Below are 60,948 nucleotides of genomic sequence, written 5' to 3' on the forward strand. Positions count from 1 at the left end.
TGTTTTGCTTCTTTACTCTCTCTTTTAGTAGGGTTTCAACAAACTCGGCCATAAGATCGGCGAGGACTTGACCCTTAACAGAGGTGTGAGGCATGTATTTGATATCAAAAGCCCCTAGGATCGTACCCTATTTGGCAATTATTCCTGTGTAATCAGCACTTCGAAGTAGAGACCTAAGAGGAAGTTGGGTCAGGACAACAACAGTGTATGATTGGAAGTAGTGAGGGAGCTTGCGCGTAGCATGCACAACTACCAAAATGGCCTTCTCCAAGGGTAGGTAACGGACCTCAGCCTCATGAAGTGACTTTCTCACATAATAGACTGGCCTCTGTACACCACTATCAACCCATACAAGTACCAAGCTTATCGTATGGGAAGCCATGACAATATAGGCAAACAAAACCTCATTCACCTCGGGTTTGAACATAATGGGTGGCCGAGAAAGATACTCCTTCAACTGCTGGAAAGCTAGGACACACTCCTCGGTCCATTCAAATCTCTTCTACTTGTTTAACAATTGAAAAAAAGGCCTACACCTATCTGCTGACTGAGAGATGAATCGGTTTAGAGCAGTGATTATCCCTGTTAGCTTCTGGACCTCTTTGGGATTCCAAGGTGGTTGTAAATTGTTGATTGCTTTAATCTGGTCGGGGTTAACTTCAATTCCGCGATGTGTAACCATGTACCCTAAAAACTTCCCTGATCCAACACCAAAAGAACATTTAGAAGCATTGAGCCATAGCTTATGCCTCCTCAAGATCTCAAAGATGTTCCCAAGGTCATTAATGTGCTCAGATTCCAACTTGCTCTTGACCACTATGTCGTCTATGTAAATCTCAATGTTCTTCCTAAGTTGGGGCTCAAACATTGTGGTCATCATCCTTTGATAGGTAGATCCCGTATTCTTTAGACCAAAGGGCATTACCTTGTAATGGTAATTCCTAGTGGGAGTAACAAAAACTATTTTCTCTTGGTCGTCCAAGGCTAAAGGTATCTGATGGTACCATTGAAATTTATCCAAAAAGTTCATCCGATGATGGCCTACAGTGGCGTCCACTAGCTGATCAATCCTAGGTATGGGAAAGGGGTCCTTTGGACAGGTTTTGTTCAAGTCTGTGAAGTCTACACACACCTGCCACTTCCCATTCTTTTTCTTTACCACCACGATATTGGCCAACCACTCAGGGTAAAAAACCTCCTTAATAGCCCCGCCTTGCTTGAGCTTCATCACCTCGTCCTTGACAGCATCAGAATGATCCTTGAATGAGCGCTGAGGAGGTTGCTTTTTGGGGGTGACAGATGGATTGACATTCAAATGATGGCAGATGAAGCTCGGATCCAGCCCCGGAGCTTCGTAAGCACTCCACGCGAATACATCGACGTTCCTCTTGAGAAATTCTATTAGCTCTTCCTTCTCCTGAGGAGGTAGCTGAGTTCCATCCTGAAAAAACTTCTCCGGGTCATCCCCCACTACAATCTTTTCCAAATCCTCACACTTCACCTCCTTGGCCAACCCATTGACAAATAAAACCGGGGTCTTTGATTGTTATGAGCCCCTTTCAGTAGAGGCCAAGGACTCAACCCCAAGATGATGCAAAATGGCAGCCACCAGGCATTGCCTAGCCATGGATTGACTCCTAACAAGCTCCTTGATCTGGTCCCCGGACGGATATTTCACCTTCAAATGCAAAGTGGAGGAAACGGCCCTCAAGGCATGAAGCTAGGGTCTTCCCACAATGGCCGTGTAGGGAGAGTAGGCGTCTACCAAAATGAAGTTCACCTCCACCACTTTTGAACCTGCTTGTACGAGTAGTCTAATTTGACCCATTAGGATGACAACTTTTCCATCAAAACTTACTAAAGGTGAATCGTATGCTGTTAAATCCTTAGGCTTCAGGTTCAACCCCTTGTATAAGTCAGGTTACATAATCTCTGTACCACTGCCCTAGTCTACCATCATTGTCTTCACGTCATACCCTTCTATCCTGAGCGTGATCACTAAAGTATCATTATGTGGTTGTATGATTTCAACCTTGTCCTCATCCGAAAAGCTCAACACCGGTCGAACCTCCACTCTAGCCCTCTTTGGCATAGTTTTAACGTCCTTGACGAGCAACCAAGCCACAGACATCACCCTGAAGGGCTGCAAGTCGATTCTCCTAGGAGCGGCAAAGATGACGTTAATGGTGCCTAAAAGGGGCCTTAAAGAAGCGTTCCCCTGAGCGCCTAATCTTGATTGGTCTCCTTGCCCGTTGGGTTGATACAAAAACTGCTGTAACTTTCCCAACAAAAAATATAATTAAAAAGAAAAAAAGAAACAGAAACAGAAAGTAGAGTATTAATCAATATTCAGCTAGCAATACTTTATCCAAATAAATTATGCAGAAAACAAACATATAACTAAATATTTGACAAGGAACATAATTAAACTCACATCATGAGCAACAATCCTATCAGCATCTGGGTTCTCAATCAACGGTGCATTTGAAAAACTCCTATTTCCAGTGCTGGCAATGAACTATGGCTGCCCAAATGTTGAACCAGTCACAGCCATTTCTCTCTTCCTCTATACTAATACTATATTATACCACACCGTTAAAACCAAAAATAAATAAATAAAGGCAAGCTTGAGTTAGTAATTGATATTCATGTAAAAACTCAATATGTGCACAAATTTAGTACTGAATAAAGGGTAAAAATAAAGAATAAAAACAGTTTTATTGGTTACCGAAAACTGTAGGAGTTTGACAGAATGTTAGAGTAAAGCAATCTTGTATTTTTTTTTTTTTTTTAATGTTGAACAATTACTAGTTACAGATATACATAATCAGATCATACAAGTAATTGAATTTCAAATTGCTACTGTGTATATATGTAACAACGTAACATTCTCTGCAATCTTCAAGACAATTGGAAAGCAATTATTACTATGGATGCAAGAAACATAAGCAATCCATGCTTTTAGTGCCCTAAGCAATCATTACGCCCACAAGCACGCACGCACAAGTCACAACACAAGCAAGAAGAACAATAAATTTAAAGGTTTATACATACATCTAGTTTAAGATTAAAGTCAAGTGACATAAGCTACTACTAAAATACATGAAGACCTCTCATAAGATACTACCAAAATACATAAAGGCCTATCATAAGCTACTACCAAAATACATGAAGGCCTATCATGAGTTACATATAAAATAAATAAATAAATAAAAAGGTTATACCAAAGCATCATCTAAATGTGCCAACCTTTTCCTAACATTACAGAATACATGAAGCCCTAAGCTACGTCCAAATTGCAATCAAACCCATTAATTACATGAACTTCGTCTTGCCATGATTCTCTCTTGGAGTTGTTCATAAAAAGGTTTTTGTGCTCCAATCAAGGCACTTGTATCTTTCATCATGATTCTCTCCTCTTCTAACATATGCTGCATCTCAAGTTTTTCTCTCTCAATCATTACTCTTTCCTTCTCGATCCTAAGTTTTTCTTCACCTATTTCCTTCTCAATCCTAAGTTTTCCCTCTCAATAAAATTTTTTTCCTCTTCCAATCGAGTTCTCTCCTTATCCCTCAACTCTCCCAAGCGCAACTTCTTTGCTTTGATACAGAGATTTTTTTTTTTCTTGTTCTTGTGATTCCTCAATAAACTTCATTTTCTTGGTCAAATATTCCCTTACATCTTTTCCAGTAGCTTTGTTCTTTCGGTTGGCTTTTTCGGCCTTCCTACCAATTGGCCTCTCAAAATTGGAAGTGTCACTAGTTCGGACCCAAAATCCCCCTCACCAATAGATGTTGAATCTGGAGTTGGAGGCATGGATGCTCTCAATCTTTCATTAGGATCGGCCCACTTTGGTTGGTCCTTTAACATGAGCCAATAATGTTCAAGATGAAACGGTTTCTTGAAGGTCTTTTTATACAAAGCATTCGCATTGGTAATCTAAAAAAATTAAAAGAAATATAACATGATTAGTATCTTCAAATTATTGGTGAATGGGTATGTTAACACTAATGCAATACAATTTATACATTATCTTGTTCGGTTATACCACTTTGATGACGTGGGTTAACTTTAGCCATGCACCCAAAAAACTTATTTGTTTCCTTGTTAATCGTTGCCCAATGACTTATCAGGGAGATAGTAGTAAGTGTGGTACCAGATGTATTGTACTGGGTGAAGTATTCCCAAATTTTTTGACAAAATGTATTATGTGTTTGTTCATTATTATGTATGGCATCAACACTAGAATTGAGCCATGCCAACACTAGGACTTGATCTTCCTCTACACTAAAATTAGTGCCCTGTTTTCCTTTCGTAGAAGAGGCATTCTCAACTTTAGGTGGAGAATCAGAAACCGACATAGGATTATTTTGAGATATTTCTAAAGTGGTGAGTCAATATCAATATCCCCGGTTATGATATCCATGTAATATGGTAGGTCTCGTTGTGACTCCATAAATTAGAAACAACAACATATACTTCCAAGCAAACTGAAAGTAAAAACCAATACTGTAATAAATTAGAAAAAAAAAAGAAGTAAACTTCCCTATACACAGAAAATTCCCAAACTAACTTTTACATCAATACATTAGAAACAAAAAACATAAACTTCCTTGCAACCAGAAAATTCCCAAAACAATTTCCAACATGACATTTATTATAATAAATTAGAATCAATGAACAGAAAATCAGCAAGAAGCAAAAACGGAAAATTTATCATTCCAATTCCTTGCAAATTTATACTGCAATAAATTAGAAACCTAAAAAATGTAGCCTTCCCTGCACACAGAAAATTCCCAAACTAACATTTACACCAATACATTATAAACAAAAACATAAACTTCCCCTACAATCAGAAAATTCCCAAAACAATTTCCAACATGACATTTATTATAATAAATTAGAATCAACAAATAGAAATTGGGAGCAAAAACAGAAAATTTATCATTCCAATTCTCTACAAATTTATCATTAGAATCAACAAATATAAATTCCCTCAAACAGAAAATTCTCAACTGACATGACAAATTTATCATTCCAATTACCCAAATAAAAAACCCCAATCATTACATGATGAAGAAGACAGAGACAACTCACCTGTAAATCAGCAAGCAAGCTTTGAAGAAATTGGTACCCAAACAGAGAAGAGAGGCCGAGATGGGTCAGATAGAAGAGAGGGCGAGATGGGTCAGCAGCGTGGGTCGGTAGCATGGGGCAAGGGAGTGGGCTGGTAAGGAGTAGAAGAAGAAAGAAAAAAAGGATGAGAGTTGAGCTTCGGTGGCGGTGGTGAGAGGATGATGAATCTCGGCAAAGGTGAAAATTGAGAGAGAGGTGAGAGTTGAGAGAGAGTTAAGAGGTGAGAGAGAGGTGAGAGTTTGATCTGAACTGAATAGGGTAGAGTAATAAAGAAATAGAAAAAAATATATATTTTAATAGGAGGTGGGAATAAAAAACTATTTGTGAGTTTAGCTTTTAGCTACAGTGCACAGCCATATATAGTTGTGCATTGTAGCTGTGTAGGTAAAAAATTTACTTATACCGCCACCAATATTGCACCCTTTTTATATATGGTGGTGCTAAAAATAGTTTTTAGCTTTTTAGCACCACCAATGTGGATGCTCTAATAGCGAAAACCTTAAGGGAGTGAGCTAAGTTAGTACAATTTACCCAAATTCTAATATGGAACAATGTGGATGCTTTTATGCCCCTATTGGTTCTCTAAAGGCTGACGAATTACTCATGCACCTCACGCACAATGTCTTTTTTTTTCTTACGATGTTTCACTACAAAAAACGTGCTCTGAAGCTGCGTTTTTTGAAAATGCGGCTACAGCTTTTCTTTTGAGCCGCATTTTTGAAGAACGCGGCTCAAAGGAAAGGCTGGAGCCGCGTTTTTCCCAGGTCAAGCTGCGTTTAGCTGCCTAGGACTGAAGCCACGTTTTTAAAAACGCGGCTTCAATCCCGTCCGGCTCCAGGTATTGGTCATGTTTTCGAATGTAAGGTTTGATGTTTATTATTGGATGGTTGGATCAATTCTAATAGCTATCGGAATTCATTGGGTTCACATTTTTTTATATTGTAGGATTTATGTTTTGCAATTTCAATTATGAGTTGCTGGTTTACAAAAACTAATAATATAATTAAAATATCTAAATATATTCAGTATATTCTGCTGACTTTGGTCCGTTTGGTCCATTCATTTCCTTTGGGTCCAATTTGGTCGATTTTGGTCTATTCGGTCCAATTTGGTCTGCTCAGTCCATTCATTTCTGCTCAGTCCATTTTGGTCCTACAATGTCTACCTCGGTCCTTTAGGTCCACTATGGTCCATTCGATCACTTCGGTCCAATTTCATCCACTTTGGTCCACTCCGTCCACTTTCATCCATTCAGTGTACTTAAGAATGATCAAAGATAAGTTCGGGTTGAAATTATATATTCTAAATCCAAATTTATTAAGGATAAATGAAGGCAACCCAAACGAAGCATGGTTGCTCATCTTTTCAAAAGCTATGTAAATGCATGCTTCTTTAAAGATGCTTCTTTACGAAATGTGTGGATTGCCATTTCTTAATAGGTGAACAAGTTGATTGGTCGATTACTCACAGTGCCAATAGGCATCTAGGTTCATGAGGGGTAGTATGAAGAAGTCTCATACATTTATGAACTCACGGAAATACATTATAATAGTCATTATAATTATAATGCAAGTCAGCAAATGTTCTCAACAATTAACTTGTTCTAGTAGGGGAGGTATTGGTTGTTTGCGACCTCATACAATCCAAAGTCATCAGAATATGTTGTTGTTCCTAAATGATTGAGAGTTACACTTGCACAACAAGTGGGTTACATGAATGCGTGGGAGAAAGACCTAAATTTACTCATGTTTTGTTTAAATGAAATCGTAAACCTTTTATTATTTAAGTTGGTAGATGCATAATTTTTGTGTGGTGTGATATTTTTCACTAGTTCTGAGCTTTGTTAAATCAGTTCTAATATTGCCTGTCTTGTAGATACAGATGATTATGTTCAAACCCCAACACCAGTACAAAATCCAGCACCGGTACAAAATCCAGCATCGGAAAATAGGCCTGGAAAACGTGGGAAAACAAGGTTGGTTGACATATGGGCAATGACTGGTGAGTACAAAATCCAGTTGCCATTAAATGATGAAGGCCAATCGATTGACGATGGCGGGTCTTTGTTCGTTCGGTGGTTGGGCTCGTTTTGCGAGAATGGCCTATTATGCCCGCTTTCGCCTGCTGGGTGGCCAAGCGTCCCTCAAAAGTTTAAAAATGATTGTTGGACGGAGATTGAGGTAGTATGGAAATGAAATATTAGTTATTTTTCTTTACAGCTGCTGTCCTAATTAAATGTCATATTCAATCATTGTTCTAATTAAAATACTACATTTTGCTAACTCCACTTTTGCATTTCAGCAACGGTATATAATTGATCCCACTATTGTCAAACCACCCAATCAAATGGGATGGGTAATGAATCAGCTAGGAGAACTGAGGAGAAATCGTAGGACCAAGTTGAAGAAGGATCACAAAAAACCTGGGCTGTCACGTGAACAGGTATTGGCTAGTAAATCGCCTGGGGTTATCACAGCGCACTGGAAAGAGATGGTTGACCACTAGTTCAATGATGACAAAACTGAGGTACTGCTACTTTCTTCGTCAATCTCATGTTCATGGTAATTTAGTCAAGAGATTTTTTTTTTTTTTATGGTACTGTGGTTGCAGACATTAAGTATCAAAAACAAGGCGAGTCGAGGTAAGCAGGAAGACATAGCAAGATGTGGGGCCAAAAGTCTTGCTCAAATTTCTGCTCAAATGGTAAGAAATAAACTTAGAATTCATAAATGCCTACATGATGTCCCTTGATATTTTGAGGTGCTATTTACCAAGTTAACCTCATTTCATATGTTTTAGGAATAAGGATAAGTTAGTTAAATTATAGGTTTTTTTGTAAGTAAAAAATGCAATACATAACTTTATGCATCCTTTTAATATATAGAGATGACTTTGTTAATCCTCTTAATATATAGATATTAAGCGGCCACTTAAGGAGAGTAATTTAACATGATCCCAGCCGAATTATGCATGTCTATAAATATTCAATATCACCCAAACATGATTAAATGACAATCACACAAGCTTGCTATTCATTATAGCAACTAGAAGCATAAAAACAATGAAATAAAAAGGGATTTATAGAATAGGATTTAAAACTAAGGGGAAGCTTTGGAATTGATGAAGGATTATTTATTTGGAAATTATCTGAATTGATTTGGGAGAGAGTTTGGGTGATAATTTTATGGAATAAGAATAACAAATTTTCTCTTCCATACCATTGAGTCATTGTCCTTTATATATATATATATATATATATATATATATTTTCTATGAAAGTCATGAGGTACAAATCATGCACAATTGGTCAGTATGTAGTTCATGAACACCATTTTGCTTGTTCTTGATACAAATGGGAAGTTTCTGTAACGTACTTTCTAAATTTACCAACTTTGGATCATTTTGTGCTATGATAGAAAGAAAACAGTGTTCCATAACATTTGGATTGCCTGTCTTTGTTTTATGTATGTACCGGAAGAGAAAGTCTAGCAAAGTTTGCTTGTGCACTAGTTCAACCTAGAATTTAAATTTTGATGCCCACTAGCTCACATGATAGATTATGCGTATGTGGTTTTTTTTATGGTGTTGGATTAGAAGGAACTAGCTAGTCTTACAGTAACTGCATTTTTTGAGTTAAATTTCATACAAGGTGACTTTTTATGGGAGATGTTATATATATTTGTAATATTTTAAAGCTGAATGTTACAGTTTTTCACCTAGTGTAGATCAAAGAAAAATTATGGTTGCCAAATAAAAAATGGAGTCCTAGATCGTCAGTTCATAGAAATCATCATATGTCCCCTCAAAATCTTGATGTACTTATCTAGGATCTAATTGTAAACAACTCTTGTAGCTGCAACTTAGTAAACTATAGAGACCATAATCGCCACGTTATCTAATTATCCAAGACAACTAAATTTAGTTTTAAATAAAATTCTATATGAGAAAAAGAAAGGAAATTCCTATAATTGACGTCATTGATGTTAAAGTGATCATTCATCCATTTGACTTCAAACTGTTGCTATACACAAGCAAAAGCTTGTTTTGATTATAGCTAACTGTTTAGGACAAATGGAACATGTGCCAAAGAAAATGTCAAGAAGGATAGTGATTCAAATGGGAAGTTTTATATGTTTATTTTTTGTCATCCTTGGTGCACATATTTTCCAGCAAATCATCGAACATAACATTGGATTAGTTGCAAATCATAGAGAAACATGCCTAGTTTACTAAGTCCGAACATTTTAGATCACCCATGGGTAATTTGTGACAATTTGTGTGCAAAGTGGGCATCTCAATCTTATCTCAAATAGAGTGTTATTATGGAAAGTCTATGATGCCTATTTTCTAACTCTCCATGTCATTTTTATTTTTAATCTCTTCATTTAACAACCCCAAGTGTATTTGGAAGGTAGCTAAATCCTCTCATTTTCTTACTACTCTCTCAGCTTTATCTTTATTTGACTAACTTTGCTATGTTATGACTATCTCATTGTGGACTTGTGTTAATTGTGGCATTACAACATTAAATAGTTAGTGTTTATTGTAATTATGTTTGTTCATCATGTAGGCGAAAGATAAAGGGGCGGCAGTCGAACGCGCGGATGTATTTCAAAAAGTATACCGTACGAAAGATGGGGTTACTATTAGTGACCGTGTGCAAGATAAGATGGTAAGGACAATTTAATCGAATTGAATTTTAGTGTATTTTGTGTTTGTCTTAATTATGGTGTGTAATATGTTGTTTGGTTTTTGTGGGAAAACAGGATAGGATGGCAGTACTTTTGAATGAACAAGACATACGACTACACGGAGAGATTGGTAATGGAATCCTCTAGTCCAATGATGACGCGTATGCTCGGGTGATGGGTCGTCCAGAGCACCCAGGTCGTGTACGTGGGGTAGGTTTTGGAATCACCCCATCAGGAAGAAGTGCCAGAAACGCATCACAGTTTACCTCGACTAGTACTCCGTCGTCAAGCAGAACTCACGAAAGGATGTCAGAGTTGGAGACGAGTCATGAAGAGCTTAGGGAGGCACTAGCTCAATCTAGGGAGGAACTAGCAATTTGTAGGGGGGAAGTAGCTCAATCTAAGACGAGACATAGGGAGGAACTAGCTCAATCTAAGGCAAGGCACCAAGCACAAATGGCCGAAATGATGGCATCGATGAAAACCATGTTTAAGCAACTTAGCCAGGGGATGCATGGTATAGGTCCTTCTCAGGTACTAAACAAATGTTATTTAGCCAAAAACTTAATATCTTGCACACGCATTGTTATGTGATATTAATACGATGCCTTTAATATATTTTAGGGTGGCAATGCTTCATGGGAATGAAACTGTGAATCCTGAGGTAAAACAAAATTTCTCTAAAAATTTCTCTACAAATAGTAGCCTACATATATACATACCATGCTATGATGGATAAACTATGAACCTCAGTAGGTAGTGCAGGAGGAAAGAAAACTTTCTGCTGGTGAATATGTTATAAAATCTCATAATGCAATTGTATTAATGTAAGATAAGTTGATTCAAGATGCATTTCAAAGGTGTATATCAATATTGCATTCTTATTTGTCACCTGAAACATGAAGAACACGGTTTCTTGGCATATTCACATCTAGATCTCCATGACTAGACACATGCAAAATACGTAATGTAAAGGAACAAAACAATTTAAATTATCAATGTCAATAATGTATTGCTGAACTTGATTGAATTCGAAGTTTTGACTAGGTTGTTTTAACGAATAGTTGAACTATTGCTTCGTCTTCCCTCTCATGTTACTCTTTGTATTGTTTTTTTTTTAATCCAAATGAGCTCTCCCTCATAACATTATTCTCCCAAATTGCTCCATTGTGAGGCCTTCTGATACAAATGTGCATCTAAGCATTGCCAAATTACAATTTCGAATTCATGTTTAGAGTATTATGTATTGCAAGCAAAAATTTGGCAAATTTAACTTGACAAAGGATAATTTGTGTAGTTTTACCATGAAATGGACAAGAAAGCAAACGGGTTGCTGCCTGTGGCTGTTTGAGAGCAATATCCTTCTGCTGTATTTTTTGTGATGTAAAAAAATCCTTCTGCTGTAATTTTTTGTGATGTACAAAAATCCTTGTGATGTAGGAATGGGAACTTCTTTATATCCTTTGTGATGTTTATGGAACTTGTTTATTTCCTTTGTGATGTTTATGGAACTTGTGATGTAGGAATGGGAACTTGTTTATTTTCCTTGTGATGTTTATGGAACTTGTGATGTTTATTATGGAACTTGTGATCTTGGGATGTAATGATGTTTATGGAACTTGTTTATTTCCTTTGTGATGTTTATTTCCCTTGTGATGTAGGAATGGGAACTTCTTTATTTCCCTTGTGATGTTTATGGAACTTGTGATGTTTATTATTTCCCTTGTGATGTTTATTATGGAACTTGTGATATTGGGATGTAATAAGTTGTGAAAGCAGGGAGTTGTTATGGAACTTGTGATTAATAGGAATTTGTTTATTCCCTTGTGATGTTTATTATGGAACTTGTAATCTTGGGATGTGTTGTGAAAGCAGGGAGCTGTGATGTTGTGAATAGCAGGAACTTGAGAAAGCAGGGAAAAAAAATTTAAAAAAAAAATCTATAAAAACACAGCTATAGGTTGTTCCAATGTCGCTGGAAAATAATCTATAGCCGCATTTAAAACGCAGCTCAAATTGGGTCTATAGCTGCGTTTTTTAAAACGCCGCTATAGGTTTAGACTTATAGCCACATTTCTCAGAAACACCGCTATAGGGCAACTTTGAGCTGCGTTTTGAACGCGGCTATAGACTCTTATTCAACTAACTTGAAACAACCTATAGCCGCGTTTTTAAAATGCGGCTATAGGTCCGAAGCCTTAGCCGCATTGATAACCGCAGCTTAAAGCTGTCCTGGAGCCACGTTTCTCAGAAACGCGGCTATAGGTTGGGGTCTATTGCTGCATTTCTAAAAACGCAGCTATAGGCTCGAATCCTATAGCCGCGGTTAGAAAACGTGGCTATAGGTCGAGTTTTAGCCGCGGTTTCAAAAACGCAGCTATAGGCTTTCTACTGCACTACTTAGGCCGCGTTTACAAACATGGCCATAGGAAACGCAGCTCTATCCTATAGCCGCATTTTTGGGGTTTGATATACATATGCTTATCAGAGTTGCCATCCTCATCATTCATAATTGACTTTCGTTACTGCGAACATGTACCTCAAGTATGCCATCTTCCAATCACTATTGCTTTATTGAAGTCCTATGGCCACCAGTACTGTAGCCATGCATCTACTAACTATAGTAGCTATCTCCAGCCTTCACTCCTTTTGTCAAATATTGTTGTTGCTTGTCGCATGTGTCCATTCCATGTCTAGCCCAGTCACATTATACTTAACGGTCTCGCATTCCAAACTAAAGTTTATTAGAATACAATAAATTATATTACAAATATACAGACCATGGTTTTGCTATACAACCGACTACAATATGGTTTTAGGGTTATCATTCTAGACTTAATATTTTTCTATATATACCTTATATTGGGTCCAATTTAATGCATAATTCAATATAGTAAAGATGTAATGATCACTTAAATTTTTCGAGTTATCAGACCAAGCTCTCTCTCTCTAAGAAATTATTAATTCTAACATCTTTGATTACACATCTAGCAGCCCTTATTTCTAATTCTTGACTATCTTCCTTATGAGTTATGAGTCTTATGACTGAAGTGGGGCTAATTTATAGAAAACGAATGATATCAGCAATGTGATTGTTGAAGCCAAAAGCATTTTGAAGTCTCTCACCTTGACTTAAACAGCTTTGTTTTTTTTTTTTTTTGGAGAGAAATTGAATTAGATCTCTTCATAAACAGAATTTATAGACACAACTTTTGTTTTCATAATTCTTACCACAAAAATAGTAAAAAGAGTAATGGATTTATATAAAAATGATAGTTTATCAATTATTATTGCATATGATAGGCCAAAAATGAATTTACCCATTGTGATAGATTAATTGATTACATGGACGGAACTAGGATTCGAAGTCAAGGGGGGCAAATATAATTTTCTTGAGGGGGGAAAATATAATTTTTCTTGAGTTTATTTTCTAAAATCTTAAATATATACCTACAATTTAATATTTTAAAAAAATTTGGGGGGGGGGGGGGAGGGGGCACAGCCTCCCTCAGCTTGTACATGGTTCCGTCCCTGATTGATTAATTAGCCAAGTTTATTAATTAATCAAATTAACATGCAAATGCTTGGTAGTACAAACAAATTACCAATAAACTAAGTATGCAATGAAAAATAAATTGACACGGTGATTTGTTTACGAATGTAGAAAACCTACACGGCAAAAACCCCATCGGGTGATTTTAAGGTCATCACTTCTGAGAATCCACTATTATCTCAACAAGCGGTTATAAGTAAAGGAATCCCAGTACCTTATACCAACTTACAGTTGAACCCTTACCCCAATACCCTATTGGACTTGTTATGTAGTGACAATCTCTCCTTGTAATGCACGGCTCCTAGTACGTGACTAACCAATTGCACGGATCTTAGTACGCAACTTCAGTCACCAACTAGAGAAGGTTGTTAGCTGCAAATTTTTTCAGTTCATCCAAACGATGAAGATCAAGAAGATGCTTGGTCACAAAACCCAACGATGCACAAACATAACAATTTCTACACAAAAAAGATGAACTAGGGTAAATTTTGTCTTCGGTCACAATTTGCTTGAACAAATTTTGCTCAACACTTGTACAACTTGTGTTCCCTTTAATGGCCCTTAAAATAATCATTTTATATGTCTACGGTTCTAAGAAAAGAAAGCCCAAGCATACAATCACGGATTGGAGTCAAAACAGAACTGAAATTCTGTTTTTCATAAACCACGATAGATGGCTATTTATCGAGTTACTGTCAAGTCACGGGGTTGGAACAGCTCTTTAAGCTCGATAGATGGCTAGCTGTTGAGTTTTAATGACAGACACTTTCTCAACTTGAATCTTGGACAGACTTACATGACTTTAACACTTGATCTTGAAATAAGGTTTCTTGAAGTATTAAATACATTCTAGATTTACCAAAATACAAGAAAAGTGTGTTTTGTCAAAAAATTAGTCAATTACATAAAATAGTGACATATGTTCCTAACAAGTGAATCACATATGTTCTAACAACATATATATATATATATATATATAATCAAGTTGTGACAAAATATTTTTTTAATTTTTAATTTTGGATATTCTCAAGTTGCGACAAAAGTGTGTATAGTAATAGAAAAATTGTTTCATAGACATAAATTTTGGGACAGGTGTAACATGGTTTTACATCACACGGCAATATTGCAACAGGAAATTTACCGACTTGGTTGATTGCTTGATTGACGTTTTTCGGTTTTTGTTTTTTACCTGAAGGTTGGAAATGTGGAATCTAACTATTTATAGTGCCAAATTAATGCGGACCAGAAATTCTTTCAACTTCATCATGTAATTGTTTTAAAAAACCATTTAAATTCAATTATATGAGCATCCCACTCAATCATGCCTCTTTTGGTGGTGGAGACTCCATCAAGAAATCATATTATTAAGTTTCTTTAAAAAATCTTCTCTTCTCTCTTTGTGTGTTAAAAATACTTAATATTTAAAAAAATTAAAAAAAAGTTTACAGTCAACCCCTATTAATCCTAGAATGGCTTATAAATTGCTTAAACTTCTTCTTTCTTCCCCCCCCCCCCCCCCCAACCCCCCCCCCCCCCAAAAAACAAATTCCTAAATCTAGATAAGTTTTTACTCTCTAGTTGGGGTAAGTAAAATATTCTCTATTTTTCCTTAAGAAAATATAGATATTCAGTTAATATTCATGAAAAACGTTTGTATGCTAACTGATTATTCTAGTTCCCTTTAAGAATAACACAATATTCTTTAATTATTCTAAACTTTTGTTTTGTTTTTGCTATTTTGGTTTTTGGATGACAGTGCACGGTAAGAGCTGAAGAATCATGAGGTTTATAGCACTTGCTCTAGTCTTGTTGATGGTGAGCACTTGTATGGCCACAACTCAGAGAACGTTGATGGCTGAAGTGCAGCAGCAGCAGCAGCCAGAAAAGGGCCAGAATGGTGAAGTTGAAGGCCAAGTAAACGATATGAATCACCATACCATTCCTAGACAGGACTTTGGAGGCTACATTGGCGGTGGGGCTGCTAAACCGTAGTGTAACTAGTTCAATGATGATGCTTGCTATGTACATAATATATAGGTTAAATAATCCTTGAGCTAGACCAAGCAAAAAAGGAAAGAAAAACGTAAAGTCATGCTATAGATGCATGGCATAAGTTGTATGCGGTTTGGGTTTATAACCTATAATTGTTACCTATTAGTCTGCATGTTGCAGCGTACGTATGTTTCTGTGGTATAATAATCATAGACTATGTTTGGAGTGTGTGTATTTGTTGTGTGATTGTAATCATATGTAATTGAAAGTAATTTGTATTGTGAAGATTTTTATAATTCAACTTTATATATCCCAAAACAATTCTCTTATTGATGATAATTTAAGAACTCATACGATATATATATATATATATATATATATAACATCCTTTGCATTCCTTTAGAAACAACTCTGGCAATAGTCCTATTAAAAAAAAAAACTCTGGCAATAATCTCAATTAATTTCTTCATGTGTTTATTAAATCCAATTCATATGAGGAATTGCTTTTCTTACAAAAAAAAAAAGTTATTTTAAGATTTTCATATACTTGTAGATAGATTAATATTAATAAACGCTGCAACACTGGCCTATCAAGCATCCTTAACGTGGAGACTCAATTTTATCATTATATACTAATTAATTATTATTATATACTAGTTGGATCTGCCCTGGTAAAATAAATAGTATAAAAGTCAAATTTACTGTTAACTATTTATCCGTGATTCCTACTACTCCCCAATATTCAAATAGCGTATGTTTCTACCTATAAAAATATGCTTCTCTTCATTTGTACTTAGAGCTTAATTTTTGGCTTTCATATTCTCATTTACCTCTCCTTACTTCCCTAGCTATCTGCTCTTGTAATCTTGTTTCTTTCCTACTTGGAAATAATCGTTTCTACCACTATTTCCTGTAAATGTTTATTTTGATAATAATATTTAGTATTTACATTTACATTGTTTTGATAATAATATTCAATATTTATATTTACACTATTTACATTTATTTTGACAATAGCATCCGTTTATCAAGTTATTCAAGCAACTATACCTCAACCAGCTTCCTCTTCCAATAAGTCTGCTAAGTCCAAAAAGAAGTCTGTTCTCCATGGACTCAAGAAAAAAGATTTGATTTCCCAATTAAAGGAGCCCCTCCAAGACAATGAAGATGATTTAGATAATGAGTCCAAGACATCTCCTGAATCATCTATTGCTAATGATGATAATCCTTACTATCCTTATGATGGATCTCTGTTTGGACATGACCCAATTATTAGTTCGGATTTATTTGAGTTCTAATTCCTTGTTTCAACCCCATGATCTCAAGTTTGCTACTATTGACATATACCAACAAAATTGCTGAAGCCATTACTGCTATCACTAGATACGACACTATTTATCTACGGTATTCACACTGCTTGCAGTGGATCTACACTGGTGAAATGAGTAGTGAATGATAGATCCACCGAAAGCAGTGTGAATACCATCGATAAATAGTGTCATGTCTAGTGATAGCAGTAATGACTTCATCAATTTTGTTGGTATATGTCAATAGTAGCAAACTTGAGATCATGGGGTTGAAATAGGGAATCAGACCTCAACTAAATCCAAACTAACAATTGGGTCATATCCAAATAAAGATCCATCATAAGAATAGTAGGGATTATCATCATTAGCAATAGAGGTTAATTTCAGAGGATGCATTGAACTCATTATTTGAATCATCTTCATCGTCTTGAGGGGACTACTTTAACAGGGAAATCAAATCTTTTTTCTTGAGTCCATGGAGAATAGACTTCTTTTTGGACTTAGCAGACTTATTGGAAGAGGAAGCTGGTTGAGGTACAGTTGCTTGAGTGACTGGATAAATAGGTGTTAGACACTCAATTACCAATATAAACTAGGATGCAATAAATGAATTAATTAAAATAAACTAGGTCAATATATATTGCTCATCCTTAAACTTTAGCTCTTGAACAGTATTAGTCATTGAAATTTAAAATGATAACTCATAGTTCCTAAAATTTAAAGTGATGGCTTTAGTCCCTAGAAAACTTAAAGTGATTACTTCTAGTCCCTAGCGTGCATCTAATGGAGCGGTTATATGTCAAGTAGTTTGGCCTCATCATGATTCCGTTAGAGAGGTTTAATGGATGTTGACTAAAGGACCAAAAGTGATCACTTTAAGCTTACTAGAGATTGAAAATAATCACTTTAAATTCTTGAGGCTAAAATAAACCCATGGACTAAAGCCTAGGGAGTGACAATATATTTTGCTTAAAAAATTATATGACAACAACAATAAAGTCTAGTCCAAAAAATTTGTTTTTGTATATGGATTCTTCACAGGTTAATTGGGATTGACCATATGCATTTTGGAGTATCATCATATCCTATTCAACATCATACTCTATATCATCTCATTAATTAAAAAATTTATGTAAAATAGTAAATAAGTATCTGTTGGGTAAAATAGTTAAGTTATTGGCAAGACACATGGCAAGTCACAGAGTAATCATGTGGAAAAGTGAATAATAAATAAATGGCCACATGGAATTTAGCCAAATCAGAGATTAAGGTCTAATGCAATGACAAGTGGTATTAATCCAATTTGATATTGTGGGTAGACTCTATTGCCAAGAGCCTTGAAATGGTTAAGAAAGGTTATTAACAAGTCACTTGGTAGTTGATGGATAGTGAAGAATCGACAAATAGCAGAAAGAACCAAGCATTACTGTCAAAGTTTTAAATATAAATAGGGTTAACTCTACAAGAAAAGGGACACACGCACAACCAGAGCACTTTCGTGATCAATTATACTTAGATTCTTAGGAGATCTAGTAGTTTGTAGGCAAATCAAATAGTCCTTAGGCTTGTAGAAAACTATATTTGTAAGTTCATAAAAATATCATAGATTATGTTTGGGCCGTGTGTAATTGTTTTGTGGTTATTGTATTCATATATTCATATGTAATGAAAAAGTAGTTCATGATTTTATGTTGTTAAGAGCCTTGTAGTTCAACAAACGTTAAAGTCACTTATGGACTAAAAATTAGGGAGTAATAATATATTTTACCCTACAAATTATATAACAACAACAATAAAGCCTAGTGCCAAAAATTTGTAGTTGGATATGGATTTTCAACATAATAATTTGGTTTGACCACATGAATTTTTCTCTATTGTCATATCCTATTCTATATCATACTCTCTACCATTTTTCACATAAAGTAGAATTTTATGGTCCTCGATTTGATCTATGAGGGGCCCTCACTGATCTTGCTTAGGATCCCAATTCTAATAATCTTGGTTTTACTTGCAAATTATGGTTCTCTATTATAGAATGTGTTTCCTTTATTTGTAATTTTTTTAAGGCAAAAATGCAAAACTGACCCTCTAACTTTCAACGTTTTTCATTTCAGTCCTCTAACTTTCAGTTTTGTCATTTCAGTCCTCTAACTTTCAATTTTTGTCAATCCAGGCTTCCGTTAAACTCCAATTAGGGGCTGCCGTTAGTGTCACTTAGACGACACCGTTTTTCCCTCTTTTTTTTTTTTTTAATAATTTCAGAATTAAAAGGAAAAAAGAAAAATCTGTTTAAAAAAAGAAAACATTTTAAGGAGAACGACTGAAATCTTTTTTTTTTAAAAAAAAAACCCCCTTCCCCTGAAATCAAAACCCAAATCCCTAACGTAAATCCCTAACATTGAGAGAGGAAGAATCGGTTTGAGAGAGAGAATTTGGGGTCGCCGGTTTGAGAGAGAGTGTTTCCGAGATAAACTGAGTATGAGAGAGAGATCGAGATGAAGGTGACTGAATCGGTTTTCCTTGGTGACTGAATCGGTTTACCTTCAGAAACAGCAACATCTGAATCAAAAGTATCTCGGTCTCTCTCTGCCTCCAAATCGGTCTTGCCTGCCAGTATCTCAGTCTCTCTCTGCAACTCGGTCTATCTCAGACTCTCAATCCGACTAAGCCTCTCTCTCAAATGGACTCAACCTCTCTCTCTCAAACCGGCGACCCCAAATTCTCTCTCTCTCTCGAAACGATTCTTCTTCTCTCAATGTTAGGGATTTACATTAGGGATTTGGGTTTTGATTTCATGGGAAGGGGGTTTTCAAAAAAAAAAAAAGATTTCAGGGGAAGGGGAAAAGGAAGAGGGGGGGAACGGCGTCGTTTAAGTGACACTAATGGCAGCTCCTAACTGGAGTTTAACGGAAGCCTAGATTGACAAAAATTGAAAGTTAGAGGACTAAAATGACAAAACTGAAAGTTAGAGAACTGAAATGAAAAACATTAAAGGTTAGAGGGTCAGTTTTGTATTTTTGCCTATTTTTAATTATAAATGTCTACTAGAAAATATTCACTAGGAAGTTATTTTTTTTAAAAGAGAAAAAATTGAAATACTAATTGAATATCAAAAGGTTATTTCGATAAATTTGTTACTGGTAATAAACAAAATATAGCGGAAATTAAATTTGGATGAAAAAGATATCAAAATTAAAAAAATATAGTATCTAATTAATATTTAAATATCAGAAAATACTAGTTTGAAATTATTGCTTATGGCCCCAAAAAGGCATTGAAAAGACCCTGACTTGGTGGCTTGACAATTGTTTTTTTTTTTTTTTTTTTTTTTTTTTTTTAAATTGTGGGTTATTACAAGTATAATAGGCATTTTAACCAAAAAAAAAATCCACTTAATGTTAAAAAAAAAGGTTTAAATTGATCGAATTGATAACAATTTGGGAGGAGGGGGTGTGCAGATTTGCTTATTTTTATTAATTAAAGGGAAAATTTATTGAATGCTCTAAGGGCATTAATTTAAGAAATATTTTTTTAAAATTTTTATGGAAAAAAAAAAAAAAAGCAATTGAATTTTGTGACAACTTTTTTACATTTTATATGAAAATAGTATCAAAACTTTCTTAAAATGATCTACTAATATATGTTTTAAGGGCACCCATAACCAAACCATTGTGAAAGAAGATGTTGGTCCCTCAAAAATTAAAAAAAAAAAAAAAAGGAATATTGGTCGGTTGTAAAGTTGAGGAGGGATTGAAGTACCCGATAGTTACAGGAAAAAAAGGTGCAAGTAAACCTAATTAGTTTGTATAAATAAGGGCTATTTGAAAGAGAACCCAATTGTTAGAAAAGGAGAAGACATAGGCCATAGGACCCAGTCCCAATAATCAATGATTGTGGGTCATAAAGTCCAATCTGTGTACTAGATAGAGAGAATGTAGGCACTAAAGCTCATTTCGTGAAATCCTTGGAGCATTCCCATCAGCTCTCTAAAAAAAAAGTCATTTTGACACATCAAAAACTAACTTTATCATTTTAGCACATCATTTTACAACGTACCATTTATCAGATGTTCTATACTTCAATTCTATACATTAAAATAATATTTACTATACATTAAAATAATATATTACCTCCTCCCCATTCCTATCACTATCTTCATTATCATCACCGACGGCCACCACCGGCAACAACCCTGATGGCCACCAATGCCACCTCAAAAAAAAAAAGGGATAATTACACTTTGCCCACCTGTGGTTTGCCTCTAATTCTATGTGCCTACCCATGGTTTAAATTTTGACACTTTACCCACCTGTGATTCTCACCGTGAGTGTGCCGTAACCCACCTCTTCACTTTCCGTTACTCTAACACAGAATAGGTAAAAAACAAATCCCAAAACGGATCAAAACACTCATCAAATCTTGAACATGAAGAACATACCCAAAAAAATCTGAAGAACATAATATGTCTTGCGCTTTATCTTTTCCTATTTGTCTCTTCAGTTGGCTCACTAGAGCAAGCCCAGGCGTTGTTCTTTTCTTTATATTTGTATATGGTTACTCTTTTACATTAATATAGTTCTGTCTATTATCTCCAAAAAAAAAAAAAAAAAAAAAAAGTGAAACCCAGAATTTTTGAACATAAACCCAAACCAAAAACTAAACTCATAAATCTTGAAGATTAACCAAAAATTAAACCCATAAATTTTGAACATGACCCATAAAATTTTAATAGATTATCGTTTACTTTTGAGTTTTCTCAACTGGGACTTCGCTCAAGCACTTCGTGATCTGGACTTTGCTTTTGGAACTTATATCTCATCTGGGTTTTGCATTTAGAAGTTACTGGTAATATGGGTTATGCCCAAAATCTGGTTGGTCATCTGGGTTTTTTTTTGTTGGGGTCGAGCTCTATGAAGTTGGAGTGGGGTCTGGTTGGTAAAGTTCAGTGATTTAAAATTTTCTTCAATTTCAAGTTTTGAAACCTGGGTTGGCGAAAGACTGGAAATTGGTCACTGGTTTTGGCTTGGGAATTGGAGCTCGGCGCCTTAAGAAAGGCCCCTCTCTTCATTCACTAAGCTAAGCCGGAAAGAGAGAGAGAGTTAGATCCGGGCATAGCAATAGATCTGGAACTCTTTCGACTAATATGAATTGGAACTGGCTACAGAGGAAACCGAACCGTCACTCCAACACTTATTTCTTGTGATTCCGAGGGTGGGCGGAACGATCAGCTGATGCGTAAAAACGTAAATGCTGCTGTTAATTGAGAGGTTGTTGTGATTCATCAAAAGAAGAGGGGCAGCGAACATTGAAATGAGCGAAGGCATTGTTGTAGGCCTAGCGGTGCAAGTGCTCGGACTCGAGGATCACGCCATCGCAGTCGAATACCAGAGCTTCTAGAGAAGCCGAAGCCGAAACTGAGAGCTGTTTCTTCGAGGAACTGAGATTTTGATCTGAAGGTTCGGAAGCGGCGAAGAGTGGTGACTGAAGCTGAATCAGTTCCTTGTCCCCCCATGAAAATTGGGTTCTAATCTTACAGCTTAATGATTTTTATGTTTCATTAAGTTAGTGATAGGTTGATCTCCGTTTTTTTTTTTTTTTTTTTCTTGGGTATGTTCTTCATGTTCCAGATTTGTGTGAAGGAGGAGAGAGACAAATACCACTTTTTGATCTTCTTTCTCTTATATTTTTGTGCTATTTTTTTGTTTTGGGAGGAGAGAGACATAAAACTTGTACAAAAATACTTATTTACCCTTAATTTTAACAGAGGTGGGTTACGACACACTCACGGTGAGAATCACAGGTGGGTAAAGTGTTAAAATTTAAACCACGGGTAGGCACATAGAATTAGAGGTAAACCACAGGTGGGCAAAGTGTAATTATCCCAAAAAAAAAACATAACCAGAGAGACCAAACCGGCACAAACCCACATCCCAAACCCACCACCGGCACAAACCCACATCCAAAACCCACCACCGGCACAAACCCACACCACCACTGGACATCCACCACCGGCACAAACCCACATCCACCTACGCCACCTCAAAAAAAAAAAAAAAAAAAAAAAACACACACACACACACACACAACTAGAGAGACCAAATTCAACAAATCCACATCCATCCACCAAATCAAACAAACCCACATCCCAAACCGCCTCCATCGCCATCGCTGATGGAAGTTTTCACTTCTGGCCACCGTGTCCTTCACACTAGAGTTCCTCTTCGTCGCAAAGTGGGTCGTGATCAGTGGTGAGCCGGGCGGTCTCTGTCTCTTGGCGTGGCGAGATCGGCAATGGCGAGATCGGCGTGGTCAGATCGGCGATGGCGAGAGGGTCAGAACAGAGAGAGCAAGAGATGTAGACAGAGAGACATGCCAGAACAGAGAGAGCGAGACAAGGAGACGGAGAGACATAAGAGACATCTGATAGGAGGAGAGAGAAAAAATAGATTAAATAAGCTGAACAGTGTATAGCATTTGTCTCCGTACCGTCTCATATTTGAGACGGTACTGTAGCCATGTCTCAAATTTTTTGAGATTTGGAAGAGCTGATGAGGGATAGTTTTTGGTGTTTAGTGTGCCAAATGCCAAATATTTGGCATTTGGCACACCTGATGAGAGTGCTCTTATGGATTGCGTGATGCAATCTGTAAATCAGAGACGGCATAGGTCTTGAAGTCCATTTTGTGAAGTAAAGTAATAGGGAAAAGTGGTTTTGGGCCTTTTTTTTTGTGAAGTCAAGTTATCGGCTTGAGACCCCGTCCAAATGCTCTAATTAAGCAAGAACCCAATCCGTTTAGAAATGTAGAGAGTTTGTACTATGGGCTTTTCTTGGATAACTTGACCCAACCCATGGGCTAAGTAAAAATGGATCGGGCCGGCCCATTGACGACCCTAAAGTGAGCAGAGCAGAGGATAAGGGTAGTGGGGAACCACCAAATCGGGTTTATTTATCCCATCATCCAACAGAACAGCACAGCACAGCACATCACGCACCATCTCCATCTCCATCTGCCTCTTCTTATTCTTCTTCAAACTCTGTGTCTCTATCTCTCTTTCTATGGAGGCCCTCTCTTCCCATCTCCATCTCACTCCACGGCCACGCCATTCTTGTCCAGTCAAATGGTGCAGTAGTGGGTCGGTCTTACTATTTCCACCGTGCCTAAAGACTCCAGCTAAGCATAATAATATGGGGATCATAAAGGCTTCTGTGGCTGTTGAGCAGCAGACCCAGAAGAACATAACTGCACTCGTCAGGATTGGCACCAGAGGAAGGTACTCTTTTTCACTTCTCTTCTCTTCTCTTCTTCAACTTTCTTAATGTGCCTTTAATTTTGCTCACTTGGGTTGGGTTGAATCATAATGGGTACTCTTTAATTTTCCAAAATTTATGCTTTCTTTTTGGTGTTTGCTGTAACTTATCCTGTTATGTAGCTCAGATTTTTGCTCGATTGCATTCACCATTGGGGTGATTTTGTTGTTTGAATTTTATAGTTTTAAGTTCTTATGCTGATAAATGGATTTAATTGTTGCTTTCTCTTTGTCTGTTCCTTTCTTACTTTGATGTTTTTGACTTACTGTGAATGTGTAAGGGTCAAACTTTATTTTTATTTTAGTGAAATGTGCCTTTGTTTTTCACTAATTACATCTGTTATTGGTGTTTTCTTTTCGGGTTTGATTCTTTAAGTATGCTTGTTCTTATTACTCCATACCATTGCAGCCAGGAAGAGAACTCTCTGTGAATGACAGGAGTTTAGTTTGAATGTCCAATAGTCATTTCATTTTTCTTTTCAGTAGATGATTGTTTCACTGTTGGTTTGCATAGATTGTACAACTTTTTGACTTACTTTACACGTTCTTGTGTTTAGATAGTGTATATTCACTTTATGAAACACAAAGGTTTTATGGACGTATATAATGCTAGGAGCAACCAACAGATCATTTCTCTTTTTAATAATGAAGCCTACAGTTTAAATTTGCTTTGTTTGTGTACTTGCTAGTTGCCTATGTAATTATTTCTAATTCTGGTATCAGTTGTTTTGGATTTGTTTGGGGGGCATTGTTTATAGTCATTCTATATGCAGGACAGCCCATTATTGTACTGTTCTAGGATAGGCTGGGGTAGTGAACCCAAAAGACATGACTTCTATATAGAAAAAGCCATTCGTGTTAAGTCGCATCATTGGTCAGCAGACTCAGCACTTGTGGAAGCAAATACACGCATGAACTGATGAAGATAAGCTCTTAGTTGTAGCCACATATAATGAAGACTGCACCAAGTCATTTGCAAGTGTAAATAAAAATGGCAGGTTTTATTTCTCTTATGGCATTCAGTGTTGAGATATGACTAGAAAATATTTTTGCATGATCGTCTTGTACTTTCATTGAATTTAAACCGTGTGGACTCATTGTTCTTCAGAACTCATAAGTTTTAAAAGTAAAACATGTTTGTAATATCTACTAGTGTGAAGAATCTTGAGCTTGTTTTAGTTCCAATCCAGTGTACAAGCTACATATCCCGTGTGTCCCCTCTTACACACATGTTAGCCACGGAACAACAAGCTATCACAGTATCACCTCACTTTCTCTGCCCCCACCCTCTTTCTTAGACATTGATAATAAGCACAATTCAAGATTTACAAACATTTAAACTTCTATATATATATATATAGAAGCTACCCGTTTAAGCACATTCACTTTAGTCTCAAAATGGCTAGGAAGCATGACAATGAGGGGACAAAAAGAGCACCAAAGGGGCACTTTGTGGTGTACGTGGGCAAAGAACTGAAAAGATTTGTCATCCTGCTTTTTTTTTTTTGTTTTTTGAGAAGCTGTCATCCTGCTTTCTATGTTGAAGAATCCCACTTTCCAGAAATTGTTGGAGAAGGCTGCTGATGAGTACGGGTATGGTAGCCAAAAAAGCATTGTCCTTCCTTGTGATGAATTCACTTTCTTAAGGACCACAGACTTCTTGGCTAGCAGCGCATAAACATTTTTACATGATTATTAGGAAATTTTAATAGTGATATTGAGTACAATAGTGACCTCAACAATATTGTCATTGACTCAATTTTGCTTCACTTCCAGTGCTACAATTTATATAATCTGAGGGTTTGGTTCTTTTCCATTTAAAATCTGAGGGTTTGGTTCTTTAAGTATGCTTGTTCTTGTTGCTCCATATCATTGCAGCCAGGAAGAAAACTCTCTGTGAATGACAGGAGTTTAGTTTGAATGTCCAATAGTCATTTCATTTTTCTTTTCAGTAGATGATTGTTTCACTGTTGATTTGCATAGATTGTACAACTTTTTGACTTACTTTACATGTTCTTGTGTTTAGATAGTGTATATTCTCTCTATGAAACACAAAGATTTTATGGACGTATATAATGCTAGGAGCAACCAACAGATCATTTCTCTTTTTAATAATGAAACCTACGGTTTAAATTTGCTTTGTTTGTGTACTTGCTAGTTGCCTATGTAATTATTTCTAATTCTGGTATCAGTTGTTTTGGATTTGTATGGGGGGCATTATTTATAGTCATTCTATATGCAGGACAGCCCACTAGCACTTGCTCAGGCTTATGAGACAAGAGATAAACTCATGGCCACACATTCAGAGCTTGCTGAAGAGGGGGCTATACAAATTGTTATAATAAAAACAACGGGTGATAAAATACTAAGTCAGCCACTTGCAGACATAGGTGGGAAGGGCTTGTTCACTAAGGAAATAGATGAGGCACTCATAAATGGTGAAATTGATATTGCCGTCCACTCAATGAAAGATGTCCCAACTTACTTACCCGAGAAGACAATTCTACCTTGTAACCTTCCACGTGAGGATGTTCGAGATGCATTTATTTCCTTGAGTGCAGCTTCGCTTGCAGAGCTCCCAGCTGGTAGCACTGTTGGTACAGCGTCACTCAGAAGAAAGTCACAATTACTCCATAAATATGCATCTCTTAATGTAAGTTAGTATCTTGTATCAATTGAGATAAAGAATTTTTCATTGAACTATAAAGTCAATTTACATGTTATTGCATTTGCTAATGACTTGTAATTTGAAGTGGGCTATCTAGTTTGTAGAAGTAGGCCTTATTGCACTGGTGCTTCTGTTTTATGCCTGGGTTGATTGGCAAACCACCCAGAATTAGCTTTTGAAGAGATGCATATTGCTTAAACTTCATGCTACAATTCCATGTACTTTTTCAGATTTAACATTTCATTTATGTTATTATTAGATGATTATTTGGATGTAGGTTCTAGTTACACCTAGTGTTAGCCTTTGAAGAGATGCATATTACTTAAACTTCATACTACAATTCCATGTACTTTTTCAGATTTAGCATTTCATTTGTGTTATTATTAGATGATTATTTGGATATAGGTTTTAGTTACACCTAGTGTAATACTTGTCATTGGGCATCTATTTTGACAGATCCATTGTTGGATTGCATACTCTACTTATGATCTGTGTGTGCCAAATGATGATAATTGATTAAGGACTCTTTCTTCTATAAAATGTCCAAATTTAGTGTTTTTAAAAAAAAATATATAATTTTAAAGGTACAGTTTATGGATTTGATAGTAACGCTTTGTTCGTTTCGATGGAAAACCTTGTGTAAAGATAGTGTTCCGTGTTTTCTAGTGTTTGGTAGCATAAAAAATGAGTCAAGGGAAAAACTATCTTTGGTCAACATAAAAAGCATGGCTTATTTTTAGATATTGTTTTCCACTAGATTTTTTTTGGAAAACAACTCTATCTCATAGCAAGCTAAGTAAGAGAAGCTGTGAATATTTTTTTTCAACTCATTTAAGATTACTACCAAACATAGGAAAATGAGATAGTTTTACAAAAAATGTTTTTTGGAAAATGACTCATTTTCTAGAAAACATTATCACTGAAACAAAAAAAGCGACATTTGATTGGCAGGAAAATTTGGCACATGTCACTTAAGCACATAAAGAACATGTAATTTAATGGTGGGGTTGTTTGAATATTAGTTTCACTAAAAGTTGTTTGTATAACCGTCTGTTGGTTGTAGAAGAATGGGCATTGTGTTCCTTTATAGTGTATGTGCTGATATGATGGCTAACCATCTATTAATTATGTCTTTGCTTTAATATAATGTTACATATCAATTGAAAAAAAAAAGGTAGTTCTACAGTATTCTGGTTCTTTTGTTGCAAAATCTATATGATGACTTTGGTTCCCAAGGATTACTATCCATGGACTAGCAGATTTTGATTAGGAATTATGAGGGAGCTTATACCATGATGAGTGTTATTAGTGTTATATGAGGGCTATATTAATAGACATTTTGATGACATTAGTAGATTTGATATGAAATTGCTTGGATCCAAAGTGAATGGCGATAGAATTCTAGAATTCTAATAAAAGCTCTTTGAGATGGAATCTATGAAGATGGACACTCTTAGTGCAAGAATGTTTTGGATGATATGAGGTTACCTGTTAGCATTCATCATTTTTTTTTTTGATAGGTAACGAAAAATTTTATTAAAGCATTCATAATTTTTTAACAAGATTTCTTTTCACAAGCCCCTTTTTCTCTCAATGGCAGTGCTGTTTTAGTCTTTACTTTTTCACTGTGCTTCAGCAGTTAATCCGTAGATTTCTTTTTATACTGTTTTGTATGTGCCTTTTTTCCCCTCTAATGGAAAAATATTCTTTGGTTTTTAGTTTTCTCAAGATGTTTCAGCATTTTGGGATCAATTCTGTCTTTTTAATATTTCTCTTATCTGCTTTGGGTTATCTTCATCGTAGGTGCTGGAAAATTTTCGTGGTAATGTCCAGACACGCTTGAGAAAACTAAATGAGGGTGTAGTTCAAGCAACATTATTGGCATTAGCTGGTCTTAAACGCTTAAATATGACGGAACATGTGACTTCAATTCTTTCAATTGATGAAATGCTTCCAGCTGTTGCTCAAGGGGCAATTGGAATTGCCTGTAGAAGCAATGATGATACAATGGTAAGTTTATTTACTCTTTTGCCTAAGTTGCTGGTTTTAATAATTTCATTGATCATGTAATTGTTGCTCAAGAAATTTTGGGACTTGGGTTTTATTGTTGTTGTTGTATGTGTAATGGTTGACCAAGCTATTTCCATCACTAAGTAAATCATATCTAATGTCCATAACATGTGACTTTTGCCCAAGAATAGCTACTTATTGGCTTAAAAAAAAGTCTTTATTACTGCATGTGCATGGTAAATTAGTAATTAGTCTAACAAGCAACTGCCAGATTAATAAATCTGTAAGCAAATAAAATAAAACAACCTGGTTTGATTCAGTGGTGTGGAGGGATACAATTCTTGAAGAGTGGGTCATGTTGGATGTCTTTTTAGTTTTTGGGATATTGGATTTGAGATAGAAATTTGTGGATCTTTTATACCATAAGCAGTGGCAGAAATACAACACATCTGGGTAATGTAAAAATATATTCAGAGAAATTGGAAACATGAGAGGTATATTACTGGTACAACGCAGAATTTAAATGCAAGAATCAGTTGTGCAATAGAACTTTCTTTGTTTGTCTTTCTTCCTCCCTTCAAGTGCCTACATTCTATGGGAGCCAAAAATTTGCTTTTGTTCCACACAAATATAATTAACACATATTTCTAAAGTTTTGAATGTTACTGTTTCTCAAGTTAAGCATCATATTAAATACAATGTACTACATGCAGAGATGAATATCATTGTTCCATAGAAGAATAGTGGCATCATGACGCAGGACAACCAGAACAAAATTGAAAGAACAGAAAAATAAAAGATATGACCTAGGAGTCAGCACCTAGGCCTTGCTTGGAGTCAGCACCAAGCGGGGAAACCACTAGGAGTCAGCACCTAGGGTAGACCTGGAGTCAGCACCAGACCAAAGAAAGACCAAACGGCCATTGTTTTCATTCATCAAAATATCAACTATCTCCTCAAGGAGTACAATAGGTTGCTTATAAAGGATTACTAAACCCTAGTTCTAATTGGCTAGGAAACCCTAATTGCCTTATTACGAAAATAACCTTGCTTCCAAATTAAAATATTAATAGCCTAATAAACTACTAGGACCTCAAATATAAAAAAATACAATTGACTTGCAAACATAAATAATACTAAATAAAAATCTTCTTGCGTCTCCCACATCATTCTCCCCTGGTTGGAGAAAACTCAACCTCGAGTTTTAAAGCATTGAAGGATTAGGATGCTGACAAGTAACACTTGCTTCAAGTCTGGAATCACCTTAGGGAGCATAGGGAAAAGAAAAACCTTGAATTCCACCACATCAAACTCATTTGGAATAACAAAATCAATGTGTGGAATTAGTATAATCTTGTCTTGAACCTTATGAACCATAGGAAGCACTGTGGTTTTAACCTCTTCGACTTCACCAAGATGTAGATCTTCAAAGACTGTGGAGGGTTGATCAGAAGCACGTTTAACAACTTCAACTTTCACATCATGTGCACCCTCAAGCTTGCTAGGTAGTTTTTGAGTGGGTGCCATCATCTTTTCTAACTGGGCATTAATCCTAGTGATTATTTGCTCCCCCAATGTCCATGAAATAGGTGAAACATTATGATTTGCCTTTCTTACAATAGCAAAAAGTGAACTGAGAAGATCCAAGGAAATGTCTTCACTTTCATCTATGACCAGATTCATAATTGTCTCTATAGCTGAAAGTACAGAAGGTGGATGGTTGGACCTAATTATCTTCAAGAAACTTTGAAACATTTCAACAACCAATGCATCACACTCAAGATCCAGCATCACCAAGCATAACTTGACCTTTGCAATGGTATCAAGAATTGAAACCACCTTCTTATAAGAGCGAGTAGACACATGAGGCATATTTTCAAATGCTGCCACAATAAACTGAAATATTTCTTTCATTTGCTCATCCTTATATGGGGCATCCGGTGCTGTTATCCTTGTAATCTCAATAATGCAAGATACAACTGAGACCTTCACATCCATTTCAGCATGTCTCAAAAGTTTATTAGTAATCAATGCCTTCACTGAGGGTAAAAGTGCATCTCGCATTGATTTGGATGGTTCTTGCTCCACATATGCTAACAAATTTTCAACTTTATTAAGAAGAGTGAGAAGATCATCAATGGAGGAAGGAGGGTTAAGGAGTCTATTCCCAGCCTCCTTAATTTGCTTTTCAAATTCTCTATCTTTAAGCTGCTTCTCAAGCTTCCTATCAAAGGAAGTCATTTTCCAGCTCCAACTTAGAGGCACAATACACAAAGACTAAGACTTAATTTTCTGCCTTTTTTATTTTTTTGGTCAGGCAATGTTTCATGGTTCGGTATAGTACTGGGTTGTCAAACAATAGGCTCAGGCTTGCATTTGTTAGGAAAAGGGGCTGATGGGTGGACTTTTAAAGGGAAAATTGGGCCAGGTATAGAAATTTTTTTTTTTTTTTTGGAAGAATGGGTTTAGACAAGGCTAGGGGGTTACCTCATGAGATTGGATTGATGGAGACTGATGAGATTGCGGCAGCGTGACAATGGGCAAAACTGAAATCATGGCAGCGCAGAACAGAGGTGATGGTGAGGATCGAAGCTGCTGGCGGTGAGTTGCTGCAACTGGGGCTTGCGAGTGTGTACAGCGGTAGTCACGGCGGCAAGCGAGAACCGATGGAAGTGGTTCTCCGGCGCGAGGAAGACCAAAAATTGATGAACCAGGGTCAGCGGTGATAGAACTTCTCTGTCTTCGTGGTTGCAACTAGTTTGGTGATTTGAGTACGGGCTTAGGATCTACGGCCGTGGGGTTGGCGTCTTGGAGTGATTGGGATGATTGTGTCAAATTGGCAATGGTGGCAATATGGTGGTGGTGCTGGTAGGATTTTTTTATTGTGGGGTCTTCTGGTGGTGGTAAGAAGCAACGGCGATTAGGATTTCTAATGGGTTGTGACGGTGGTTCAACAGATTTTTTTTTTTTTTTTTTTTTTTTGGTTCTGGATTGACTGCGATGATACTTCAAACAGATCGGTGTTTGCTCTGATACCAAAACTGACGCAGGACAACCAGAACAAAATTGAAAGAACGGAAAAATAAAAGATATGACCTAGGAGTCAGCACCTAGGCCTTGCTTGGAGTCAGCACCAAGCGGGGAAACCACTAGGAGTCAACACCTAGGGTAGCCTGGAGTCAGCACCAGACCAAAGAAAGACCAAACGGCCATTGTTTTCATTCATCAAAATATCAACTATCTCCTCAAGGAGTACAATAGGTTGCTTATAAAGGATTACTAAACCCTAGTTCTAATTGGCTAGGAAACCCTAATTGCCTTATTACGAAAATAACCTTGCTTCCAAATTAAAATCTTAATAGCCTAATAAACTACTAGGACCTCAAATATAAAAAAATACAATTGACTTGCAAATATAAATAATACTAAATAAAAATCTTCTTGCGTCTCCCACATCACATCATCTCCTGAAAATGTTGTTCTTGTTGATTGACTATGCTTCCAAATCTCAGTATAATTCTTACTACTGACAAGCATGTGTGATGTGCATGACCCAAACCAAATGATATGTTAGTTTGATTTGCATAAATCTACTTTTTGTGTTGAATTTGAGAGCATTTTTGGAGGTGATGTGAGGGTGTTTTTATTATTATTATTATTATTATTATTATTATTATTTTTAAAGCCTAAAGGTCCTGTTTTGCTATTGACGTCAATAATAGCCCTTCTACAATAATATTATAAATTAAACTGCGGCCCAAGGGCCTTGAAAGGGATATTGGAATTCCTTTTTGCAGCTACAATGGTTGGAAAATGATGAGATTATTTTCTTTGAAAGAGGATTTTTTTTTTTTCCTATTAAAATTATTTCAAGAATTCCCATCTTGTGCTCTTTGGACTTGTGTTAGTTGTCTATATAATTGGTTTACCTCTTGGTATTCTTTTATACTTAAATAATGTTGTTGACCTGGAAAGTAAAAAAAGATGTGTCAGAGTCATAAGTGCTTACCCTTGTTTGTCTATATATAACTAATGGGCATGGTTTCTTTGGAAATAAATGAGATTCATTAACCAAAGTTCATCAACAGAACTTCTTATGAAGGACTAATTAGAACATTTGAATTACCTGTATTTATGATATGCTTTGGATACTTTTAGGTAATATCAACAACAATGCTGCCAATTTTTCTTCTTGTAAAATATATTTAACTCAATATAAAGATTTGAACCTGCAAAACATTGTCTGGTTGGGATTCCTTGAAAAAAAAGTCTGATTCTGCCTCTGGGAACTTATCTTCTTTCTTTTCAGGCTAATTACATAGCCTCATTGAATCATGAGGAAACGAGACTAGCAGTTGCTTGTGAAAGGGCCTTTCTTTTGACCTTGGATGGGTCTTGCCGCACTCCTATTGCTGGATATGCTTACAAAGATGATGATGGAAATTGCATATTTAAGGGGTTGGTAGCTTCCCCAGATGGAATCCATGGTATGGACATCTTTACTCATTTACATATTTTTATTTAGATGCGTCTCCATTTCAGGTGTAATAGTCTCTAACATTGCTTCATTCCCCACCTCCCCCCCCCCCCCCCCCCCTCCCAAAATTCCTTTGTGTACTTTAGTACTCGAAACTTCTAGAAAAGGCCTATATGCTCAGGAAGATATGGTTATGATGGGAAAGGATGCTGGCAAGGAGCTTCTTTCACGGGCTGGTCCTGGCTTTTTTGGTTTTTAGAGTGGCTTAACTGTAGATGAAGGAAAGAACAAAGGTGATTGTTTCGAGGCTTCTTGTTCAACTTTAAGGTGATCGCTTTTCCCATGAGCTCATTCAATCCCGGAGCTATTGTTTGTTGTAACATTAATAAGAATAATTGTTTGATTCTTTGCTAGTTAGAAGACAAATCACCCATGCGGCAGTTTTAAATGTAGTTAAACTCCATCTTTTATGGTTGATCAATGCTCACAGTGGTAGATTTGCTGAGTTAACTTTGGCCAATGCAGACATCCACTTTACCTAAATTCTTATTGAAACATAGCCAAGTGCATAGTGTGTGTGTGTGTGTGGAGAGGGGGGGGGGGGGGGGTGGTGGGGGTGGGCGCGCGGGGAACCGGGGGAGACAAGGTGCCAATTTACAAACCCATTTGGCCTAATTCATAGCTTTACCATTTAGCATATAGTATTTTCTTGATCATATTTATTACTGATTCTTGAAAACAAAGTAGATGATCGATCTTAGGAAACCTTTAATCTTCACCCCAATTTCACATGGTGTCAAGATGAGTGGTCTCTCAATCAGATCTATGTACGTTATCTTTATTTTCCTTTTACTTGTATGTACATTTTAATTGGCTAGGCAATCATTTTACCTAATAACTCTTATTAAATAAGCAACTAACACTCCCCTCTTGCATATGTAAAAATTTGCTTTAGGGTTTTTATTTAAATATCCTTAAGTTCATCAAAAACCTAGATCCAATGGCTGAGAGAAAAGCAAGATTTGAAATCTGGCACGAATCTCGATCGGTCGAGATAAGTGAAACTTATTTGCACTTTAATTTTTCTGATTTCTTGAGTCTTCAATTGTGTTAAACTTCATGTCTTTGTTAACTGAATATTTTTAGACTAAACAACTAGAAAAACTAAGTTCTAAAGGTTACAATTTGTTCATGGTTGCCAACCTAAAAATATAGGCTTTACATAAACTTTCTGGACAATTGGTAATTTATTACAGCATTAGGTTAGGTGACTGGTTTTGAGTTCAAATTGTGCAGTTTACCCACTTGTGGTTAGGCTAGAAACCTCCAAGTCACCTGTGGTTTGAAAATTGACACTTTACCCACGTGATGTGGTCTTTGTTGGACCACTGTAACCCCCCTCTCCCCTTAGAACATATTTTAAAACACAATATATAATATAAAATGAATCAAACAGCCTCTCGAGAAAAACTCCTCTCACCAATATGAGCTCTAGTATCCATCATCCAAAAAAATTGAAGGCCATTTGAGAATTGAAGGATTCCCATAGTAAAAGAAAAGATACAATACTTTTTTTTGATATTTTAATGAGAAGAAAAGATACAATACTTATTAGAAACTAAACAAGATTTGTGAGAATGATTTTCATTAAGTTAGAAAAGAGTACAAAACCTGTTTATATATAACAGGGGAAGAAGAAAGTCTAACTAACAAAGCTTAACCACCTAAAAACTAACTAACTTACTTTTAATATGACATGTGCTAATCACGCGTTTATTAAGTTGTACGTGAAATATAAACAAAAACTACAAGTCATACAGGACTATACAAAACTATGCTACATTTCAAACCAGCTCTTCTTCAACCTTCTGAGCTTTGTCTTCTTTGATCAAGCAGCTCTATTTGCTTCCTTTCCTTTCATCACTCTGATACTCCCCCTCAAGATGAGTAGAGGGTGAATGATTAGAAACCTGGTACAAGCCTAAAAGCTTTTGTTAACAAGTTAGCCAATTGGTAGTGGGTTGTAACATGACTCAATTTGATCACCTTAGCCAAAACCTTATCCCTAACCATGTGACAGTCAATCTCTATATGTTTTGTTTTCTCTCTTGTGATCAACCTGAATATCCCTTAAGAAATACAAAATCCAAACTATCTCACAGGTTGCCACTGCCATGGACCTGTATTCAGCCTCAGCTGAAAATCTAGAAACTATTTGCTGCTTCTTAGACTTCCAAGACACCAAGGAATCTCCAATGAAGATACAATAACCTGTGATTGACCTTCTTGTATCTGGACATGAGGCCCAATCTGAGTCAGCAAAGCCCTTTCACATGTAATTCTGCAGTAGAAGAGAAGAAAACTCCCTTTCCAAGATCACTATTTTAGTACTGCAATATTCTGATAGCTGCATTTAAGTTAGGCTTTCTTGGTTTTGACATAAACTGGCTTAGCTTGTGCATTGCAAAGGTAATATCAGGCCTGGTTAAGTTTTTTGAAGTTGCACAAACACTAGTTTAGGGCATTGAAGACTGAAGAGTGAATGTCTTACTTCTTTTTACCTTATTGCTTTATGTTCAAATGTTGTTAGTTCATTTATATTACAAAATGTGTTCTGATTCAAGGTTGTAAATTTATCAAATAACTCCTAACATTATTCTCATTAAAGAATATACGCATAAAAACAGCAAAGGTTATGCTAAACACAGCTATTTAAGAGGGATTTCCTGCAATCTGATTTCTACACAAAGTTCCATGATCCTGCAAAAATGGTAGTTAGTTATGTTTTCCATGTTCAGACTATAAGAATATTTCATGATACAAGAAACAAAAACAACATTAGGAAAAAAAAATCCAAAGTGACTTTGACTTTGTTTAATCTATCCATCCTAATAAAAGCACCAGAAAAATTTACTTGTACTAGCAAATGAGGTAACTAAAAAAGTTTTTTGTTTGTGGTTTGAAAGAATTATGCTATAGTACCTTGGTTATTATCCATAAATCCCTATACCAAGAAAAGCATTTTTGATATGATGTAGCTACCTGGTGACATTCTCCATATCCATTCTTTCTTGTGGTAATTCCAATGAACAAGCAAGGCCAATCTTGAAAACTGAAAGTAAGCACTTGTGCATATTAGCATTCATCTGGTGTAGGTTCTCAATGTGGTGTCTTCCTTCCCCTGCCTCTGGATCCTTGTGATCATAATTGTCATGGTTGTCTTCTTCTGTTTCTATTTCTGCTTCATCTACTTTTCTTGTGGAAAGGTTTGGATCCACAATCTGCACAAGTCTTTCTGGCAATGCCATCCTAACAAAGTTATGGAGGTCAAAACTATCTTTAAACATTTCGTCAGTAGATCTTCGTCCCGTGAACACCTCCAACGCTAGTGTTCCATTGCTGTAGACATCACCCTGCCTTGTTGCCTCACCCCCCATTCCGTATTCTGCACCTAAATAGTAGCTATTTCTCAAAACCTTTATTGCAAATGATTATGCCTCAAAAATCTTGTTCCCCTCCTCAAAATGAGCCCTTACAATTGCTCTCCTCTTAATATTATGAAAATCAATTGCGTTCTCCACAATGTGCGGTGCAACTTATTATTAGTTTTCTCCAATATTTCAATAAGTTTTATCAAAAAAAATTTAACTTAAATTGATTGGCATCTCAATTTCCAATAGAAATATTTAGATTCAGATCCCCACCCCCAATTATCAATGTATAAAAAAGACATTTCAATAAATTTCATTGTAAAAAAAATGTAATATTTAGTTATTTTATATATAGACAAAATAGAAATACACTAAAAGTAATATAGTGATTTGATCATACTATATATGTGTGTGTGTTTGTAAATTGAAAATTGCATGATACAGTTGTCAATATAGATATGCATGTTTTCATGCATACTAAAAGATGCATATATCCTTCAAGATTTCTGGTTATAAAAATGCATATTTTATATATATATATATATATATATGTGTGTGTGTGTGTGTGTGTGTGTGTGTTACTGGAAGAAAAAAAAAAAAAAAATTCCCCCTTTCTGTTGGACATGGTTTCAATTGTTGCAAAAATAATTAAATTTGAGTAAAAATGCTATATTTCAAATCAATTCTTTATCACATAAAAAAACCAATTTTTTCTTATATAAATCTAAGAAAAATGATACTAAAATTTTATTATGCTTAAAATAATTAATATAACAAAATAATCATATTTATTATATTAGTAATCCTTCTAATTACATAGAATATATACTACAATGTTAGTTCCACACATACACATACGCGCACGCGCACACATACAAAGAAGTTAGGAAATTTAAAGGATTAAGATTAATTTTATTGAATTCACAAATATTTAATTTTTTATAGCTTCTATGACAATTATTGTCAAAGTAACTAAGCATGAGTAAGAATGTCATATTCTAAATTTATTATTATTATTATTCCAACTAAAAACTATTTCTATATAGAGTTTATAAAAATAATCATATAAATTCATTTAATATAAATAATTAATGCACAATAATAGATAATTAATATATGCATTTACTCTATTAACTAATCCGATAAACTAATACTTTAATATAAATATAAACTTTGTTAAAGTAGAAAACAGAAATGCGTCACACGATACAACTTCATGGAAAATTATTAAATATTTCCTGAATACCATAAATGCGTACTCCCTCCTCTCACATAAATGGTGGGTCCTACCATGAATTTAAGGACAAAATCCACCTCCAATAAAAAAATATTAAATAAGTTTATAGCCTAAAACTATAACTAATTTTGTAGCTAAACTTTGTCCTGAATTTAATTAGTAAGACCCACTATTCATGTAAAATGAGAAAATACGCATTTATGGTACTCTGCAAATACACAATAATTTTCTCAACTTCACTCTCTCCAAAATATATATATATATATATATATATATATATTGATTGTTTTTCTAGGAAAGGTTAATTTTAATACCATCCCAAAATACTAGTGCATCTCTGCTCTTAATATTATGAAAATTTTCTACGAAGGGTTTATTTTAATACCGTCCTAAAATATTAGTGCATGCAATGTCAAATATTCACCAATTCAATAGATAAATTTTAATAGACGTTTCAATGGGCGATATGTACCAATTTTTTTTTTTAAAGCAATAATTAAGAGAGGAGAGGAGGAGTTTGAACCCTTTTAGAAGCCCTGGACATCCTAGTTAGAAACACCAATAAGTGTTCTAACAGAAAGAACCATAAATAGATAATGGTTACATTACACTTTGGCCATTTAACAATAAGTACCATAGATGCCCCAAAAAAGAGTAGATGCCCTAAAATATATAATAAAAACCATCCAACTAGTGTTATTGCCGCTTGATAGTCACTAGTTCCTCCAGCTCAAAGCAAATTCTCTCACACACAGTTGACAATCACTTGAGAATCTCTTTTGATATATGCCTCGATCAGGATAAATCTTTCATGCCATACATGAGTATCAACAGATTATGTTCAAATATTGAAGTAAATAGTGAGAAATCTATGGCTCAAAATCATTAACAAATCAATTCGGAGATTGTATTGGGTGGCAAAGTAGAGCTCATCAATTGTGACTGTCAATCCACGTAAACATTAAAGGTATGTGGCACGAAGGGAGATGAAGGGAAATAAGAAAAAGTGAAGGAAAGGCGGCCAAAATATACTAAAATTCAGCACATTCTAGTCGATCTTTCAATCTCCTCTCTCCATCCAAACATAGGATAAGACAAACTAAATTACACATGAAAACCATTATCACAATTTTTTATATACCACCACAGTTCAATCTGGTAGCAATACTTTGCACTCGCAAACAATCCTAACATATCGTCATCGTCTATTCAACAATAATGTGGAGTGTAATTACATGTCAGGAAGAGCTGAAAGGGTTAGGCTGACTTTCCCCAGCTGGCTGTACAAAAATTTCAGTGGTTACTGCTTCTGTATAAATGGTTTTCCCTGTACGTTGTAAATGGCCCTGCTTCTTAGGCTTTCTTAATGGTCCACACCCTTTCGACCAAACCATGTCATGTAATGCTCTCCCTCAGGAATAATTTACCTTCTCTCAAAAACAACACAAAACTCCAAGCAGGTACTAGGGGTTATGGTTATCCTTTTCTTTCTCAGCCCTGGATGTGCTGCCAGTGTTTTTCTCAAAGGCCCATTCATCTTGCCAATTATCTTATTCCCAACCCCCAAAATAATCAACCACGGGTTGTGGAGATAATCAAACTGACCCCCACAAAAGGCAAACCCTTCTGCATTCTAGGGCAGCAGATACTTGGGCACACATGAGAGCACAAAACCAAGTTGCTGAATGCAAGGACTATAACCCATCAGAGAAACAGTTTCCTCTCTCAACCATTAAAATGGATTTTCTGATTTTGAGAGCTCTGACCCTGCTGAGGCTGCTGTGGCGGAGCCTGCAAGTTCAGTGGTGGTTGCGTGTTGTAGTGGGCAAAGGGCTGAGAGTAGAGAGAATTCATCAAGCCCTGCAAACAAGTCAGACAAGTTATAAACTTCTTCACTTGAGAGGACCACCTGCAACCAAGCCTTAAGGATGCAGAAAAAATTTAGCCAAGAGCACATTGCATCAAAATCCTTGCTAAACACAGCAAGGTTTGGCAAACTACTCTCCATAGCCATATGTTTCTTACAACTTGGCATTTTCATAATTCTACCTACAAAGTTCTGCTAGTAAACAGCATTAAAAGTTGAAGAAACCTGAGACTGAAGTGGGTTCGCATTTGCCACACCAAAGTGGCTCTGTGATGCATCATCTTGTGAGGGGTCATTGAAGCCAACCTGAGTAAATAGGCCTTGCGAACCATGCGTCATGTAGTCCTGAAACAGCAGAAATCAAAGTATAAGTTCAAAAAAGAAAAGGAAATAATGATTAAAGAAAGCATAAACACATTCAGAGTGGTAATGAGCTCAAACCTGGGACATAAAATCATTCCCTGTACCAAAGCGAGAATATCCAGCTTGAGAGTTCTGGTTTAGAAAGTTCCCAGGAAACCCACCTTGTGCTCCTTGAGTAACATAATCAACAGCATATCCACTTTGAGAAGCCTGCAGACCAGGCCAGTAACACATCAACATAATAAACAGAAAGGTGAAATCATTTAATATTAAGCAACCCAACAAATAAATTTCATTAGTCTTAAAAAATAATAAATTAAAAAGACAAACCCCTAATACACCTTGTAATCCCTAAAAGCATCACACACAAACAATAAATAGCACAACATTATACATCCCAGAGTTTCCAATACGTAATCAAGATCAAATACATCCAAACACTCCACAATATGCAATATATATGACCAAGTATATAAGAATACTAGGATTTCCCTGACATGTACCTGAGTGGAAAATTCAGCAACATTATAAGGAACATGTGATCCCTGGCTTTTGAAGTCATCACCCAAGAATTCCTGATAATAGTTGAAAGCCATTGAAATAAATGAAAATCAAGAATAGAACAAACATATATACAGTTGCATATGCAAAGTAAAATAAATACCTGGGACATGCCCGCCATGGAAAATCCATCTCGAAATGTTTGGCTAGGCCCTTGAACTGGCATCTGACACATAAAAAAATGATACTCAGGACATGACGACACTAATACGGGATAGAATACAAAAATTTGGCAAATAAATGTAAAAAGAAAGAATGAGTACAGACATTATTAACAAACCCAGGTTGAGATAATGGGCCACCCACAGATGGCTGGCTGTTTGGATTCTCCAGTGCAGGAAAGTTGAAAGTAGAGCCAATATTTCCAATAGCTTGCTGGGTGCCTTGTTGGTGAGGCAGATGACTGCCAATAGGAGCACCAGCATTGCCACGCCCAGCCCCAAAACCCCGACTTCCTGGTGGAGGAACATGAGGAACAGCTCCGACTGGTCCATGCACTGCTCCACGAGATGGAATAGCATATGGCTGAGAAGGGGGACCACCAGGAAATGGTGGAAGGGGAACCCGAGGCATTGGATAGCCGGCAGGATGCACCCCAGGCTTATGGGTACCATTAGGAGGGCCAGGAGATACAAAAGTACCTGCAGTTGGAACAAAATAGTATCTTGACCATGTCATGTACTGCTTCAAAGACATTATAATATCAACAGTGAAAAAGGAGCACACTCAAGCCACTCTGCTGGATTTAAAGTGTCATTCCAGGAAAATACAAATAATGTAAATATACAATATGTTAGAAATAACATACCCCTACCACGACCGCTTCTTCTATCAGCATTTGGAGATGAGGCAACAGAACCAAAAGTATCATTAGGCACAACACCAGGTCCACCACCAAAGAAAAGCCTCCTATCATTGTAGATCTATTTCAAGATAACAATATTAATATCAGCTCCTATCCACATAAATGCTTCATAATTGATAACCAACCCCTACCATTAACCCTCACACCCCCCCCCCCCCCCCCCCTTTCTCACCAAAAAAAAAAAAAAAAAAGAGGAAGGAAAGCCCAAAAATTAAAAGAAACTCACATATCAACTTTTGAATTTCCATCACCTACCTTTTTAGGCTTTTGAAATTGAACCATACTTTGTTTCAAATTATTCAGAGGTCCTTCAACCAAGCATTCATGCTCCTGATGAAACATTAGCAAAAACATAGGAGAGGACGTTGTTTAGTAACAAAAAAAAGGATTAGTTGCATCAATCTACAAGTGATCTGCAATACCACGCATTACATATTGAACAAGAAACCACTAATCACTTAATGCAGAAAGGTCAAAAATTAAGGATGTTGAATTAAAAGAGTATCATGTAATACCAAATCTCTGACATAATTATAAATAATAGCATAATATATGCACACAATGTAAGATAAAAAATATTGCCAATCTGTGAAATGCTCCCTCTGCCTCAAAAATAATTGAAACTTTTAAAATGGCACGAGGATTAAACAATCAAAGTGGTATCACCTTTGATAACATTGTTTGCTTTTTGAAAAAAAAAAAAGGGAGGCTAATATAAAAAATTAAAAAAAAATGAAAGTACAAATTCCACTTACAGAATCTTTCATACATTTTGAGACAACCAAAGAGGGAAAGGTTACGATCCATTTTAAGAAAAAGAATAATAGTTGACTAGTCAACATCCCAAAATCAATTCCAGCACATTGCAAGTGCAATAAGATAGCCTTAGATAAACCACAATAGCATAAAACAAGGAAATACCTTGTAGTGTGTCAATAAGCTATTCCACAGTGGCTGTTTGCTCAGGACTTTAGGATTCCCCAGAATGACAATACCATATCGAGCACGAGTTAGTGCAACATTGAGCCTACGGGGATCATTAAGGAATCCAATTCCCTGTAGAGAAGGGAACCAGCAGTCAAACATCAATAAATAAATATATCATGTACGAAAATATCTAGATACAAACAATATCTTTCTGGACAACATTCAGAATCCACCAATCACCTAAAAACACATACTTTAGGTATCCATGACATATAACCTATAGGCCACAAAATTAAGGGTTTTATATGAACTGCCAAAATTATTTATTTTTTAAATTAGTAAATCACACACGACATAATGGGTTTTGAACCCTGACTTTACCCTCAGTCTTGTTCTTCTAGTAGAAGAATATGACAATTGAACTAGATCTCACTTGCACTTGATAAGTTTTGATAATGGTTAGAAATATTTTACTGCCACTGCAGCTCAACCCAGCCCCCCTTTGGACTCTCAAACACTAAGTGCGAACGGAGAATATATGATTAGAAAATAATGAATATATGACACAAATCAACTATACCTAGTAATCCAAAAAGGACAAGGTAAAATATCTCTTCTGCTTTGACAGTTATTGCCATTTCATTTTGTTAAACTAGTCCATGAAGGTAAATTGTTACAGGAGTCAAAATGTGTCAAATCCTTAAAGAATGAACAAGCATATTAAATCTTGTCAGCAAATACAAGAATTGACAGTGAAACTTCATTTGAAAAATAGAAATAAACAACAACAACAATGATGACAATAGCGACGGGGACACCAATAATTAGAAACAAATGTCCATCCACTGCCTCTCATTAAAACAAGAGTTAACCAAGACCAATACTGAGTCTTCAGGTCAGAAATAACACTGAATAAATATCATAAATGTCACATTAACTAACCTGATGTTCATTACTCCTCACACATGACAGAATAATGTAGTCTTTTTCCCTTCCTTGAAATGAATCTACACTTGCAACCTGTAATAAACACAAGTTTTTAGAAACAGCAGGAAAAGTTATTGCGCCCTAGGACTGATGAGTTCAATATAAACATTACCTCAATCTCCTTGTAAAGTTGCTGTCTAAGAGCACCATTTCTAGACATATAGTTCACAATATATGCTCTTTGTCCCTCATATGGTGTTATCACCCCAATCTGTGATATAAGGGATATAATTAATAACTGAGAACAGAACTGCACCAATTCAGAAGTAAAGAAGATCCATAGTAACCTGACTAGGGACTACACCGCTCCTTAAGAAAGTAGTTACAATCTTCTCTACATTAGCAGCCTCAGTCCTATTCAGATAGGATGTTCCGCTAGCACTTATCTCCTCTTGTCCCATCTACAAAACAAGCATATTTATCAGACAGCTCACTGGGGGTGCCAGAGGGGGAGGGAGCTGAGATTTGAAAACACACCCAAAACAAAAAGGAGCTCAACCAGTTTTAACATCAAAATCAATTTATGATGATTCTAAGAATCAAACCAATGATTTCACACCCAAGCTAGATACAAATCATATAATGCACCAGTTATTTGCTAATTCTATTTATGTTCACAGTGACCAAAATCAAATTACAGACAATTGATAGGCAGTTGTAATACCTGGACATAAAAGAACATTGGGCGATTGGGCACAGGCCAAGGAAAGTCAATTCCTGAAGATTGCCTCTCATTTATAGTTACTCCATTCTGTAGTGTGCCTTCATAGAAGCTGTTAGAAGGAAATTCTGACAGAGATGGGTGCATACGATATTGAACCTAGGTTTCAAACAGAAAGTAAGAAATCAGTCTTAAAAAATTGTATATTGGGCAATGACAATAAGTACAATAAAAAGTCAGCTGTACATTTCAACACATCAAATTACAAATCAACAGAACTCCATCAAATAGCATAAATGAATGGACAGCAAAGTACATACAAATTTTAAACATGAAAAAGCCGTTTCAGCTATCACAGTACAGGATAAGCATGCATATACCAATTTATACCATCATTATGAGTAAGCAATTACCATCGTGAAAAAAATTCACCACCATTAATTTATTATGCACCTCCCCCATTAATTTCTAAATTTACAATTAGTTTGTTATTAAGTTGAGGAGAAATCAATTTAAAAATGACTTTCATTGTCTTGTTCAAGTATGTAGACTCCTAGCTCCAACCGTAAGAATGGGAAGGAGATAAAAGTAAAACTTTGAGACCTGCATTGAATTTATAGAAGTTCCATAAAAACAGACATAATATATCCTACCCATTACCTGCAACCTAATTGGTTTCACGCCAAGTAGAACAAGACGTTCAAAGAGAGACTGGGCTAAGCCAGCACGAGCTGCTTTCTTGCACATAATGACTGGACCAAGCTGGCAATGGTCCCCAACAAGAACAACCTGATGCATAATTACTAGTCAGAAGACCACTCATGAAACAGGGAGAATAGAATGACAAGGTTAAACTTGATCTCTATACCTGCTTTGCCCCAAGAACCAAAGGAATAAGACATTCAGGTTCTGTAGCCTGCGTGGACTCATCAATAAGTACCTGACAAAAATACAAAAACAAAACAAAAAGTTAAAAAGAGTAAGCTTTTAAACTAGTGAATCCTGGACAAACTTCCACATGTTAGATGCATTTCAACCTGGCGGAACCTAAAATTTGCCAATCGAGGATCTCCAGCACCAACACACGTGCAACAGATGACATCAGCACTTTGAGAAATCTCCCTTTCAGTTGCCCGCTTCAGTGCTTTATATTTTTTCTCATCACTGCTAGACAATTCTCCTGTACACATTAGGAGAAAGAAATAAGAAAAAACCAACTTAAAACTCAAAGATGCAGTTGTTATTTGACACTGATTAGGCACAGGAAATTCAAGAAGAATCTAAGTTACTAGGTCAAAGATTAAAAAAATATATATCCAAGGAAAGTGATTATGCAGAAATGTCCAGATATCAAAGCACACTCAACAAGCTTTATTAAAGTTGGACAAAATCTTCAAAAACAATTTGTAAGTTAAGTCAAACTCATTCGTTTCCTACATTCCCGGTGCAACATTTTCCAAATATATAGTGGTATGATAACCTTAATCAGACACACTATTCAAGCAGAGGAACTTAAATTGACCAGGCAACAACCCCCAAAGGTAACTCTCCTTTAAAAATAAGAATAAATGAATAAATAAACAACACAAACACAAACAAACTATTATTTTAACTTCCACAGAGTAGCCATAGTAAACTAATCCCCCAGTCACTTGTTTCCTACCTAAAGCAATCTAACTGCACAGAGCAGATAAAACAATTGAATTACCTATCAAAAATAATAAATAAAACAATTGAATCACAATTCTGATATGCAAAGTATTCACCATATGTGGGGATCATTCTTTGAAGAGTAATACCTGAAGCTATATGCAACTGCATCAGATAAGGATGACTCAGCTATATCTTACTTAATGATTCGATAGTTGGGGGTGGGGGGATTTGAACCCTGGATGCCTCTGTTGGAAACACCAGGACATGCCCACCATGACAAGGCTCTTGGCTCAACTATTTCTTATTTAGACAGCCAAAATGAGAGAGGATATGCTCTTCAAATATTAGATTCATTCTAGACTTTCACAATTGAGATTGCGTCAGTTGATTTATTCTTCAATATTTTGTATCCTAGCATTCCAACTAGAGGCTCAGATTGTACGAGGTAGAGGTTCACTGGCAATGAAAAATTTGATGTTTGATCATATAATGAGGCTTTGAGAGACTAGTGATGTGACTTTCCCCTTGAAAAGGATTTTGTGTTAAGGCTCCAAAAAGGGCTTTTTATTTTTGTGGACAATGTTCTGGGGGAAGATTTTAACATATTATAATCTCATGAGAGGAATTCCTTCATAAAAGGGTGCTGCATGTGAAGTAGTGGACAGACTATGGACCATTTGTTGTAGCATTGTGATACAGCCTATAAATTAGGGAGCTTTATTTTTCCATGTTTGAAGTAGATCGGGTAATGCCTAAAAGTGCTATTGATCTACCAAGTGGATAAAGGAATCAGTTTTTTTTTTTTATCATTCCTCCCTTGTTTGAAATCTAGCTCCTTTGTGCCTATTGTGGACATTATGACGAGAGATCCATCGTTGTATGTTTAAAGATGTGGAAATCTCACTGTTTGATGGCCATAGAGACTTTCATCCTATTGTTAATTTTATTGATTCTCCTACTTACCGATTTTAACTCTCTCTTTTTTGTCATTATATAAGGGCATTTCATGTGTTCACATGCACATGAGAGGGTTCCTCTTCTTTTAAGGAAGAAGGGGGGGGGGGGGGGGGGGGTGTGGGGCAGGCCAAGAGTTTATTCACCAAACACATTGTCAACACAACATAAAATGAAAATTTCAGTAGGCTTCACCCAATTGCATGTCTCCAAGAATCATAAAACCTTGCATATATTCTGACTAGTACCCTTTGTTCCTGAAATTGAAACCTGAATAATCCTAATGCCTCTAAGCATACAAAACCCAAAGCAGAATCAAACCAAGCTAGCCAATCCTCAAATCAACTGCTCCAATTTACAACACAGCAAAAACGGAACACCAATAGTACAGTACAGATTGAATACTCTATCCATTAATAATAAAAATTTAAAAGGGCAAAAATAATAATAATAATGAGAATAAGCCTGACCTTGTTCATCTTTCAGTTGTTGTAACTTGTGAAGCTCACTCTTTTCAGATGTGTCAAGATGTCGAACCTGCAAGAATGTAAAACAGGCTAAGAACAGAGAACATACTAGTAGTATCAGACAGAATACAATAATGATGTCCACACACACCTGATAGTGAAGGGTCAGATGCTCAACCGGAGAACTCACAGCTTCCCTTGATTTTGCACAAAGCCTAACAACCTGAAACCCACCCACCCCCCCCCCCCCCAAAAAAAAAACAACCACAAAAAAAAAAGAATAAAATGTAAGGTAAAATAAATTTTTAAAAAAACAAATAAAAGCAAACAGTAAAATAGGAAGCACTGATTTTAAATGAAGCATCATTATGAATTAAAATTGAGCCCCTACCACCATCTAATTCTGACAACAACAATCCTAACAGATATTTTGACTGCTAACAGTTCCAAAACTTTATTCAATTCAACAATTTCAGACAACAATTTTCAAGACAAGCATACCTACAAAATACACTTGAAAGCAATAGAAAGCTCCATCACGCAAAATTTAATTAACCAAAAACATCTTTCAAAGATGCCTCTACACAATTATATATTGATAATGTCATTTAAAAAATTCAGATCATTTGAAGAATCTTTCACACATGTAGAAGATACTCTGAATAAAATTGTAATTTGTTAATGACCAGATATAAGTAGTTAGTTTCTTCAAGTAAATGGAAATTATTTTATTTCTTCTTTTTGAGAAAATACAATGGTAATATGGTTTCAATTATCAACATTGCATAGAAAATGACTCTAATACAATGCATCATATAATTGAAAGATAAGAAGGCAGCAGAATTAAGCATTTTAGAGAATCATCACTACAGCGGAAAGTAAACAGACAAGTGCATATGCATTATTTACAAATCCTGTAGTCCACTGCTAAGAAAACATCTCAAAAGTCTGAACATTTATGGTTCTTTATTGATTGCAGTTGTGCCTAGGTAATGTCCAGGTCCTTAAAAGTGATTTACCAGGGCAGGCCATGGCAGCTCAGAAAATAAAGAGTGGCACTTGACATTATGACAAGGTTTGCTTAAAAGAAAGACAGGAACAATGACACACAAAATTTGGACAAGGTAGGTGGTAAATGATGATGTGGGGATCCACTTTTGTAAATTCAATTGCCTTACGTTCAATAGAGTTCATGATAGATCCCCATACATAATTATGTACTATCTAATCTCAATATTTTTCTCAGAGCTGATGAAGATCTTACACATGATATTTTCCCTTACAAAAAATATTCCATTTAACAGTAGATGTTTATGCACAGACACAATAAGGAAAAGGAACTACATGGCCAGAAATGGCAATAAAAAATAGAACAGAATGCCAAAATATATATTATAGAGTTGGCGAAAATGCAAGCAAAGCTATGCTTAATTACCTTTAACCCAGTAGCACTTATCTTTTCCGCTAGTTGGTCTACAGCCACATTACTAGGGGCACAAACCAAAACCTAACAAAAGAATAATATTATCTAGTGTAATAACCAAACAAATAAATACAAATGCTAGGAAACATGAAATTAAACCTACTTGCCCCTGGCCTTGTTTGGCCATGTGATATACAATCGCTGCAGAGGTTACTGTTTTCCCCGTGCCAGGTGGACCTTGAATCAAACTTATAGGTTTCTGAAGGACACTCTTTACAGCAAACACCTATCAAACAAGTACAAACCACTCTGAGCAATCCAGTTACAATATCTTGCATAAATGCAAGGTGTCACCCAGAATGAAAATGCAGAATTCTGATCCTTGGCAGATTTCTTGATCATTACATGTACATCATTAGGCCTCTTGAAAAGGCTTATTGATGTAGCATAATGCCCATTTTGCACTTAAACGAGATGTACATGGTCATAGGGTTCTATTCACAATCTAAGTGCCTAACATTAAAAACATATATCTGTAGAGGAAGCATAACAATCAAGACAGAATTAAGTAGATGATCAGGACAGCATACTTGAGATGCATTGAGCTCCGGAAGACCAGGTGCGCCAAAACGACGAGGCAGTGTATTGCGAACCATTTGAACTTCAACTTCATGGCCCAACAAGTGGTGGTAAATGTACCTGCATGGATGGTGGCATTTAAATTCAAAGAGCAAACAAAGAGCAAATAACTCAGATACAAAATATGCACGATCCCTATAATTGACTGATCTAATATTTGAACACTGCACCCAGAATACTGACAGACTGATACATGAGTAAACAAATCAAACTAGGATATAATAACACCAAACACAAACCCTTAATAGAGTAGAAAAAAAGCATGGAAAAGTCCAACATATTTATAGAAAATGTAACAGAATTATATGCATTACCATTGATATTCATATTACCTATCCAAAATATTCTATAATAACTTTCCGGAAAAAATAAATTAGAAAAATCAAGATATTGCAGCCAAGATTAAAGACTCCCTAAAACCTTTTTACATACAAACAAATGCAGACAGCTGAAATAGCAGCCAACCTACCCGCTAACACTAGTCTCATCCACTGCAAAAGTTTTCATTGCTCCCTGCATGCGATCAAAGCTTGTACTTTTCCACACAAAATCAACACTGAAACCATGGTTTACATCAACTGGAACTCCCTGCATAGAATATTAAAAATATGCACTAATAATGACAACTAAATAAAAACTTGAAGAAACAAGCCAATTGCAATAATACTTTATTTACCTGACTAGCACGAAGTTCAAGTGCAACCTCCTCTTGTGCAGTTAGCTTGATCTGGAACAATATAAAAAGCATGTAATACGCCCATAAAATGTGGCAATGTGCCAGAGCGGTAGAAAGGAAACACTAAACAACAGTTTAGATGTCTCTCAAAAGAAGAGGCATACCACATGCCCCACTGACTGCCATGCTGGGTGTGCTGCATCTCCAGAATAACGCAGCCGCAACTCATCTCCAGGTACAAGGCGCAACTCATTGTCTTCCTACAACAACAGAACAGGCAGTTTAATTTTTGAAAAAGGAAAAACAAACGTACTTTTTCAAGTAAATAATTTTCAAAATAGAAATAAAGTACAACAAATGCTCATAAAAGGCCGAGCAGAACAGGAAAAATTAAAATACCAGTAATGAGAAGATATTCACAATTAAAATGGAAAAACTGAGATAGTGAAGCACCTTTGGAAAAACAAAATATGCAATACGCTTCTTGTTAAGACCAATATCCCACCGAATTGTAACATTGTCTTTGCTTTGAGATTCTTTCATCATCTACAACAAATAAGATATCATAAGATGCCACACAATGTTTTGCATAAAGCAATGTTTTGTTCAGGAAATCAGAATAAATCATTTGAGGAGAATAAAGGCATCATTAAGCTAAATATTATCTTCTTTAGCACTCTACTCGGACAGAATAACGTAACCATATCAGCACAGAAAAAAGAGAGTAAAAGACAGAGAGAGATATGAATCATACTTTATCATAGTCAGCCTCAAGCTTAATTAGTGGAGCAAATACATTTTGATACTGCAAAAGAAAGGTAATACCATCAATGTATTAGTCAACAGCCACATAAAATATAACTTCCACCAGCCTTCTCTGGTAGTAAAGCAATCATTCAAACTCAGTCACCTGATATGCATCTTCATATTTCAAGGCTACAGGCTGAGGTTCATCGTCCACACCAGGCTTCTCAAGATCTTCCAGGGAAGCATCAGGATTTGTTTTCCAAAGTTCTTCAACCTTGTTTATCTGTTGAGCACTGATCTGGCGTGCCCTCAACTGCTCCTGTTCAGACGGGATCTGCAAAAATGCAACAGTTTATAAAATTCTAACAAAAAACCCCCTCATATGTGAAACAGGAAACAATGCATAAAAGAAAACTAACCTTGACAAGCCACTGCAAAAAACACCGGTCATCAATCAGGGGACACCACTGGCTCAGGTCCCAATTCATGTCCTTCAATGCATTAACACTTAAGCAAGGTTCCCTACAAAGAAGAACAACCACACTCTCTGTCTTTGCCGAAATAAAGCCAAGCAAGAACACATTACGACATCCACAATTGTAGCATTCAAGGATTGTTTCTCCTAAAGGACTGTCTTTATGAAGACATACTTCCTTGTGTTTTGCTCGAACCTACAGAACCAACATTATAACATAATAAGAATTAATATCAGAGATTCATGTTCAATTGCAAAATGGCATATGATTTATCCTATATCAAATGGATCAAACTATTGGTTCAAGAAAAATTCATCAATTTTCACCCAAATTGAATGAAAAGACTTTAGCATTTAAAAGCACTAAAGAAATTGAATAATCACTAACAAAACCTATAACTAATAATTAAGGGAAAACATCCATATAAATTATTCATATCAGTAGGTAAATATGACTAAAAGATTACACTAATACTATTCCAAATATAAATAAATAAATAAAATTAAAGCAGTACCAGTACAAAGGTAAAAGGATACAAATTGGAAAGCAAACTGCAAAATATAAACCATACACTCAAAACTCTCACTTCAAATGGCTCGATGTGGAGGTTTATGCATAATTCCATAACATTACTAAGTCACCAAAAGTTTCTTTCCTTCAGGACCAGAGGAACATATAGGTAAAATCACCATCAGAAAGAATGAGAAAGCTTTTTCTTTTTCTTCAATATAGTAACATCATTAAAGAGTAAACATTGAATCCAATTTAAAATCCAAAGGTTAAATGAATCAAAGTTTTCCAGAGTTCCAATTTAACTAAAATTTGTGCAAATCTGTGATCTCCCATTTTAGCCATAAAAATAGATATTTTTATCAATCCTTCCCCAAAAAAGTACATAACATATACTCATATGCAAGCTGAATCTTCATAGCCTAGGTCTACCCTATATGTGAAGAAAGGACAGGCTATATTACAAGCCCACACAATTTAACAACCACAGAAGGATACAACTCTAGTACAAGGTACATCTGAGATCATTCTAAACTTACTCTCTTAATGTCCTAGTCCAAGTGTCATAAACACACAAATGGAAGTGATGACCAAATAAGTTAATTCAGAAGGAATGCTAATAAAACATATTTCCACAAAGTAGTAGAAAATTATTAGACTTGTTCCTGATTGTTCTGTCTCTAAGAACAATCTGATGAAATGCTAGTCATCAAAATATCCCTTTTTTACTTAAGCACAAAGCACAACGAAATAAATCAAATCTTTCTAATTACTTCTTGAAGAGCCGCCTTCATTGTTCAGAAAATCACCTCAAAATGATATTTTTTGATAGATACGATAGAATTCAACCTATAGTGCCTGCTCCATGATGATAGACACCAATTGATTTTTGGCTATGATGGATAGGTACGGATACAGGTATGGATCTGATACTAGTACGGGGATACAACATTTTAAAAAAAACTTAGGGTACAATACATTGGGAGTAAGTGTATTAATTATTTATGAAATATATTCTATTTATATTTTTTATATATAGTTAAGCATTTATTTTATATATTGTTAAGCATATATCAAATTAAAAGCAATAATGGATAACAATTGAATCCATGGCCATCAAATGATGTTTAGAATACAAATCAAGATCCAAAAGAGTAAATAAAAGATAACTAGGTAAGTGCTAAACATTGGAACCTATATATAAAACATATAAATAAAAATTCTTACAAGTTTGGGCTATCTCTCACTGTTGGGGTTGGGTTGTTTATCCTAGATGTATTGGCACTTAAAAAAAAAAAATCAAAAAAAATCAAAATTTGCCAGGTATGTATCTTAGAGGTATACAGTAGATATCAGTACAATACCGCTGGATCAATGGGATCACAATCTCGATTTCCTAGGTATGCTTGCCCTGTTCAGAAACTGAAGCTACTTTTTCTCTTTCACCACACCAAACCCACGAACTTTTGCCCAAACACATACAGTTGATTCCACAGGTACCACGGGCATGCTACTAATGCCTGTTGGACTTGGCAATAAGTACGATGATAAAAAATAGATCCGTGCATCTAAGGTTTTTGGTGTAGGCAGAGTTCAAACCCAAATTTCTTTTTTGACGAAAAGGAACTTTACAAGTTAGCTAACTGGAACCCACACTTCAAAATGATATTAGTATCTACAAATATTGTTTTACCTTGTCTGCTAATTCCTAAGTAACCCTTAATTTCCAATTCAAAATTTCGAAATCAAATGTATGCATTTCATAATATCTGTGAGGCTAAAGGAATAATACCCACATTAGCACTAACCAAAACTAAGTTACTCCGGTAATTCCAAGGCTAACATCCAAACTATATACTTTAATTACCAATACAAACCAACAAAACTTTAACCTATTTATCACAAACTCCCAGTCTACCCTTCTATGCTCACATTCCTCAGATCAAACAAAACATAAAACAAAAGCACTGACCAGGTGATTGACGATATGCGAGCCGGACGTGTTCCCTCTGGAATTGCAGAACCACTTACGACACGAGGGCACGTTGCAACGCACAACACATGCCGGGTTCGACACGCCACAGTACCGACACGCGTGTTCAGTGAAATCCCCTTTGCCGTACTCGTAGCTCTCGTCGTCCCCGGTCTCCTCAAAGTTCAACCCTCCCATCCCGGCCGCTAGGGCTTCCACCACCTGATTATTACTACTGCTATTGTTGTTGTTGCTCATGATATTAGTATTGCTATTATTATTCCCACCACCACTGCTGCTTCCCGAGCCGACTGCCCGAGCTTTCGTGGCGCTTCCGGGGGCAGCCGATACGGGCGAGGTCTCGGACTGGTGGTCCGACCCGGGACCCCTGTCGTTCGGGTCGGATAACGAATCGGAAGGCGTGGGCCACGAGACTGGAGAGCGAATCGGGTCGCGGAACTCAGGATAGTCGAAATCCTCGCCCTGCGTGTTGAATTCGAGGAAAGTGTAGGCGTCGTTGGCCGTGTCTGGCTGCGACGCCGTTTCGAAGAGGTTGTTTGGCTGAGAATCCATCCTCAGCCAAAAGAAAGAAGGCGATCTGGAGGTGAGATTAGGGTTAGGGTTTTAGAGAGATTGGTAGATGTTGGGGGGTTAGGGTTAGGGTTTGGCGAGAGAGAAAAGAAATAAGAGCTTTGGGGAAGAAAGAGAAAGAGAATGAGAGAGAGAGTGAGAGATGAGGAAGGGAGAGTGTGTGCGTTTGGGTGTGTTTTTGGGTTTGTGCGTGTCTCGTGTGTGCTACGTCAGGGAGAAGGAGGGTACGTGAGAAACGGGGAAATTGTTTGCGACGTTGGGGACACGCGCGGGTTTAATTGGGCAAAAATTTTGAGACCACATAAACTACCTCAACTTTAGTTACACGTGTCAAACTGTGAATAATAAAAAAAATAATTAGGTTATGTAAAAGTAACTTGACAAAAGTTGTAGAGTTTTACGTGCATTGAGAGAACCACCGGTGTAAGTCACGTTATGAGGGGGTTTTATCTTATATTAATATCACAATATTTTACATAATTTTTGTTATAACTTTTTTTTTTTTGGTAGAATGTTATAACTAACTATATGGCAAAATAATAATTCCATGTAGATTCACATTTTCGCCATTTACGACTTAGCACGTGAAGTAAGAAGGTCGAACTTATGGGAGCGAGAGGCACGTGGTGTGACATTTGGAACTGATCGACGCTAGATGGCACTCGAGGTGGCATTGATTGAAAGATGGCTGTGACTTTAGAGTGTGCTTCCTCGTGTTGTCATTCATTCGTGTCTTTCCCATTAGATTACTCCATGTATTACGTTTTTCTTTTCTTTTTTTTTTCTCTTTTATTTTACCGTAAAAACTGATAATATAGAGGTTTTTTTTTTTTTTTTTAAAAGCATGATATAGGAAAAAGTTTAGCTAACCTACTACTCGATGGCATTTGAAAAAACACATTCATATGTAGGCTTTAAAAAAAAAAAAAAAAGAATAGTGTGATTTATTTAAATAATATCAATCATGTGAATATGAATATGAATATGTTTTAGTCAAATTTAGTAATTTTTATTAGTTTAACTAATCTATTATTCACAACCGTCTCAATATTTTATTACTATTTTATTTAAATATCATTTTCTCTCTCTCTCCAAAAATCAATTTTTTTTACCTCATCTTTCCTCAATTTCACTCTCTCTTTGGAATCCCCATCATTAGAAATCACAAACACCCAAACACAACCACGCTGGAAACATCTAAACACAACCACATCAAACCTAATTCAACCAACACAAATCACAGTTCAAAAAAAAGGGCAATGGAACTCCCCAAATTTTCCTTCTCCAAAAAACAAGAAGAAGCAAAGCGTACGAGCTTCAGCTTCAAATCAAAGATCTTTAACTTCAATCCAAAGTTTCAAAGCGCTTCTTGATATTCCATGTGAATTACTTTAGACAATTTTTTTCCTGATAAAAGACAAAATCTCATTTGGACTTAAATCACCGACTTGGACTAAGTTTAATAATAAAAAATTTCCTAATTTTCTAATATTTTCTTAATTGTTTTGGGAAATTTTTAGATTTTTTTGCAACAAAAACTCTTCAACTTTGAATAATGCTAGAGATACAAATTTTTGTACAAAAATTTTTATAAACTGCTGATAGGGTGAGTAATTATTGGTAAAAAAAATTATGTTAATGATAGGCAATGAAAATTAATAAGAAGCTGGTCACATCAATAATTTGTAAAAATATTGTAAAATAGTTTATGGATATAGCAATACTCCTTCAACTTTATATAAAGAACCATAAGTACGTTAGAAGGTCCAAATTTTCACTCATGGGAGATTTTTGAAACCTCTGTAATTCAAAGTTAATTGACAACACACCCAAACCTACAAATTTTCATTGTCTTCTTCCCCACTTTTCACCACACACCAGCAAGAAGGTATTTGGTATCAAATGATACCATGTTAACAATATCAAAATCGAATAAGTATGAGACATGTTAGCAAAAAAATAATTACTCCACTAATAAATGAAAGGCATATGTTAGTGGGTAGTTATTTTTACACACATGTTTCTCATTTATTAGGTTTTGATACAGATAACGTAGTATCATTTGATACAAAATACTTTTTCCACACCAACACCCATCACATAAACACCCTTAGGAATCCATATAAACCATTCATATAGACAAAATCCAAGTAGTTTTTTAGGTCACTGCATTCATCAACATCACCAAGGGAAGCAAAGCTTCATCAACAAGCATCCATCTTCTGAGAAAGCCATATAACAAGGTGAAATTTTGGAGGAGACAGTCCAAGAACAAAAGTGATAGTAAAGACAGAGGATAAACAATCCACTATTGGATACGTCTGTTGGGCTTTGTGGAGCCTAGTTGTGTTTGACCCGGATTATAACCCAACCTGAAATAATATTGTTACAACTTTTAATGAGAGATTTTCTAAGGCTTAGTCCATGGAACGAAGACTTGGGAAAAAATTTTTGGCCCGTTTTGTAGCCCATTGTGAATCCTATGCGTAGGATATAAAAACTGTTATTTTGAAGATTACGGTTTTATGTTGCCTTTAAGAGAAAAAACTATACTGCCACATCTTGTATTTTTTCCCTGAGAATAGTGAAATTCCTGCAACTTTATGGACGTAGGCAAATTACCACGTAAATACTGTCTTGTATAATTATTTTTATTTGGCATTTTGCTCTATTTTTGCATTTCACAGATCTGGGAATTTCGTGTATATTCCCATCATCGTCAACCATTCACACACCGAAAAGTAATGTAAGTAATTTTTCGCTTCTTTGTTGTTAGATTTTTTTTCCCTAGTATTCAATCATATCATGCTTAGTTAGATTTTTGCTATGCTTTCATAACATGAAAAATCCAAAGCTACGCATTAGGGTAAAATCTCCTCTTTCTATTTTATTATTTTTATTTTTATTTCTCATCATGATAGTCTTAGAACAATGAGTTACTTGTAAACTTTCAAAAAGTTGTGATCAACAGTATCAACCACAATATCAATATGAAGTTAATGCTTTTTGTAAGTTAATGATAGAATCCTAACTAATGTGAAGGAAAAGAAAGATAAATAACAAGTTGTAGGGACACAAAATCTTTAGCGGCCCAGCAACGAAGTTGGGCTCACACACGGAGGGTCCCTCACAATAATATTTGTAGAGAGTGGGCTTGAAAGGCCAGCGTTGGATCACAGGGCGACAGTTCGGGCCGGACTATAGGTGAACCGATATGAGATAGAGCTTTGGGGCTGGATATTCAGGCCCATCAATCTCGTGTCTAGGAGGATTTGGCTCCTCGGATCATGTCCGAGGAGCGATGGTGTTGTCCCCGATTACCCGTCGGAGGGTCTTTATGTGGAGTCCGGCGTGTATTATCCAGACATTCTCTTTCATCGAGTCTTTCTCCAGAAGCTAGATGGAGCCCCCCCCCCCATCCTTTGGTCACATAACGTTCTCTTTTATACTAGCCTACATTCGTCGTCCTTCGTCCACGTGTAGGGTCGATCTTTCCAGGGCAGATATCTGTCCCATCAGTCTAATCCCTGAATTGTGGGAGATGGTCCATAAAGCCTAAAAATCCGGCTCTGTTTGGGGCGATGTCATGTCAATGAAGGGTATTAAGGACTATTTCCGTGAGATATTTTCTGATCTTTCAAGTTTGCCTGTATCCCATTCTCGTCAATGGGGTTCTGGGCTTTCCGAGGACTGAGCGGTCCTCGGACGTATCTTTGAACCACATCGGACTCGCTATTTTTGGGCTTGGACCCTGGCCTCCTTTAGTTTGGTGACCTGTGGACTCCCCATAAGCGAGCGAGCCGGGCCCATAGACTATTGGGCCCCACAATAGCCCCTCAAAACCCTTCTGTCCAACGTCTTGGTTGGAAAGGTGGGTTTTGGTAATACCGAGCCTTAACTGCGGCTCATTTAATTCGGCCCTTGATCATCGTTGGTGACTCTTCACCTCCACGAGGAATGCGCCGGTCTACGAGCCGTTTTTCCTGGATTTACGTTCGTTGCCGTTATGCCGCGTGGTTATCTGCAACGTGCCTTTAATCTCTTACCATTTACGAGACCTTCCAGATGCAACGGTTACTGATGGTGTGGGAGAACGAAACGGCGCGTCATACTCTGGATTTCCCTGGGGATTTGAATGTGTCACATACCCTCCTCTTCGTCCCCTATATAAAGAGAGAGGACAGAGGGTGACCCTTTCATATCCGAATCCCTCACGTTCTTCCCAGAATCCACTTCCTCCATCCGGTTACTCCCTATTCAATAATACTTATCTCATAGTAATCCACCATGAACAAACCCTTCCTTTCCCAGAAACGCCATATCCCAACAAAACTCGAGATGGCTCGGTCGAGGCAAGGGTGGCGGAGGCTTAAGATTTGCCTCCCCATTCTTTTAGCCAAAATCCGAAGCAGGGACTCGTCACACCCCATTCCTGATGTGACTGAGTCGAAAACCTCCCTTGTCATCTCTATCTGATCTCTCATGAGCATACCTAATAAGGCTCCCCTTTTCCCTCTTTTGCTCCTTTTACTTTCTTTTCATTACTTCCCTCTTCTTCTCCTCCTTCCCGCTCATGTCCTCCATCTTCTTTTTCCCTTGCATTCTTCAGTGACAAGAGCTTGCTGAAGTGCTTCCATGTCTTCCAATTCTTCTTCCTTCTCCTTCATTATTTTTGTATAAGGATCTTCTCCTGATACGAGCAGTACTGAGGCATAGAGTTCAGAAAGACTTTGAAGGCGAATTCAGAAGACACCTGATGGTTTACTTACTTGTGTTACGGATGTTGTTACTGTTTTAGCAGTTCGTTTTTTTGTATAGGCTTGTTTTAGCCCTTCCTTGTACGTTGTAACAATTTTTCATATTAATAAAAGTTACTGTTACTCTATTTCGTATGTCTTGTTTATATATTTCAACAAATGTGAAAGCGCTGCTCGGCATAATAGTATAGCATTTCAATCAATAATAAATAAGGCCAAAGTAATCGTTGATAAAAAGATGCCACGATGACTTTAACAAAATTATTATTCAACATAACAATCCGACCAGTGAGGAATGAGACTTATCTTAAAATTAGCAGTGATGGGTGTCAAATGCTCGATAAGGTGTGAGAAGTATTTATCCGATGACGTGTTACCCATCGGATGAATGGCCTCCTTAGGTTGACGATCATTAGGTTGCTCTGCCATCTCCATGATGCGCGAGCCTTAACCTTTTCCATTATTTAAGCCGGGAAATTCCTTCATTCGGGCAGTTGATTTCCCAAGCAGCTTGAGTCCGAGGACTTTGCAAAACCTGGGTTTTGTTCAAAACTTATGCGTTTTATCTCATGTACTTGACTTTTCTCCCTTTAGGCTTGAGTCCGAGACTTGGGTCTTTATCGGTACTGGGTTTTCCCTTTTAGCCTGAGTCCGAGGACCATGCAAGCCTTAGGTTCTGTCCAAGACCAACGTCTGCATTAGTACTTGGTTTTCCCTTTTAGCCTGAGTCCGAGGACCATGCAAGCCTTAGGTTCTGTCCAAGACCAACGTCTGCATTAGTACTTGGTTTTCCCTTTTAGCCTGAGTCCGAGGACCATGCAAGCCTTTGGTTCTGTCCAAGACCAACGTCTGCATTAGTACTTGGTTTTCCCTTTTAGCCTGAGTCCGAGGACCATGCAAGCCTTAGGTTCTGTCCAAGACCAACGTCTGCATTAGTACTTGGTTTCCCCTTTTAGCCTGAGTCCGAGGACCATGCAAGCCTTAGGTTCTGTCCAAGACCAACGTCTGCATTAGTACTTGGTTTTCCCTTTTAGCCTGAGTCCGAGGACCATGCAAGCCTTAGGTTCTGTCCAAGACCAACGTCTGCATTAGTACTTGGTTTCCCCTTTTATTAGGCATTTCCCGAGGTGCCGAACAGGGTGTCCCTGGGCCTCCATGCAAAGCGGGCCTGGGCCGCGAATTCAATGGACCCGCAGATTAAGAGATATTTCTACAGCCTCTGGTCATGCGGTACTTCCCTGACGCCCCAAGGATCGAGGCGCGCCTTTACGAGGCCCCTTGAGTCTCTTAGTTGCAGTTGACGTTGGAAGTTGAGCCAAGACCACTTTGTCTGTAGTGCTCCTTGGGACGCCGCGTGAGTTGACTGCCATCATCTTGTCTTTTCAAATAAATAGGAGGGAGAAAAGGTTGCTTTATATATACACCCCTCCTTTTGGTTTTCTCTTACCTCACGCCTTCCATATCCGGAGTCCTCCTTTCTTGGCATAACATGTTGAAAGCGAGGGTTGGGAAGAAAGAACTTCCTCCGCCGCAGAAGCGCCGTGTCTTCATAAGGCTTAAAACAGTAAGGTATGGGCACAGGAAGCACAAGTTCAGGGGAGTACTCCATCTCCACCGAGAGGGAAAGGAATCTTCCCCTCTTTTAGTCAAAATCCGAAGCAGGTTCTGTCCATGCCAGAGTTTTGGTGCGGCAGAAGAAGGATTTTTCCCCATCAGCGCCTCTGCTTTGCGGTAGGCGTATATTTAGAGAAAGCCCCACCACCTCCAACTTCCTACACCTTTTCTTCTACGGTGTCAGGTTCGAGTTAGGTCTCTTTGGCTGCCTGAGTCATGGGCAGGTAAGGGTGCGGGGGAAGAATAAGGTCTCGGAGCTGTAGCCAACCTCTCCTCCGACATACCTCCTCGGCTTTCTCCAGCTTTCTTGTATTTTTCTTTTTCTTGCTTATGTAGTAGGCTTCGACGTAGGCTGATTCCAGCTTTTCATTGTACGCTGTACTATCTCTTCTTTATAATAAGAATGGAAATTTCTTTACTTGTTTTG

At 36.6% G+C, this 60,948-nt stretch overlaps 2 protein-coding genes and 1 long non-coding RNA gene across 4 annotated transcripts; 2 read left to right on the forward strand and 1 right to left on the reverse strand.

Moving 5' to 3' along the window:
* The first annotated feature begins 14,909 nt into the window (after window positions 1–14,909).
* LOC126709770 (uncharacterized) lies at window positions 14,910–15,605 on the forward strand. The gene is made up of 2 exons (XR_007649482.1): window positions 14,910–14,964; window positions 15,138–15,605. It is a non-coding gene; the product is annotated as an uncharacterized LOC126709770 (long non-coding RNA).
* An 8,035-nt stretch (window positions 15,606–23,640) lies between these two features.
* LOC126708854 (porphobilinogen deaminase, chloroplastic) lies at window positions 23,641–33,653 on the forward strand. 2 transcript variants are annotated; one of them, XM_050408828.1, is made up of 5 exons: window positions 23,641–23,952; window positions 26,236–26,641; window positions 28,460–28,666; window positions 32,976–33,153; window positions 33,290–33,653. In XM_050408828.1, exons 1-5 carry the CDS (start codon window positions 23,738–23,740, stop codon window positions 33,400–33,402), a joined length of 1,119 nt encoding a protein of 372 aa, XP_050264785.1. In that variant the 5' UTR covers window positions 23,641–23,737; the 3' UTR covers window positions 33,403–33,653. The 2 variants fall into 2 exon arrangements, with proteins under 2 accessions (XP_050264785.1, XP_050264786.1); XM_050408829.1 differs by having other exon boundaries at window positions 23,804–23,952; window positions 26,231–26,641.
* Window positions 33,654–38,915: 5,262 nt separating this feature from the next.
* On the reverse strand, window positions 38,916–54,330 carry LOC126709755 (regulator of nonsense transcripts 1 homolog). Its single transcript, XM_050410093.1, has 29 exons — window positions 53,560–54,330; window positions 51,021–51,272; window positions 50,765–50,935; window positions 50,609–50,659; window positions 50,308–50,400; window positions 50,019–50,114; window positions 49,855–49,905; window positions 49,648–49,766; window positions 49,130–49,238; window positions 48,703–48,825; window positions 48,552–48,623; window positions 47,268–47,339; window positions 47,120–47,186; window positions 45,080–45,222; window positions 44,911–44,982; window positions 44,703–44,831; window positions 44,046–44,201; window positions 43,669–43,782; window positions 43,494–43,592; window positions 43,337–43,414; window positions 42,389–42,523; window positions 41,723–41,797; window positions 41,411–41,525; window positions 40,870–41,243; window positions 40,706–40,768; window positions 40,545–40,616; window positions 40,120–40,251; window positions 39,904–40,023; window positions 38,916–39,671 (listed from the first exon to the last, which is right to left on the reverse strand). Exons 1-29 carry the CDS (start codon window positions 54,130–54,132, stop codon window positions 39,537–39,539), a joined length of 3,861 nt encoding a protein of 1,286 aa, XP_050266050.1. The 5' UTR covers window positions 54,133–54,330; the 3' UTR covers window positions 38,916–39,536.
* Between the last annotated feature and the right edge of the window lie 6,618 nt (window positions 54,331–60,948).

This window comes from Quercus robur, chromosome 12 (assembly GCF_932294415.1).
Source record: "Quercus robur chromosome 12, dhQueRobu3.1, whole genome shotgun sequence".
NCBI classification, from domain to species: domain Eukaryota; kingdom Viridiplantae; phylum Streptophyta; class Magnoliopsida; order Fagales; family Fagaceae; genus Quercus; species Quercus robur.

Bases quoted from the DNA above. Each gene is read 5' to 3' on its own strand.
- LOC126708854 (XM_050408828.1), top strand. From the start codon at position 23,738: ATGGAGGCCCTCTCTTCCCATCTCCATCTCACTCCACGGCCACGCCAT. The intron at 23,953-26,235 runs GTACTCTTTTTC...TATGCAGGACAG, and splicing joins AGGATTGGCACCAGAGGAAG to CCCACTAGCACTTGCTCAGG. The intron at 33,154-33,289 runs GTATGGACATCT...TGTGTACTTTAG, and splicing joins TTCCCCAGATGGAATCCATG to TACTCGAAACTTCTAGAAAA.
- LOC126709755 (XM_050410093.1), bottom strand. From the start codon at position 54,132: ATGGATTCTCAGCCAAACAACCTCTTCGAAACGGCGTCGCAGCCAGAC. The intron at 45,223-47,119 runs GTCAGGCTTATT...TAATGTGTACAG, and splicing joins ACAACTGAAAGATGAACAAG to GAGAATTGTCTAGCAGTGAT. The intron at 43,783-44,045 runs GTATTACAACTG...CTTGTTTTGTAG, and splicing joins CAATGTTCTTTTATGTCCAG to ATGGGACAAGAGGAGATAAG.